The sequence below is a fragment of the Mustela erminea genome, chromosome 18 (assembly GCF_009829155.1).
Source record: "Mustela erminea isolate mMusErm1 chromosome 18, mMusErm1.Pri, whole genome shotgun sequence".
Lineage (NCBI taxonomy): Eukaryota > Metazoa > Chordata > Mammalia > Carnivora > Mustelidae > Mustela > Mustela erminea.
Genome location: NC_045631.1, coordinates 25,637,087 through 25,707,049, shown reverse-complemented (window position 1 = coordinate 25,707,049; position 69,963 = coordinate 25,637,087). Strand labels below are relative to the sequence as shown.

The 69,963-nt window shown below is 52.6% G+C and overlaps 1 protein-coding gene and 1 long non-coding RNA gene across 5 annotated transcripts; one reads left to right on the top strand and one right to left on the bottom strand.

Annotated features, from left to right (window-relative positions):
• Positions 1-35,298: 35,298 nt before the first annotated feature.
• Positions 35,299-61,711, bottom strand: LOC116577886. 3 transcript variants are annotated; one of them, XR_004280648.1, is made up of 4 exons: positions 52,590-61,711; positions 44,010-44,139; positions 43,314-43,477; positions 35,299-35,616 (listed from the first exon to the last, which is right to left on the bottom strand). It is a non-coding gene; the product is annotated as an uncharacterized LOC116577886 (long non-coding RNA). The 3 variants fall into 3 exon arrangements; XR_004280649.1 differs by lacking the exon at positions 44,010-44,139 and adding an exon at positions 36,285-36,402 and having other exon boundaries at positions 52,590-60,222; XR_004280647.1 differs by lacking the exon at positions 44,010-44,139 and having other exon boundaries at positions 52,590-60,222.
• A 24-nt stretch (positions 61,712-61,735) lies between these two features.
• Positions 61,736-69,630, top strand: LHX1 (LIM homeobox 1). 2 transcript variants are annotated; one of them, XM_032321672.1, is made up of 5 exons: positions 61,736-63,398; positions 65,205-65,431; positions 65,528-65,805; positions 67,235-67,400; positions 67,748-69,630. In XM_032321672.1, exons 1-5 carry the CDS (start codon positions 63,229-63,231, stop codon positions 68,125-68,127), a joined length of 1,221 nt encoding a protein of 406 aa, XP_032177563.1. In that variant the 5' UTR covers positions 61,736-63,228; the 3' UTR covers positions 68,128-69,630. The 2 variants fall into 2 exon arrangements, with proteins under 2 accessions (XP_032177563.1, XP_032177562.1); XM_032321671.1 differs by lacking the exon at positions 61,736-63,398 and having other exon boundaries at positions 64,804-65,431.
• Positions 69,631-69,963: the final 333 nt, after the last annotated feature.

Sequence of the window (69,963 nt, the reverse complement as noted above, 5' to 3'; positions counted from 1 at the left end):
CAGGAAGAGAGAGGATGTTGTCAAGCACAGGTTTCCTCACATTCACTGAGAACTAGCCTCAGAAAACCAGAACACAGGGGCACCTGGGGGCACCATCGGTTAGGCGTCCCAACACTTGGTTTCAGCTCAGGTCATGATCTCAGGTTCGTAAGACCGAGCCCCACTGAGCATTGAGCCTGTTTGAGATTCTCCCTTTCCCTTTGCTTCTCCCACTCCTGCACCAAGTAAATAAATGAATCTAAAAACAAAACAAAACAAAAAAACAAAAACAAAAAAATAAAAAAAACATGGGGTGCCTGGGTGGGTCAGTGGGTTAAAGCCTCTGCCTTCAGCTCAAGTCATGATCCCAGGGTCCTGGGATGGAGCCCTACATCTGGCTCTCTGCTCAGTGGGGAGCCTGCTTCCCCATCTCTCTCTCTGCCTGCCTCTCTGCCTACTTGTGATCCCTGTCTGTCAAGTAAATAAATAAAATCCTTAAAAAAAAAAAAAAAGTGGAACACAGGTCTTGCCTTCATGGAGCATACGTATAATGGAAGAGACAGACAGAGGCAAGTTTCCAGGCAGTTCCGAGCCCATGTGGTAAGGACTATGACAGTTGTGTGCAGAAGCTCGCACAGACAAGCGGGGCACCTAACTTGGTAGGGGTAGAGGTCAGGGGAGGCTCCCTGGAGAAAGCAGCACCAAACTGAGACCTGGAGGATGAGGAGGACCTGGCCACGAAAGGACCTAGGGCAAGGAGGAATGTTCCCGACAGAGGTCGGCACTGGCAAAGGCCCGGGGCACATCAAGGAGGGGCATCCCAAGGAGTCCAGAGTTCAGGGTGTCCAGGAGTGTCTAGAGATAAGGTTGGAGTGGTGGACGGAGCTAGGTCACTGGGGAATTAAGACATTGGAACTTCATTTTGAAGACCTTGGAGGGCCTGGAAGATTTAAGCAGAGGAGGGACAAGTTCAAGATCACTCTGATTGCAACGGGAGAGCTGGAGAGGTGGTCCCGTGGGTGACAATGGCAACAACACAAGGCGTCCCTGTTACAGGGACAACACAGTCTGTCCCTGTCAGAACTTGATTTTGACCAAGGCTGTTTTCAAGGGCAGTGAAGAGTTAAAGGCCACAGGGGCTGTGCCCATGCTAAACAGGTCAGAGGAGAGGGAGCACCCTCCTTCTTGGGGCCTTGAGAATGTTAGCCCTCAGAGCCAGGGCACTGGGTTTGAAGTCCAGCTGTGCCCTAACATGGGTGCTGTCACCCAAAGGTCTGTATCTCTGCACCTCTGTTTCCTTGTCCATAAAGTGGGAACAAGAATAAGGCTCCAGCTCTCCATCCCCCAGGCCAGGGTGGGATCAACGGATGGAATAGACCCAAACCATCGCTGAGAAGAAGTGTCATTCCTTTGCCAGGGGTTGAGGTCCACTGGGCCCTGGTCAGAGGATGTGTTCTAGGGGCTCGTGCTTTTGGGATCAGGCAGACCAGAGTTCAAGTTCTCATTCTGCCATTTCCTGGCCAGGCACCTTTAGGCGAGGGCATAACCCATCCAGGCCTCAGTGTCTGGTAAACAGGATGCATGCTCCTGCCCACAGGGTGAAGGAGATCACTGTCTGGGCCTGACAGGGACTCCGGCACTGACACCCGTGGCTGTGGGAGTGGCCCTGAATCATTTGGTCAAGTTCGTCCCTGCCCCAGATGCCCAAAGACCCTGGCCATTCTTAACGACCATCCACCTTCCCAGCCTCTCAAGAGATCTTCATTGCCCCCCCCACCCCCATCCCTTCCATCCTGCAGCTGCCCTGTAGGGGAGGGGGCCCCAAGTCCCCAGCCGCTCAGGCCCAGATAACACACACACACACACACACACACACACACACACACACACACACACACTGGTGGGGACACTGGCCCACGGAAGCTTCCCAGATAAACGCCGCCTGCCCCAGATAACCGAGGCCTATCAGCCTGTCATCTTGTTCTCTAAAAACACGTTGCTGGTGATAAAAGGATTGTGTGGGGCTGCATCTGCCCAGCCCAGGTGGGAGCTTCTCGCAAGTTTTTCTCCACCCCCCGCCGCCCCCCCCATTAACGACAAATGTTTGGCCCCTTCTGGGACAAATCAGTCCTCCAGTGGCCGGTCTCAGCCAGTCTCCCCACTCAGCTTCCCCGCCCTCTCGCTCTAGCATCCCTCTGCAAGAGGGCCATTTGTCCCCTTTGTTGGACTTCCACAGGAAGCGAGGAGGGGGGCTGACACGGGATGAGGCAGTGGCAGACAGAATGCTCACCAGGTACTAGTCTGGCTTACTGGACCCAAGGGGAAAGCCTATAGTCTTCTTTGTTTGCATTTCACAAGTAGGGTAACTGAGGCTCAGAAGGTCACAGACACAACCAGTACATAAAGCTGGAATCGAACACCAGGTCTGAAGGCTCCAAACCCTGTGCTCTTGCCCTCTCTAGATTCTTCCTGAAGTCCGTGCCTGCAGCTGGCCATTTCTGAAGCTGGGGGAGGAAGCAGGTGGCTGCTCTCCTAGGCACAAGCAGAAAAGTCTGAGCCATAACTGGAATCTGGCTTTGGGCCGAGGTTACCTGGGTGTGAAGGAGTCCTTCTGCCCCCACCCCCACAACCCTAGGGTCTTCCCGTCTTGGGGCTGAAACGACCCTGGAGGTCATCCAGTGCAAGGGTCTCAGAGAAGGGGTGGGAGACAGAAACAAAAGGGAGAGGTGGTACGTGCCCAGGATCGTCCAGCTCAGTCTGATGACTTTAGGGTCATGCAGTCCTAACTCATGGGAGGCCCAGAATTCTGCCCCAGAATGACTTAAAAAGGGCTACATAGGTCATTCAAGTAGAGTTGCAAATGGAATCGATCTATAGTGAGGGCCTTTCCATTCTCCCGTGTTAGACAGTCTCCGCCAAGTCCAGAAACTCATATACAACATAGCCACAGGCCCTCAGGAACCTGGAGACGCTGAAAGATAAGCCCAGGGCCGCCCCAATGGGCGCAGGATTTGCACACACTTCCTGGGACACATGCTCACACCGACACTCCCCGACACTCCGTGGGACCCACTGGCCACCTCCCCCACCCCAGACCCCATGGCTTCTCACTCTTTGCCTCCGATCCCTGCCCACACCCCACCTCCAGAATCACACCAAGCCAGGGAGCTCCACGCTGGGCTTCACAAGGCCCTGAATTTTTCATCCTTAAATGCTGGGATGCTCTTGTCTTCCCGCTTCGCCCAAACCCCTTGGTGGAGATGGATGGGGGCACGGAACACAGTTATCAGAAAGATTAAGCCAGGACTTGTCATTTTTTTATATCATGGAGCAGTCAGCCCTACGAGTGATGTCCTCCACTCCGCCAGGATGAGTCCAGAACCTTTAGTGCCAGTAGTAAAAAAGACTATAAAAAACACCATCGGAGAAAGGGTAATGATGAAATTTAACTGCTCCCGATCACACACCTGGGGTCTGCTCACCGCAGAACCGGGGGGTTCGGCCACATCATCCTTTACTGCTGTGTCCTTGTCTCGGAGTTTAAGGTCCTTGCGCTGAACCAGAACGTCGTGTCCACTGGCGAGACCCCGGGGCCCACCCGTCCCTCCCCGCCCTGCCTGGCCAGGAGCACAGAGAGAGGGAAGCCGTGGGGCACACCCCGTCCTGGGAGGCCCCAGGGTCTGTCGGCCTGGCCAGCGAGTCCCTCGGAGCTGGACCTGCGGGGCTCTGCGGGAGTGCTCCAGGAGGCTAGATGATGGCTGGCTCCGGTTTTCTTTCCTCCCTTTCTTCTTCCACCCCTCACCCCTCCTCCACATCACTTAGATGCGCCAGAACTGTGTCACATACAGAATGGCTCCCAGGTTCTCTCATCGCCCTTAGGACCTGGCACTCTGCTGAAGTCATTTCCAGCCATCCAGCCACCCCTCCATCTGCCCCCACAGTCCTGTAGCACACTGCCCTTTTATCACTCCTGGTACTCTCTTCTAGTACTGACTTCCTTCAAAATAAGTGGCTCTCTCCAGCCTCTGGGCTTTCACACATGCTGTTCCCTCTGCCTGGAACACCCCAGGCTAACTCCCACTCATCAGTGCTGCTTAGCTGTAACTTCCTCCAGGAAGCCCTCCCTGCCATTCTCCAGGTCTGCATTGAGCCTTCTTGCTAAGAACTCCCTTGACTCCCTGCATTTTCTCTTCAAAATATGTATCCTCATGGTGTATGGTCATTGTTTGTTTAATTGTAAGGTCTGTGAGGGCCCCTGTGGAGGACACTATTCTGGGTCTGGGGATTTAGTGGTGAACAAAGCAGACAAAACCCCTGGCCTTCTTGAAGGTCATGTTCCAGTCGAGGGAGTACAGCAGGACTGTCTATCACGTTCAACCTTCGTGGACATTCACTAAAGGCGGGGTTGAGTTTAAGCCTCCAAAGGTAAGTGGTGTTCTCCCAATTACAACCAAGAGCCCTCGGGTCCCCAGTGAGGGAACGCAGGACCACGGCTTAAACCCAGGTCTCATGGGCACCTGGGCTGTGGCATCTCCACTACTGCCTCCTCCTCGCTCACCTCGCTGAGGCCTCACCAGACTCCTGGCTCATTCTTAGCACGCCAGGCATGCCCTCACCTCTGAGCCTTTGTACATGCTGTTCCCTCTGCCTGGAATCCTCTTCCTGCTGATAGATAACCTTAGGCTCACACCCTCACCTCCTCCAAACCTCTGCTCAGATGTCATTTTCACATGAGATTCTTCCCTGATACAACTGCACACACACACACACACATACACACTCTCCTATGCTGCATACTCTGTATATCACTTCGGGGTCTATACTTCCTAGAGTGTTAGTTCCCCGAGGCCAGGGGTTTTGCCAGTTCTGTTCATCATCCCACCTAGTACCTCTCCTAGGTGCTCAGTAACTATCAGCTGGATGGATGGATGGATGGATGAACTGATGGGTACAAGACACATGGAGCTGAAATAAGGCTGAGTCTCTGCCCTGAAAAGCAGCAGAGTCCAGCCACAGGAGAGGGACTTCGTCATCTGAGTGGGGGGCACATTCTAACAGAGGTGTGTGCAGAGGAAGCGGCACCCCCAACACCCGTCCCCTCCTCACCTCAGGACACAGCCCTCTTGTGAAACTCACCCTTTCCCTGAACATCCTTGGCCGCCGGTCTGTGGGCAGGGGGTGTCAAAATCGGCCCGGGGGGGGGCAGGTTTGGAGGGGGCTGTGTGAGCTAGACTCTGGCATAGTCTCCCACCTGTTCTGGAGCATCTCTGGGGAATCGGGGGAGAGGCAGAGCAGTGAAAGCACAGGATAGGGCGCCATCCCTTCCCGGGACCACACCCCGCCCCCCGCCCCCACCCCCACCCCAGCTCTCTGGTGGCAGCAGCTCTTGCAAACAGAGCCTGCAGAGGGCCATTCCCCAGAAGCCAGAAGGCTCATGGCCAGCCCAAGACCTCACCCCTGACCCACCCCCCAAGGCCCCTTGAGCAAGTAGCCTTCCCTCTCTGAGCCCCAGTGCTTCCTGTCCTATAAAAGGAGACGATTTGAATACACAAATCACTCCAAGACTCTTCAAGTATGAGCATCCTCCCAAAATGTTTTTACTGAATCATGTACATACGAAAAAGGACACACATATTCAAGGGTTTTTCTCAAAGTAAACACATTCATATGACCAGCACCCCGATCAAGAAATAAAACATTAGGGGTGCCTGGGTAGCTCAGTCATTAAGCATCTGCCTTTGGCTCGGGTCATGATCCCAGGGTCCTGGGATCGAGCCCCACATCGGACTCCCTGCTCAGCAGGAAGTCTGCTTCTCCTTCTCCCACTCCCCTGCTTGTGTTCTCTCTCTTGCTGTGTCTCTCTCTGTCAAAAAAATTAATAAAATCTTAAAAAAAAAAAAAAAGAAAGAAAGAAAACATTATCAGCTCCCCAGATAGACCCCTGGGGCTCTTCTCAGTTCTTCTGTCCCGCAAAGGTTAAGATTCTTCTGATTTTTAACGCTATAGGTTAAGTTTTACCTGGTTTTTTGTTTTCTTTTTTTCTCTCTCTTTTTTTTTTTTGAACCACAAGGATCTCATTTCATCCTTTACAAAATGCGCTTTTGATTTCAAAAGTATCTGTGGTAGCTGGTCTCCAAGATTACCCCCAGTGGTGCTTGTTTGCTGGTATTCACACTCTTGTGTGGTCCCCTCCCACACTGAATCAGGGTGTTCTTTGTGACCAATATAGCAGAGGTGACAGTGTATGGCTTCTGAGGCTAGGTCATAAAGGGCGTTGTGGCTTTGGCCTTGCTCCGTCGGATCACTACTCAGAGGAAGCTAGTTGCCATGTTGTGAGCCATCTTGTGGAGAGCTCCACGTGAAAAGGGACTGAGGCCTCCCACCTACTGCCAGCACCAAGGCGCCAGCCATTGGAGTGCGCCATCTTGGAAACAGATCTTCCAACTCCAGTTAAGCCTTCAGATGGCTGCAGGCCAGGCTAACATATGATGGTAGCCTCAGGAGAGAACTAAGCCAGAATTGCTGGCCAAGCCACTCCTGAATTCCTGACCCATAGAAACTGTGAAAGATACTAAAGTTTGTTATTATTTTAAGCTACTCATGTGGTGGGGGGGGGGGTAATTGGTTCACAGCAATAGACAAGGAATGCAGTCTTTGTGAAGCAAATATCCAATGAACCAAACCTCCCAGGCTTTCAGTAACCCTTTACAGGAATCCTTTTAAAAATCATTTCAATGGCATCTATTCCCACTTGAGAAAAGGACCTTTGTTGCAGTACGTGACAAAGACTTGGTTTAGGCTAAGGACTGCCATGATTTCGAGATCCCTCTCTGGTCTGAGGACCATGGGACTGGGCCAGGTTTGGGTTTAGGAACCCATCTCTCAGGAACCCAAGCTTGGGGGTCAAGCAGGCCTGCTGTGCTCATTCGAATCCTGGCGGCCCTTCCAAAATCCTGTGTGACCTCACATGAGAAGCTGTACTTCTCTGAATCCCAGTGTCCCCATCAGAAAACTCAGAGATGAGGTGACTTGCTCGTAGGTTGTTGCAGAAGTGGAAATCAGGTGTGCCTTGTCACCGCCACACTGGACACACTCAAGAGGCACGGCCCATGGTCACACCACAGCCCGGCCAGCCCTCCTGGGGGTGTCGTGGACGGAGGAGGCTGAGGTTTGGCCCTGTGTGCTGCCACACACCCTCCTGACGCACCCGAGCCCTGACAGTGCCAGAAGGCCCAGGTGAGCCTAAGGCTCGTGACAGAACGTGGCGGGACACGGGGCTGCTTCCTCTCCCTCGTTAGTGTCGCCCAGGGGCCTGCACCCTCCTTAGCAGAGGCCTGGGTAACGAAGGCCACAGCCTATTAATTGCGGTGACAGTGATAAAGGAAGGAGAGAGGCCGCTATTTGTCTTGCCCGGAACCTCTCGCATCATTCCAAGATGAATGAAAACTCATTTTCTGCTTTGATTCGGTCTAATTTCTCCAGGCCCCCTGGGCCTCCTCGGGGAGGGGAAGGGACTCTCAGCCCCCGCTGAGAAGGATTTGAAGAGAGGAGGAGGAGGGGTCAGGGGTCACGAGGGAGGAGGACAGGCTTCGCTGAGGGAACCAAGAGCTTGTGGGGGCCAGTGGTTGGAGCATGGATTCATTAAGCTTGGGCTAGCTGATGGGATTCACAAACTAATCCTGTGGAGGAGGGAATCTGCTTTACCCATTGCACCAGTGAGGCAGGTGGTAGCGGAGAGAATGTGGCTTGCAGGAGGTCACACAGCTGGGAGGGCCACAGGGGGCTTCAGCGGGGAGGGTCCGTCCAGAACCGGCCAGCTTCGGTCACTCATCGCCTTGCCTCCCACCTGGATGAATGACATCATCAGCATGGAAGCCCTTTGGAGGGGAAAGGGGCCTCCAGGTGAGGGAACTTCCACCCCCACCCCGACTCATCCCCTGACCCCGCTCCCAGGACTCAAGGAGAGGAAAGAGAGGGAAAGGAAATGAGGGTAGACCTTTTTTTGCACCAAGGAACAAAGACCGACTAAGAGCCTTGTTAGAACAGCCATTTTCTCTTTTGGAAAATGGAGCAAACCAGTCTGCCTGCCAGGACTCCAGAAACTGGAACGGTTGCAATTGGGAGGGAGTTTTAGGCGGTGTGATACCTGAGTAAGAATGTGCGCTCTGTGTTCAAGAGGTTTGGTTAAGTCAGTCTGCTGCTGACTGCTGTGTGACCGTTGGTTAAGTTGCTTTGCCTCTCTGGGCTTCGTTTCCCTTATCTACAAAATGTAGTATCCATAATCTATAATAGTGGTGCACCCCTCCTATGATAATCAGCTTATGTAAAGTAGTGTGTTGATTGCCTCTTTCTGCGGACAGGAGTGTAGAGACTCAGAGAGGCTTGCAGCAGGTGGCAGAGCTGGGAGGCACAACCACGCCTTGCTCACGCCAGAGCCCAGCTCTTACCCTGCAAAATATATAGGAGAAATGAAGCCAGTGAGTCAGGAACTATAACGAAGGTATAAAAGGAGCATCTACAGAAGGCTGTTCATTCACTGATATTTACCAAGCACCTCCTAGGTGCTAGGCACTCAGAGATAAGAATGATGATGACAGTAACACAAGTGTTATAACAGCAACGTTAATGACAGTAATGATGTGAAAGTCATTGCTGACGTTTCCTGAGCTCCTACTATGTACTTGGCACGGAGCTGGGTATTTTGTATGCAGAACTCTAGTCCTTATAGTAGTAGAGATCACACTGATTTTATGCACCTGAGTGAGAATTTGAACCCTGGCCTGACTTGGAAAAAACCATAACAACAATGGTGATAGCTATCCTGGTGTGTGATGGGTGTTTTCTAGGTACGGAATGGTTTGCTAAGCACTCCAAATAACATCAGCTTGAGGAGAAGTGACAAGCTGTAGCCTCATTAAGATGATTCATTCACCTGCTTCCAAACTCACTGGGAGCAGAAGGCCTGGCTTTAAGCCTCTCCCTGGATCACCAGAGGCTGCCTGCAGCGTTAGGCGGGCCTGGGTTCAAATCCCGATCCCACCTCTACTGTGGGAGCCGGGCATGTTGCCATGTCCTTGTCTGCAGAAGGGGAAAATTCTACCCAAACCACAGGATTGTTTTGAACATCTGGAACATACCTTGTTGGGTGGGACTTTTTTTTTTCTCCCACCAAATTGTAGACAAGGACATAGCAGATGCACTTGGGGTTTCAGGTCAAGGGATTCTGAGACAGAGAAGCAGGAAAGGGGGAGTCGAGTGAAGAGAAGAGAAAGAAACCAGGAAGGATAGGAAAATGAGGTCAGATGGCGGGGGTGGGGGGGGGGACAACCAACAAACCAACCCAGAACCAAAAGATTGAGACACAACAGATACAAAAATGGAGACAAAACCCCGAAAGAATGAGAAAGAGGGAGATTTATCAGAAGCTGGAAAGATGCTGCCACAGAGAAAGTGAGTCGGAAGGAAAGGGTCCCTCAAGCCACCGGGCAAGGACAGAGACAAAGCTCAGCTCCCCAACCCTGGCCCCCAACTGAGCAAGGCTTTCAGCCCAGCTCTGCTGCTGAGAACGAAAAGCCTCTTCTCCCACATTCGAATGAATTTGATATTCAATCAATGAAGATTAACTTGCCCAAGGTAAGGGGGTTTTTACATCCGTAAGGAAGTCAAATACGATTATGCAGATGAGAAAATTATCCTGAGATGAAGAGCGGCTCATATATGGTAATTCTGTGCAAGGGAGACTCCCACGCTGATTAGCATATCTTCAGGACCAGAATGAGATGCAGGAGGCGAGGACCCAGCAACTGGCCCCTGGGGGTGGGCTGACCAGGAGTCCCACAGGGAGGAGTTGCACCAAGGTGTCTGCTCCCTGAAGACCTTTTCTAGAAATGAGATTTTTGGGGGCATCTGGGTGGCTCAGTGGGTTAAGCCTCTGCCTTCAGCTCAGGTCATGATCCCAGGTCCTGGGATTGGGCCCCGCATCCGGCTCTCTGCTCAGCGGGGAGCCTGCTTCCCCTTCTCTCTCTTCTTGCCACTCTGCCTACTTGTGATCTCTCTCTCTGTCAAATAAATAAATAAAACCTTAAAAAGAAAAGAGAGAGAGAGATTTTGGTCAGTGAAGCTTTGGTCAGTGAAGACCTTAATGAGAGCCTTGATCCTGCTGTGTCCCTTGCAACTTCCTAGACCTTGGCTGCCTCTTCTGTCACGCGACAGTGCCCCAGAGCAGGGCCTCTCAAACTTCGAGCTGAATACAGATGGCCCGGAGAGCCTCCTAAGATGCTGATTCTGATTCAGTGGGTCTGCCTTCCTGACAAGTTCCCAGGTGATGCTGATCATGCTGGTCCCCTGGCCACACTTTAGAGGGCCCAGGGCGGTGGTTCTAGCATTGATGTTAATGTGTAGACAGGGCTGAGAACCTCTTGGCCCAAATGATGCCTGAGGTCTTGAGAAGTCCATGGAGCTGGTCCAAGTCTCCAGTCACCCAGATGCCACAGACCTGGGTCAGGGGCCAGGATAGGGTCCGTGGAAGAGGGGCAGAGGAACAGAAGGTAGTGTGAGTATCCCAAAGTGAGAATGGGCCGACAACCCTGTTCTGGGGCTGCTGGGGGCCCTGGATGGCAACTGCTGAAAACAGCTCTTCCTACATCGAGGTGCTGTATATAGACTCTCCCCAGCCCTTAGGTGGAGAGATAGTATCATTTCCATCTGCCACACAGGAGATGAGGATCAGAGAGGCAAAGTGATTTTCCCAAATTTGAGTTCAGATTGAAACCCGGCTTGGGCTGAGCCCCTAGAGCCCAGGCTCTCCACCTAGCCCTTGCCCCCTAGCTCCTGAGTGAGCTCACCCAAGAAAATTAGTGGCTGGACCCTAGACCCTAATGCCTGATCAAGGCAGGGAGTCTCCCCTTGCCTGCTGCGCCTGAATAAGCCTGACCTCACATGGTAGACGGGAGTGTGTAAGGGCTTGGGAGCTTGGCCGCCCTGAGTTCAGATCCTACTTCATGAACTCTGTGACCTTGGGCACATCCTGTTCCTTCTCTGATTGTGAGAAAGACACCCCTCTGACCAAATAGGGAGGAGAAGACCGCTCCCAGGGTTGCCAAAAGAAGGAGGGGACGTCAGGTAGCACTCATCTGGCCTAGAGTTCAGACGGAGTCAGTTTTCCCCTTGCGAGGGGACAGAGGCAGGCTGAGCCAAGGCTCCAAGATTCTAGAACTTGTGACTCTTTACTTCCACCTTCAGGAGCCCAAAACCTTGGCCGAGGGACTACAGGCTCCTCCTCCACTTTGTAGGTGTGACCGACCCGGTGCTTCCCAAGTAATGCATCACGGCCTGACCCGGGCCTGTCTGGACTGAGTCCAGGCTTGTAACCACAGTGTAGACGGCAGGGACCTCTGCCCCAGGACTCCACTAGGGTGGATCTCCTCTTCCCTCCCCAAGGAGACTGGCAGGACTGGGACCCCTCCCATAGCACGTGTCCCATTGCCTGTTGGTGAGCACAGGTGAGGCCCTTGACTTTCCCTCTGGAAAGGGAGGCAGTGGGGCCTGAGCCATGTCCAGGGAAACTTCGAGCATCAGGCAACCTTCCTTTCTCCCCCAGAAATTTGCCTCAGATTTCACCCTACAGTGGGGGGGGGGTGCATTTCCAAGTGGGGCTGGATTTCTGATCTACTTACTAACCAGAAGTGGGGGGTGCCCCCATCCTTACCCTATGTTTCTTTTTTTTTTTTTAAGATTTTATTTATTTATTTGACAGAGAGAGATATCAAAAGTAGGTGGAGAGGCAGGCAGAGAGCTAGAGGAGGAAGCAGGCTCCTCACTGAGCAGAGAGCCCAATGTGGGACTCAATCCCAGGACCCCGGGATCCAAAATCATGACCTGAGCCGAAGGCAGAGGCTTTAACCCTCTGAGCCACTCAGGCGCCCCTACCCTATGTTTCTATCTCCATCTTGCTCCCCAGGATCTCCCGCGGCCAGCCAAGCTGAGCAAGGATGGGTGTGGAGAGAGGCAGAGAGACGGAAACGGAAGGGGTCTGCAGTAGTCAAAGCCAGAGCTGCTGGCCGCGTTCATGCTCACGTGTCTCTGTGAATGTGCTTCTCCACTGACGTGTCTGTCAGTCTGTATGGTCTTTCATTCTGTCTCTGGGCCACGCACGTCGGGTACTTGTCTGGGTCCCTGTGTGTGGGTGTCTGGGGGTCACCGTGACCTGTGTGTGTTGGAGACATCTGTGTGTCTCTCGCTCTGTGGGTGTCTACCTGTCTCTGATGCATGTCTGGGTGCGTGTGTGGGAGTCAGGGTGTGCCCTGTGTACACGTGTGTCTGAACAGGAGTACATGGTATATGGGGGTATGTGTGTGTGTTTGGGTGCGTTGTAGCAGTGTATATCCTGGCGAGACTGGGTACTTGTGCCTACGTGCACTTGTGTGTATGTGTGTGTGTGTGTGTGTGTGTGTGTGTGTGTGAATACATGTGGTGTGGAAGTATCTTTGTGTGTTTCAGCATGTGGGGAGTGTGTACATCTGTGTCTGAGTGTCTGCTTATCGGCATCTGGAATTCAGGGCCGTGTACTTCTGTGTTGGTGTGGGCTGTGTCCATGTGTGTGAGCACAAGTGTCCGTGCGTGTGTCTCTGAGCATCCGTGCACACGTCTGTCTGTCTGCGCATCTGTGCGGGTCTGCACTTCTCCAGCATGGCTGGGCCCAGGCCCTGTAAATCCATCAACTCCGCGTGATTTTGTCAATTCTGACAGCTAACTTCAACATGACGACAAATCTGGCCCCAGAGGATATTAAGCAAAGACACATGAGCCTATAATTTTCTGCTTCCACGTGTGAGATGCTATAATAATCAAAAGAAAATGAGTTTCTAACTACCCCCGTTCTTTGTGCTGTTGCCTTCACGCCGGCTGCGCTAATTGAATCACCCGGCACACTGTATCAATGGTAACTTGGGTATTGGGGGGTAATCAGGCGTGCGGGGGGGACCAGCTTGGAGAGGTGCGGGGCTTTTGTGAAGGTCCCATCTGCTTCATGCACCAAAGCCGCCGGCCGCCCGCCCGCATTTGGCTGGACAAGCGAGCAAGCAAGCGCAGGGCAGCCCCTCACACAGGGGAGGACCCGGGAGGGGGAGACCAAGGGGAGGGGACACCTGTGCCCAGATGCTGGGGCCCAGGCCCCTGGGTCCCAGGAGGAGAACTGTGCCAAAATAATAAAAGATCCAGACTCTAGAAGTGGGCCTACCTGGGTCCAATCCCGGCGGATGGCCCTTATGTCATTTGACCTCTAGGGCTTGGTTTCCTCCTGTGGCAAATGAGACAACCCCGTCTACCTCACAAGGGCATTCCAAGAAGTGCAAACACATGGATTAAGCGCTTGCGGTGGCCTCAGAGAGAGGAGGTCCTTGGAAGTTGCCGTTACCAAATGTTTACACGGCTTTCCTGTGCCCTGGCTGGCTGTCTCGTCACAGCGGGAGCTAGGGCTCCTTACCCATTCCGTACCTGAAGAAACAGGCTCAGGGGTGAAGCCACTTGGCCACCCGTGACACAGCTGTCTCTAAATACAGTTGTGTGGGGCACCTGAGTGGCTCAGTGGGTTAAAGCCTCTGCCTTCGGCTCAGGTCATGATCCCAGGGTCCTGGGATGGAGCCCCACATCGGGCTCTCTGTTCAGCAGGGAGCCTGCTTCCTCCTCTCTCTCTGCCAGCCTTTCTGCCTACTTGTGATCTCTGTCTGTCAAATAAATAAAATGTTTTTAAAAATAAATAAATAAATAAATAAATAAATAAATACAGTTGTGTGTGGTGATTTGAAGCAGGATGTGTGTGTGTGTTTCCAAAGAGGGAAGAGGAACAGTTTCTGGTAGCTTCTGGAGGTCCTCCCCACAACAGTCCTGTGACTCAATAAAAATAATAAGAGTTGCTCACCCTCGTGTAGCACTCACCAAGGGCATTTACGGTGTACGAACTCGTGTAACCCTCACACCGAGTTTATGAGGTACAAATGCAATTACCTGTTTCACAGATGCGACGACAGCACAGAGAGGCTGAGGGACTTACCCAAGGTCGTGGGGCTGGCAGGTGGTGAAAGTGGGCTTCAAGCCTAGGAAGTCTGTCTCCACAGTCTTCATTTTTTTGCCCACCACCAGTTCTTCAAAGAGCCAGCTATACCCCTGCACCCTCTTTTGCCCCTCAAAGTCTTCTATACTGAATCCCTCATTTGTCTCCAAGAAACATCTTCTCTGCCTGCCCAAGGGACCATTCATCTTGAAGTGAGTCTCTAGAGAGGAACGGAAATTCCCCCAACCCCGATGGCCCTGTGTCCCCCCGGTCAAGGTGGGAGATCACTCCATGTTGCTCTCTGTTTGCGCTTTGCTTCCAATTAGACAACAGATTTCCTCCAAGTAGCAGCCATGTTCACTGGGAAGGTAACTGGGGGCTACAAAGAGGAAATTATGATAACTCTGTATATGTGTACAGTACTTTACTAGTGTTTGCAAAGCTTAGAGCAGTAGAAAGAGCACAGGCTTTGGAGCCAGACCGGTCTGAGTCCTGATTTTGGCACTGTCACTGTCTAGTGAGGGGTCTTTGGACTTGTTTCTGAACACCTGTAACTCGATTTTTTCAACTAAAGAACTGAAGAAATTTCCCCCTAAGACTGGGAACGAAGCAAGGATTTCTGCTCTTACCACTTCTCTTCCACACTGTACTGGAGTTCCTGGCCAGTCCGAAGAAGAACAAATAAAAGACATATAGATTGGAAAGGAGAAAGACAAACCATCTTTATTCACAGACATGATCATCTTCACAGAACACCCAAAGAATCAATCCTCCCCCACAAAAAAGTCCTCCCCCACCTAGAACTAATAGGTTTAGTAAAGCTGATGGATACAAAAATAAATTGTATTTCTACATACAAACAATAAAAAATTGAAATTAAAATGGGGACGTCAGGGGTGCCTGGGTGGCTCAGTCAGTTACGCATCTGCCTTTGTCTCAGGTCATGACTCCAGAGTCCTGGGATCAAGCCCTGCTGCATCAGGCTCTCTGCTCAGCGGAGAGCCTGCTTCCCCTTCCCCATCTCCCCCCCATGATCTCTCTCTCTCTTTCTTGCTCATTCTCTCTTTCAAATAAATAAATAAAATCTTTTTAAAAAATGGGAACATCAATCCCACATCACAAGATCGCTGAAAGGAATAAAATGAGGCAATGGTTATCCAGGAGTATCTAGCTCACCTGTTTCCTCATCACTTTCTTGAGAGGGGGAAAAAGAAAGAGGCTGGTAGAGAATCACACCCAATACCCACATCCCCTCTTGTCTGTGCCACAACCACCGGGAGTATTTCGAAGATATCCTTAGTAGTTGTGCTGGTTACAAACCTGAGGGCTTTATTTATGTACAAATTTGGGGAGCTGGGGAGGTGGTTCGCCAGAATCTGGAGGCTCCCTAGGAGACATGTTGTCATGAACATGTGATCATTGTCCATCACATGGGCTGCCCAGAGAAAGGACTAAGAGCCACAGCCAGTGTGTTTCCTTCCCTCCCTCCTTCCCTCCACCTGTCCTTCTCAATTTTCTATCATTCCACACTTGTGCTAAGCCTGCCCCAGAATGTACAATGCAATCTAAATAAATCAGCCCAGGGGCGCGGGGAGGGCTCAGTGGTTAAGCGTCTGCCTTCGGCTCAGGTCATGATCCCCGTGTCCTGGGATTGAGCTCCTTGTTGGGTTCCCTGCTCAGTGGGGAGCCTGCTTCTCCCTCTCCCACTCCCCCTGCTTGTGTTCTCTCTCTCTTGCTCTCTTTCTCTCTGTCAAATAAATAAATAAAATCTTTCAATCAATCAGTCAGCCCAGGTCACATCCAAAAGGAATCCTAAAAGCTCCAGAAAGCACTGATTTGCAACAAAGCCTTTACTGAACTCTCTTGGACAAGCAGCAAAATGAGGAAGGAAATTACATGACTCAACAGACAGCACAACTCTCTCAAAATTAGGGCACCTGGCTGCCTCAGTCAGAAGACCATGCGGCTCTTGATCTTGGGGTTGTGAGTTCAAGCCCCACAATGGGTGTAGACATTACTTAAAAATCTTAAAAAAAACAAAAAACAAAAAACAAAAAAAAAGCAACTCTCTTAAAATCATCTTTAGTCCTATCTTTCCCCCAAAGTCTAATAGGTCACCATACACTCACACCCCTCTTCCCTTTCTCCTTTGTCTCTCCTGAAACTCTACCTCTACTTCCCCTTGCCACCTCCACTTGCCAACTGGATCAATTCTATCCTTTTTTTAAAAGATTTTATTTATTTATTGCAGAGAGAGAGAGAGTGAGTGAGGGAGCATGAGTCAGGGGAGGAGTAGAGAGGGAGGGAGAAGGAAACTCCCCCTGAGCAGGGAGCCTAATATGGGGCTCAATGTGGGGCTTGATGCAGGGCTTGATCCCTGGACCCCAGAATCACGACCTGAGCTAAAGACAAATGCTTAACCGATGGTCACTCAGGTGTCCCGGGATCAATTCTATTCTGATCCAGCTTTTGCCGCTGAAGACTTCCTGCTCTTTTTGGGTGGGAAGCTCATCCACCTCCGTATCAGCTCAGGGATGAGCGGGCATTCATTCGGTGGGAGGACGGAGAGAAAGGAGAAAGGAACAGGCAGTTACGCATCCTCTGACACTTTCTCACCCGCCCACCCCCGGCAGTCTTGTGAGGAGGGTGTACATGAATATTCCCACTTTACTGATTTGGAGATGGAGGTCTCACATGAAGAGATTGATCTTGTCAAGGTCACCCAGAGAGTAATCAGCAGAGGTAGGATTGGACTCTGGTCTGCATGGCTTCAAACGGCGAGCAGGTAAAGGGAGAGGAGAAGACGAAATATACCCTGTGTGGGGAGGGTGGGAAAGGAGGCTCCGGCCACTGAGGCGTGGTAAACCTGTGCGGATCTGCAGGTACCACTGATTGTGGACAAGGCAGGAAAGACTGTGTTTGCTGATTTCTGCACCACAGACACCCAAGAATACCCAAGCATCTGGGAGTGTTAATCACCCTTGGGATGGAAACTGGGGGCTGTAAGAGCCCCCGGGGGACAGGTGCAAGCGTGGGAGGGAACCACTTCCTCCCATGTCCTTTCTATGCTTTATGAAACTTGAATTGTGTGAATGTGTCAGTTACTCAAAACATAAATTGTTCTTAAAGGAGAATACACAAATAAGTAAGAGAATAAAGCATTATGCGGCGAGTTTCAAAAATGAAACCGTGCCCAGACATTGACCGTGTACCTCATGAGTCTGCAGTGGGTTGCCTCTGGCTTCGGCCCTGGTGGAGAAGGGATGCGTGCGGAGGGTCAGGGAAGAAAGCCCCCTGCGAGGTTGGGGCAGCAGTGAGGCCCTCTCAGCGCCTGATGAGTGAGGTCCTGGCAGAGGAGGGTGGGGGCGTGCAGAGAGACGTCGGAGATGGGACGGGACATTTGGGCAGTTGGGGCCGATTTGTCGCTCATTTTCACGGGCAGGCTTGGGAATTAAGTGGCATGAAATTGAGCACAGACCAGGGTCCCCCCAGAGACAGGGCAGCCCTCGCCCTGGAGGGGAGAATGCCGAGGGGGCGGGAGTGGGAGGGGTGGCCCATGCCACGCTCCGCTGCTTCTGGGTGCAGATGGAGAGAGAATGGAAGGGGGCTGAGCCAGCTCCTCCTCCCCAGCTCCTCCCTGCCCTCCTCTCTCCTCACACAAGCAGAGGGTCTGCCAGACCCCAGTGTCAGGCTGAAGCCTGGTCTGGCTCCCTTGTGCCCACGGACCCCAGAGAGTTGGGGATGGGGGTGGCAACCAGGCCAGAGCCCCGTTCAGGGGGCTTTTCGGACCGTTCTGCTTATCTCAGCGTCTCTGCTGCCATTTTTGCCCAGTGCCCGGAAATGGGGACTAAGAGGAGGCAGAGAATCTACCCTTGCTGCTTCTTGCCTTATTTCCATGTGGGACAAAGGCATCAGTCCAGGAGCTAACGAGGGCCAGGGGTCCAGCTGGAGTTCCAATAGTATGGTCTGGAGTGAGCCGCTTACTGTTTTCTGAGCTTCCATCTCCTTGTCTGTAAAATAATAATAACACCCAGCATATAGATGAGGCTGACCATGTGCTTGGCCATGTTCTAAGTGTCTTGTATACCGTGTGCCAGTTCGTTTGATCTCAGAAATACCCTTTCGGTGTACTGTGGTCAGTTACACTCTTGTACAGGTGAGAAAACAGATCCCCCGACCAGTGAGGGATGAATGCAAGATTTGCTGTTTACCCTGCCGCTCCCTCAAGGAGGCAAGGGGAAGATTAAATGAGATAGTGAACATTGACGGTGCAGCACCTGGTCCTCAGGTGACCCATGTTGGTCCCCGTCATCCCTGCTGCATTTGTCCTTTAGCGGGAAACAAGGGGCTCGGATGCAGACCGTCAGGGCTGGAAGGAATGGTTCAGATCACCTCATTCACACTCGCATGGGTTGGACATGTGGAACTTGGAGGTCCAGGGAAGGGAAGGGACTTGCACAAGGTCACATATCAAGAGGAGGTGGGGCTAAGATTGTCGGGGTGAGTGACCCAAACCCTCGATCTTCAGGGTCCTGAGGACAGTCCCTGGGGCTTTAGGGGCTGGGCAACTGACTTGCCTTTCCCATGAGGAGAGACATCAGCCTGGAAATCTCAATCCTCGTGGGCCCTGGGGGCTCCAAGTCCTCCCTCCTCAGGTGGAGTGAAACCAAGCCACAGCCCTGGTAGGAGTGAGGGGAGTAGACGGCCTCGGTCTGCCAACCTGGACACCTCCTCCTGGGCAGAGCTTTGCCCTACAATTAGGAAGGCTGTGTTTGCCTCCACGCCAGGCCCAAAAAGCCCATGAAAGCCATGAGGAGCCCTGCAGGTGGCCAGGGGGAGGACAGGCCCCATGGTGCTTAATAGGACCTAATCTCTGCCAGTGTTGTTGGAAATGAAAATGAAAAACAGCCGTGATTTTGTGGTTTAAAAATTAGCATGTGTGCCTACATCGTAAGCCCCTGGCTTGCATTACCATACAGATTTATCCCAGGCCCAGCACGCGGCCAAAATATGTAATTACACACAGGCTCGAGGTGGAAAAGTTGCTCTCCTCTTTGCTATCTGTAGAATATGGATTTTTTTTTTAAATGAGAGAGAGCTCTGGAATTTTGTGAGGGCCCTACTTCATGAGGGACGCTGCCTGTGGTGGATTTGGGGAAAGGGAGTGTCTCAGCCACATTTGCTGTGTGCGGGGGTGCTCATGGGTGTATGAACTTAAGAGCCATCTCCCTGGGCTGGGGTGGGGAGAGAGAGGGGAAGGAAAGACTTGCTATGAAGTACTGCGGGCTCTATGTGCCAGGTCGCATTGGCTGCTCCTGTCTATATTCTTGCCTTTAATCTGCACAGGAAACCAGAAAAGTAGGTGTTCTTACCCCCACTTGAAAGATGAGGAAACTGGGGCACCTGGGTGGCTCAGTGGGTTAAGCCTCTGCCTTCGGCTCAGGTCATGATCTCAGGGTCCTGGGATTGAGCCCCGCATCAGGTCTCTGCTCAGCAGGGAGCCTGCTTCCCCTGCCCCTGTCTACCTGCCTCTCTGCCTACTTGTGATCTCTCTTTCTCTGTGTCAAATAAATAAATAAATAAAATCTAAAAAAAAAAAGATGAGGAAACTGAGGTATTTGGTGAAGTCCTGGATTCCAACAAATGACTCCAGAGTCTCTCCTCTTTCCAGCATGCTCCCAACTTCATTAGGCTCTCTTCACCTGACTGATGGCCATAGAGCTAGACTTAAGTCATTGGGAGCAGAAGAGTGGGGTGAGAGATGCAGAAAGGTGGGTCAGTCTTTGACTATGAATCCCGAAGGGGAATTGGGGTCTTCACATGGAGGCTGATGGCAGGAAGAGAAAAAAAAAAAAAAAAAAAAAAACCAGAGACCCTAACCATTAGCACAAAAACCGACATACAGTAGATGTAGCAAATGAATGATTGATGGAATGAATGGACCAAAGCCCTAAAATAAAAATCAGTGTCTTTATTCAGGTTTGGGTCGTAGAAAATATCCAGATACTGAGAGTGGAGAATTAATCAATGTCCCAATGTGGGATCAATGCCTCAGTGCAGAGTTGGATGGGAAAGGAGTGCACATTCCAACGTAGGGATCAATACCCCAGGGAAGATTTGGTTGATCAGTGTAATCTGGTAATCAGGGTCCACTTCGGGAATCAGTGTCCCAATAGAGTTGGTTGAGAGGAATCAATGTTCAACCATAGGAATGGGTAAGGAAATCGACATCCCAGTGTCTAGATCAATGTCCCAATTCAGAGTTGGTTAAACGGAATCAATGTCCCAGTTTGAGGATCAATGGCAGGCAGTGATATACGACAATTGGTGTGACAGTCAATGTCCCAATTGAGATCAATGATAGCCCAAGTCCTACTGTAGGAATGGATGGGGGTTCGTGTCCCAGTGGGCACGCCAGCTTGCCAATATGGAAAACAGTACCTGTCCAAGCCCCCTACGCCTTTCTAGGCCGCTTTTCCTTCTCTTATTTGATTGGCACTTACAGTTCCCAGAACTCCCTGGCCCCTTCACCATCCTGTCTAAGTCCTCCACTGCAGAAAAATTGGGGTTGGGGTCAATGTTCTGTCTGCAACTTGGCCCAGTCTGGTTATCCACAGCAGTTCTCCTTGGAGGACTCCTGTTCCCCAACCTGTCTCCAGAGCCAGCTTGCAAGTACGTCCAGAGCTTTCCAGCCCAGAAGAGGATTATTTCCCGCAGGAAGACCAGGCCTTGGGCTCCCCAGGGCTGAGCCCAAACTCATAGCAGTGAGATGCAGTCACAACCAGTCAGTTCTGGCCTCATCGGTCGGACATGTGTGGAAAAACCTGTATCCATGTTATTTAACATTATATCTGTCATTTGAATGATTGCTTCCCCCATTTAACAGATGAGAAAAGTAAGGCCACAGAGAAGTGGCAGAGACAGAACTAGAAGCCTGATTTCCTGCCTGCCAGCCCAGCCCTTTTCCAGCTACATCCCCTGCCAATACCACCACCCCCTGCCATAGGTGGGCTCTGGGAGTTTATCACACAATTTGGGCAAAGGGTTTGAAAACATCCCCAGCCCAACCCTTCACTTTCCTACATCTTCCCCATTACCTTTCAATTCCCAAAAGCTGGCGGGGTGGGGGGGGGGGGCAGGATGAAGGCCCCTGTTGCTTTCCAGAGTTGGAGATGGAGCCAGAGGGTGAGATGGGTAAGCCCGCCAGCCTCAGCCGCCGCAGGGGCTTAAGGGGAGGGTGTGATTTTTCTCTCGCTCAGACAAAAGCCTGGCCGTGGCATCTGTCGGCTGACTCTTGTGTCTCGCAGCTGCTCAACAGTCAGACCCAAGGCAGGTGCCAGTTTCGGGAGGGAGGGGACACGGACACAGGCACTCACACCCCACTTCCTCCTCTCCCACACTCCCCTGCACGTGCAGTCCCTCCTGTTGCCCATCCCACCCTAGGAAACTCACCAGGCAACTCTAAGACCCAGGGCTTACCGGGTCTTAGAAAATCTCCCATCCTTCATGGCCCCACTGCCCTTCCCCCATGTATGTGTCCTGCCAAGCCTGCTGCCAGCGCCCTTGGGCGCCTTTGCCCAGCCAAGGAGGAGCTCAGAGGAGGGGGCGTCTGGCAGAAGACAGGACCCTTGTGCCTGGTGGGATGTCTCTCACTTAAGCTACTCTTCCTGGGGCCAGAGGGCTTCCCAGACACCTCCAAGGAGGCTGGAGGCTCCAGGTCTTCAGAGCGGGGAGGGTGGAGCCCTGATACAGGGGCTCACTGAGATGGGCAGACACTGATGGCAGCGGGGAGAAAGGGAGGGTGTGGTGTATTGACAGACAAAGCAAAAAGAGCAGGGAGTTGTGTGTATCTGAGTGTGCAGCAGTTACCCCTGTGAGAGCGCACCCAGACAAACATGTAGACGTGTTCAACACTTCTTTGAACCCATACATACGTGTGCACATGCATACACACACAGCCATGTGACAAGTTGGAAAGTGTTTCAAATGCCCGAACGCTCAGAACTCTGTGCTCTCCCTGTTTTCTAAAACATTTATTTATTTGTGTACTTATGTATGCAAATTGCGTTACCACCCACGCCCCCTCTGGAAAGAAAAAATGGGAAGGCAGCTGAGACCCCTCCATTGAGGCAGCTAATTGTAAAATCTATTTTATTGTCCACATATATATTTTTTTTAATTCTGCGGGCAGAGGAGAGTGTGGTAAGGGCAGTGGGGAATGGGGGTGGTGAGGGGTTGCCCTATTAAGAAGATGATACAGGAGGAGAAGAATATTTCTGTGAAAGCCACTCAGAGGGGGAAAAAATGTGTAAATTTTATATGGAGATGCTTCTGGACCCCTCCCTGGTGCAGTCCTCTTGACCTCTTCCTCCCCACTCCCAATCTCCCGGCCGCCTCCCTCTTCTCCTCCCTGCCTGCCCAGGCTTTGCCTTCCTCCCCCTCTCCCCCCTCCCCGCCATGCAGCCCCCACCCCTCCCCAGGGCCCCCTCCTCAGATGCAATCCCCCTGCTGTAATTTCTGGGGGAATTGCTTCATCTCGGGTGCAGATATATTTGTGTCAAGGTGCAGCTGCACAGATAGCCTTCCTCTATGCATAGTAAGAGGGTTTCAGAGAGAGAGGTTGTGCCCAGAGCAAGGCCTTATCAGAGCAAGCTGCCTGCCATTTATCTGATTCCCCATCAAATAGGAAAACGGGCCTCAGGCTGCTGCTTCCACTTTCCTTGGGAAAGCCATGGGGGGAATAATAATTTACTCCAATCTTTTTGTTTCCAGCACTCACCTTCAGCCTGACACAGCCCAGGGTCTCTCTAGCACCCCCTGCACCCAGCAAGGCTAGCCTGGGAGTCCGGGGTTGGGCCCTGGGCCCCAAGGGCCCACCTCGAGACGCCCCCCAGAAATGCCCTTGCTGGTTGAGTGGACCTTCATAATGGATTGGCACGAGCTGGAGAAGATAGCCTTTGGCATCAGGGAGTGTAGATGCAGGAGCAGAGAGGCGGGGACCCAGTGGGGAGTGGGGGAGGCTTGGCCTGGCTGCGGGGGGCCTGGCTCCCTTCCCAGCCCCCACACATATGCAGATCCCCCACGAACACTCCGTGTATGTGTGTGTGTGTGTGTGTGTACACGTGCATGTGTCAGACTTGACCCTCTGAGCGTCCCCGTAGGAGGACCTACCGATGCCTTCATCTGTGCGTGTCTGTCCATCTGGCTCTCTGTGTCTGGGGCAGAGAGGCCGGGAAGACCGCGGGCAGTTTCTGTTCTGTGTCACAGACTCTGACCTCCCACCTCAGTTCACAATTCCAATAGCCAAGAACAAGCCCAAGATAGGATGACGGGCGTTTGCCGGCAAGCGGGTGGGCAGTGGGCGAGGGACGGGTCCGAGTGGCGCCCGGCGGCAGGCCTCTTGCCTCTCCCTCCCTGGCAGAGCTTCTCCGGGGGCAGCAGGCCTCCCATCTGGTGCAGGAGCTGCGGAGAGGTGGGCGGTGGGGTGGGGGCCTCTCCCCACAGGCTGGCCATAAATCACAGTTATGTGGCCAGGGAGCAGGGGGTGGGCAGAGGCCAGGGGGCAGCCGCAGCAACACACACGGGACAGGGCAGAGAGGCCAGGGTCAGGTGCAGCTGTAAATTGTCACCTAAATGCTTGCAAGCAAAGGCTAATCAGGGCGTTGTGACGGAACGCACCTGGCCCTACCCAGCCCCGGTGGCCATCACGCTTCTGTCTGGGCAAGCACACACACATGCTCACAGATACAAAAACACACCTGGTCGTGTCCCGCATGCAGAGCTGGGTGCGCAAAGGGGTCACACCTATACCTGGAATCACAAACACGCATGCACACACCTAACTTACCGCTGCCGCATGCGAATACATAAGCGCGCGCGTGCACATGCACAGACAGCCAGGCAGCTCTGCGCCCACTCATACTCGTTCAGGACCAGGGATGCAAAGATCTAGCTAAGATGCCTCAGCGTATGCATACACACACACGACCGGGCATGCCCAGCGCTGGGCAGCCGACAGCACAGAGAGCGAGTACAGCTTGGAGGGCAAGCCCCCTGCAGGAAAGACACGTGAGAGGAGAGAGGGAGACCTGCCTAGTGGAGCCGTGCCACCCCCAGCCCTGCACCCCGTGCCTGGATTCACTCTCCTCCCAGTCTTCAGAAGTTCAGCCCTCATCTGTCAAGAGCGCACACCCTTGTTGGGGCTCTCCCTGCACCCATCCTTTACCAGGATTTTTAAGCACCAACTGTGTTCGGCAGAGCATACCATGCTAGGCTCTGGCAATAGGATCATCCCCACCGTCCCACCTAAAACCCAGCAGAGAAGTGAGGTAAATGGGCAGATGACGACAGTACTCAGGGTTCCTTGGCTACAAGAGAGGCTAGCCCTGGGCAGTGGGGGCGTGGAGTGGGGGCATCCAATCCAGTGCGCAGGGGGAGAAGGAAAGCTTTCTGGAGGAGTCCGCATCCCAGCTGAGGCCTGATGACAAGGAGGAGCTAGCCAGGTAGAGAAGCAGAGCGGAGGAAAGGATGTGCCCAACCCCCGCCAGAGAAGGGCAGTGGCAGTGCGTAAATGCTGGAGGGGACGGAATGGACCCTTGACCATGTGGTGGGCCACCCCGTAAGGCACTTTCTCCGGAGCCTTCCTGCCAGCAGTGAGACCTACTGCATTCTGTCACCTGAACCCAGGAGAGAACTAGAAGCCGGACCCAGCCTTCCCAGCAGGTGCCACAGTCAACGTGTATATGGGATGAGGGCACGGGGGCTCACAAGGAGGACTGAGATCGAGGACACTGAGCCCTCCCTCCCACTCTCCTTGCTCAGGCCTTCTGGTTCTACTCAGATTCATTCTCCACTGTGGAGGCTCAGAACTTCTCAGTGTTTCTCCGTGGGTTCCATGGAGCCTTTCCTAGGACCTGGGGGGTGATACAGACAGAGGGTGAAAAGCAGGACCCATTCTCAATCTAACCAATTATCTGCTTACCCTATTAGATAGACTTCCAGACAGGACCTCATTTGAACAAAGGACTCCAAGTGTGAAGACAGTTAATCCCTAAGACAAAGTCCAAAGTTAGCTTGGGATTCAGAACCCTCCTCAACCTCTCCCTGCCCAGCCCCACTCCCCAGATGCAGCCTCCTGCTCCCCCAGCCCACCAGCCCACCACACCACTCTACTCTTTCCTCAACTGACTCCTCCCTGAATACCAGCTCTGTTCTCTCTCCTGTCCAGCCACCCTGCAACTCGCCATTTTTATTTTCAAACCTTCCTTGAGTGCGGGCAACATAGCCATAGACACATGACCTCGTTTCATCTCCTTTATAAAATTCTGCAAGGTGGAGCCTCATTTTACAAGTAAGGAAACAGAGAGCTTCGGTGATCTGCTCAAGGTCATTGTCACCTTGAGAAAGACAAGGGAAAGGTCATTCTAGGTCCAACCTTAGCCTCCAGGCACAGGATCCCTGCCCCTCTCTTCCTTCCCACCCTACAATGACAACAGAACACGGGGCCTTCTGTCCTCAGTCTTACACCAAGACCACAGCAGAAAAAAAAAAAATGGCTTTCTGGGGGATAAAGTGGCCAGAAGGAGAGGAAGAGGAAGAAGAGAACCCAGGCATCCTTAGAAGCAGAGAGAAGGATAGGCAGTCCTGGCCGAGGACAATTGTGGGCAGAGGGTGCTTGAGGGTCCCACGCTTATAACTGGAGGCTATGCCTGGTTACATCTTCAGGTGTGTCTTGTCTCCTTTCTTGATGGGGTAGCCTCCTGAGGTCAGGCATCAGTGCTTTAGGGCCGCAGAATAGATGAGAAAAGAGCTGAATCTCTGGGCTTTGGCCATGCTTCTGAACTTCTTAGACCCTCAGTTTTCCCATCTCCTAAATGGGGATGATAGTGTCTGCCCAAGATTGTTGCAAGAATTAAATGTGACTCTGCCAGGAGCCTGCCCATGGTAGATCTTCCTCAAAGACCGACAGCTTCCTCCTACCCCCAAAATCACAGGGTGGGCTGCGTGCTGACTGACGGATGGACGTGGCTAGAGGGGGAGCACCACATCTCAGCGTTGCTGGGACTGTAAAGGGCCTCTGGTCTGGGCCTGGCTTGCAGGTGACATGGTGGAGTGAGGGGACAGTAGCTCATTTCCCCTCTTCCTTCCCCACTGGCCAGCCTCTCTTGCTCTAGGAAAGTACCAGGTCCCTTAGAGCTGAAGCAGATTAATAGATCAAGAACATTGGGGCAGACCTCTCCTGGAGGAGTTCATCTGGTCAAATGCCTATCTCCCCATGTCAGGCTGTTCCTCTGCCCATCCCATAGCTGTACAATGGCCTCTAGGGCCTGGGACTTGGGCCCCCCCACTCCTTATCAGCTTCTTTGCTAAAGAAGCCAGCTCAGCCAGCAGCCAGTAGGCACCCAGGTGGGGGCTGTAGCCTCAATCTTCCACCTTACCCTGCCTCAGAGCCCTGAAGAGTTGAGGGCACCGAGTGGGCACAGGTGTGTAGGGACGGCAAGGAGGGGTGGGGGAGTGGAGGGGTGAGCAGCTCAGCCTCAAGCCCAACTGGCTTCACCACCCCCCCTCCAGCCCAGCGAGTTTTCTTAGTGTTGAGAAAATGGTCAGCAGCTTGTCACAGTCCACTGGCTCCAAACAGCTCTCTGGAAACATTGTTGAATTTAAATCCAAACACACAGATAGCCACATACATGCCTGTCACTTCTCCTGCCCCTTCCTCAAACACAAACATAGTTATCTCATGGCTACACACACACACCGTGGGATTCAATTCCATCCAAAAGCATTTATTGAGTACCTGTATGTGCCAGGCACTGCAATGACAAACAGCTTCAAGCCCTAAAGGAACATTAAGAGGGGGGACAAATGTGGAAAAAGGTCACTCACTATAGGGCAAGGGAACAGGTGCACTTAAGGAGTACAAGCCAGGTACAGAGGAAACAGCAATTAACTCCAGGGTCAATGGAGGGCACTTTCTCAGCAGGGTTTTTAAGGATGAATAGGAGTTTGCCAAGTGGACAGAAGGGCAAAGAGATTGTCATGATTGCCTGCCTCCTGCCATCTCTGGCCACGCATTGCATTTCTCATCATTTTACGTACTTTCTGTTAGGAGTTTCTGTTACCCCAGCACTCTCTGTGCTGTTCCAATGGCCTGAAATGTTCTTCCCCTCTCCCCATGACTGTTCTTTATTCAACCCTTAAGACTTGCCTTAAAGAACTATCCCTTCCTCTGTGAGAGCTACAGCCCCCTTCTAGGGCTTTGGTTATGCTTCTGAACTTCTTAGACCCTCAGTTTTCCCATACTTCTTAGACCCTCAGTTTTCTCAGTTTGCCATACTGTCCTATATCTCCCCTTTCCTAGTTCTCAACACATGGTGTACACTTGTTCGCTTCATGAGGGCAAGGACTTGTGGTCCCTCTAGCATCAGAGACGGTGCCTGACATATTTCAGGAGCTCATGGGATGGGTGGGTGGATTGATAATATAGCTGGCTGGCTGGACGGATGGATAGATGGATGGATGGACGGATGGATGGATGGATGGATGGATGGATGGATGGATGGATGGATGGATGGACTGACAGAGAAATGAATGGATGGACAGATGGATGGATGGATAGGAAGATGGATGGATAGGTGGATGGATGGATGGATGGATGGATGGATGGATGGTTGGATGATTTGTTCCAGGAGCTAAAAGTAAATGAGAATGTAGGACTGCAGAGGTGTATGGAGTACAAGGGGTGAAGTGGGCGGGGGAGGAATCGTGGGAGATAGAAGGGGAGAGGCTGGCAGGAGTGCACACGTGGAAGACCTTGTGGCCCATGCCTAGTGCACATGAGCGTACAGAGTGAATTCTAGAGCATTTTCAGTACAAGACCCCTTTGAGATAATATAGTCCTAACCTTCGTTTGACAAATGAGGAAGCTGAGGTCCAGAGAAGTGGGGCTTGCTCCAAACCACCCAGAGGATAAAACTGTGGTTCGGCTGTGGTTACACACAATCCCTGGTCCAGGGTGCACTCAGTCTCCTATACCCCTGGAGGGGGTCAGGAGGTGATGAGACCACGTCACTGGGGCCACTGCTAAAGGACATGTACTGAGTGCATGCACACACAGCACCTGGGCCCATCCGAGCGAGTGACTGAAACCCACGTCCCTCTCACTCAATCCCAAAGGGCAGGTGAAAGTCTCACTGAGCCTTTACCCTCCACTTCTCTCTAGGTGCTGACCACATGCTCCCTCCTCCTGACAGGCTTCCTCCATGTTTTGGGGGACAGCGTGAAGTGTGGCCCCCTTGTCCAGCTGGTAAGAGAGGGAGGGGGGATCCTGGCCTGTCTGTGTATCTGGGTGGAAAACCCCAGCTCAGCATTGTGAAGGTCCGAACCCTGGGGTCAGGAGGTGGGCACAGTAGGGCTGAGTAAGTCTGGACCTCACATCCCTGCCGGGGAGCAGAAGAGGGCATAGCACAGGGACTGACAGCTCATCAGGTGACATGGAAAGGAGGGGGCCGTACTCCAAAGGCAAGGGGTGCTGTTACCAGCAAATAGGGAAGGGATGCTGAGCAGTCAAAAGTGACAGATGGCCACAGCAGTACTACCACAGGACTGGACAGCTGGGGCCTATTAGAAAGAGTACTTAGAAATAATAATAACAGTGACAAGAGTAATAATAGTTTCGAGTATGCCATGCAAGTACTCGGCATATATTGTCCCATTTACGCCCAGAATCAGAAGACTCGGGTTTGAGGCCCAACTTGGCGATTTACCAGCCCAGAGTAACCCTCTGAACCCTCTGACTCTGTTTCCCATCTCTAAATGGGGAAGAACATAGCCCCTCTTCCAGGAGCTGTTGGGGGCTTCTCTGTCAGCTCAGAAAGACAGAGAGGTAGAAGTTCTCGGTCCTGTTTACACACTGATTCCAAGTGGAGACAAGGAACAGGGAGATGCTTGGAGCGAACCAGAAGGTGTTCAAGGCCAAGGAAGCAGCAGGCTGGCTTCCAGTCTGACTTGGCAGCAGGAAAAGGCCCGCCTGGGGCACAGGAAGCCCTGTTCTGGGACCACCCCCCTCCCTGGCATGGCCACTCTCCCCGCCCCCTCTGGAAAAGAGGGTGAAAAGAGGAGTTAATGGATTACAGGGCCAGGCAGGAAGAAGAGAGGATTTTTCATCTTAAAATGTTCTGAAATAATTCATATTTGCTTTGCAGGACGGCGTTGTGTGCTTGTCAGCGCTGTAATAACTTCTGGGCCTTTATTTATTGTTTTGCCTTAATGATTTCGTGTTGCTCTGGTGTGGAGAATTTGCAGTGTCTTGTAACACATAATGGCAGAGAAGGCCTGGCCCGGGCAGGCCCTGGTGGGAGGGTGTCATCCCCTCCTGCTCAGCTCCTCCCTCTCCCCCTGGAGATGGCAGAGCCTCCTGCAGGAGACAGCCACGGTCAAGGTCTATGGAAGGTGCTTTGTCCTGGAGGGCCAATTCTCAAACCCCCTGTGGAGCTGATCCTGTAATCCCATTTTACAGAAGTGAAAACTGAGCTCTAGAGAGATTGCAAGGGTTGCCACCTGACTTTGTACAAGCAAGCTAGGATTTATACACGGGGTTGGGAGGCTTCTGGCGGGCTCAGTCCATGCAGCGGGCGACTCTTGATCTGGGCCTTGTCAGCTTGAGCCCCATGCTGAGTGCAGAGATTACTTAAAAATAAAATCCTTTTTTAAAAAAAAAAAATAATAATAAAACAGGGTCGCCTGGGTGGCTCAGTGGATTTAAAGCCTCTGCCTTTGGCTCGGGTCATGGTCCCAGGGTCCTGGGATCGAGCCCCGCATCGGGCTCTCTGCTCCGTGGAGAACCTGCTTCCTCCTCTCTGCCCACCTCTCTGCCTACTTGTGATCTCTGTCTGTCAAATAAATAAATAAAATCTTAAATAATAATAATAACAATAAAACACAGGTCTGTTGTTTTCCAGCCTTGTGGACAGATCCTGATGGGTCTTCAATGGTGGGATGTGTAGGAGTCACCTGGGGAGGATTTCTAAAATACAGGTTCCTAGGACCCAACTCTGGAGATTGGGCTTGAGTAGATCTCGCATGGTGCCAGAGGCTCTGGTGCCCAGCTGCCCAGATGAAGCCCAGACACGTTGGAGGACTCCACTGGTGGCTGAGGACACACTAGTCACACACTTGGACCCTTTTCCTCAGGAGTTGCAGTCCCACCCTCGTCCGGCTCTCTCACAAACATTCCCATCAGCCGCTCCCGTTTGCCTGTCATTCTCCATCCTGTATCACTGAGACCTCGGACTCCCCACCAGACCCCTAGCCCCTTCAGTGAAGCCAGGAAAGGAAGGGGAGGGGAGGAAGGGGAGGGAGGAGAGGCTTTCTTGGTTGCCATGGTGATTCTCCTCCTCCCAGTCTGTGGGGGGAGGCAGTTTCATTGTGAGCCTCCAGCCAAGGCCTGGAGGGAAGCAAGCTGTCCTGGGCAGGGAGGAGGCAGAGGGGTGGGAAGAAGGCTCCAGTTGCTGGGGAGAGGACAAGAGGGGAAGGAGGGGTAGGGAGCAGGGTTGGGGACCCTGGGCCCAGGGCAGCCAGAGCAGAGAGCCAGCCCCTCCAGATGCTGGGGTCTCCAGACTTCAGCTGGGGGGAGGGGGTGTGCAGGAGCCGAGGCTGACAGGGCCTGACGCTTCCTGAGCCCAGAGCTGGCAGGAGCTCCCAGGCAGGTGGTGACAGAGATGCAGGGATGGACGAGACAGCCAGAGGCTGGCACAGACCAGAGTCAGAGCCGCAGGGCTGGGGAAGACCGGGGCTCTGAAAGCAAAGAGGGGATACGGAAAAATCAAACGAAGTGACAGAGCCCTTTGCAGACCCCGGGCTGCAGCCCGCTCCTACCCCTAGGCGGGCCAGGGCTGGCACGGCCTGGGATCCCAGCCTGCTGGGCAGGGCTGGGCTGGGCTGGGCTGGCAAGCAGGATGGCACAGGCTGTGGCTGAGGCAGATGGAGCGAGGAGGGGGCCTGACCCCAAGCCCACCAGGGAATAGCTGGGATTGTCTGTTCTTTGGAGCCCTCCCTCTACCCCCCACCCCCAAACCTCCCAAGCCTCTGGGAGCGTGGCTAGGGAAACGGGAAAGAAAGAAGCCACATTTCAGAGCCAGCGTCTCTACCTCCTCCTGCTCCCTTTGGCTTTCTTTCCCTGCCCATGGCACGCACTGCCTGCTCCCAGCCTGGCTCTGGCAAAGACCAGGATGCTGTGGGGTGCAGAGGGAGCACAATGGGGCGGACAGGGAGGAGGAGGGACAGAAGCCTGGAGCCGAGGAAAGAGGCCCGGGGCTTGGTGGGGGAGGGGGGGCGCCAGGCCCTCACCACCACGTGGTCGTACCAGGCTCCATGGAGCACTTTACCTGTATTCACTTACTCAGTCCTCACCACGGTCCCAATGAGTGGTGCTGTTCTTCTCAGCCCCGTCTTACAGATGATCAACTGAGGCAGAGATAGGGGGAGTGACCACCCTGAGTTAGTGAGCTGGGAATTGGCAGCTGGAGGGTTCAACCCACGAGGGGTTCAAGTTCGTGCTTAGCCCCCTCACTCTGTCGCCTTTTACCCCTCCCTCACATTTTTAGTCTTTACATGTCTTTTTCCTTTTTGCCCTATCTTTTCTGGTCGTCTCTCCACCGAGTCATTCTTCCCTGTGACAGCACGTTCTTGTCAACCAAGGTCACCATGCCGATGCTACCATATGAATGGCCTTAGGCAGACACGTCCGTGTGTGAGTACATGGACAGTCACGGGGACGCTCACCTGTGTGACCACTGGGGAGTGTGCTGGCATGTGAGCGGATGTGCACGCCTCTCCACGGTAAGCAGACACCTCCATGGGTCTGTGTACACACTCACAGTCCTTTCACATGTGTTTCCATCGTATGCCCCACACCCTGGGTAGGTCTCGAGTGTTCTCACCAACAGAGCATTAAGTGTGGCAAAATAATCCCAAACAATAGTTGAGCCAGAAAAAATCTGTTTGGCTTTGCAGTAAAGAGCTGCTTGGCATATGGGGTTTTTGGCAATACATTTACCTTTCTAGGTTTAGCTCGGGCTGATGTGACTTCCCGAATGTCTGTGGCTTGGCAGGCCCGGGTTCTGGGTAATCAGCCCCGGAGAACTTGCCAGATGCCAGGTCCACAGCAAGGCACCTACCAGACCCTCTCGCCCATCCTCAGAGCAACATTCGAGGCAGGTCTGGCTGTTCCCCTGTCATAGGTGAGGGCCCGAGGCTCAGTGACTTGTCATTTGCGCGGTCACACAGCAAAAGGGGGGACTCGAACCCCAGGTCAGCCTAAGGGTCTGTAAAGCTTGAGCGCCTGCAGGTGGGTTGGTGAGCCAGACATGTGACTTCCCAGGCGTGCTTCATCCGTCTGGAATGCGGCTGCCTCACCGTCTGGTCACGTCTGGGCCCCTCTTCTGTGGCCAGGCTGGTGGGCGTGGATGGGCGGCTATGTGCTCGTGCTGAGCCGCTCTCCAGAAGGCCCCACACAGGCTGTGCGCAAGTAGAGCTGCGGAAGTCTTTCCCCACTGCTGACGATGAGGGTGACAATGATGGCGCAGATGATACAAACGCTGGACACACTTACCCACCACCTAGACTTAGGCCTATGCATTCCTTTAGCATTTCTTGAATACCTAGTATGTGTCTGACACTTCCCCAGGGCTCTGAGGACAATACAAACAGGAATCAAGCGTGAACCCTGTCTTCCTTCCAATAGCTTAGGAGAAGAGTTTTCAGGTATGGAAATGGCTTTACTATCAGGTTCAAAGAACCTATGCGCTGTAAGAGAACTGCAGATAAAAAGTGAGAGACCACTTCCAGCTTGAGGTATCAAGGACGCCCTCCTGGAGGAAGAGGTGTGTGATGAGGCTTAAAGAGTGCCGATGACTTGTGGCCGTGGAGGAGAGCGGTTCTTGATTTCCCAGGAAGCACAGTCCCGGGCACAGCGGGGACAGCAGCAGGTGGGAGAGCAAGTAGTTCCATTTGCAGGGAGGGGTGGGAGGTAGATCGGGGTCAGATAACAGGAGATCCTGAGACCAGAACAGGGAGTTTGGACTTTAGAGACAATAGGGAGCCATCGAAGATTATTGAGTGGGGGCGGGGGACGCGGGGGAAGGCCTCAGGAACTAGGTTCATCTGGGAAAACAAAACCACAATTGTGAGCAAAGTAAATCGGAATCGTGCATGTATGTCGGCATATGCATACGTGGGCATCCCAGGACATGTACTGATACGAGTGTACGCAAGTGGACAGACCCAAAAGATTTCTATTTTTTTTTTAAGATTTTATTTATTTGAGAGAGAGACAGAGATAACAACAGAGATAGCAAGAGAAGCAGGCTCCCCACTGAGCAGGGAGCCTTATGTGGGGCTCGATCCCAGGACCCTGGGATGGTGACCTGAGCTAAAGGCAGGCACTTAACCCACTGAGCCACCCAGGTGCCCCCCAGCTTCTTTTAAATTGTGAATTGTATTTGTTTATTTGAATAGGTAGTACTTTCGTCTGACCTACAATTAAAGGAATCTAAGAGAATACACCGAAAAGTAAAGCTACTCCTAACACCATCCTCCACGATCCCAGTTCCTCTACCGAGAAGCAAGCATGGTGGCTGCCTTGGGAGCTTCCTTCCAGAGATGTTCTTAGAGAGACAAGCAAATATCGACATGTGCTCTTATTATGCACATTTTTCTACACCCTGCTTTTCTCACTTAATAATAATAAGATTAATATCTTGGAGGTTCTTATGGATCGGTACATGGAGAGCTGCCCTGATCTTCTTAACACGGATATACTATTCCATGGTAGTTAGACATCTACATTATTTCTGGGTTTTGGCTCTTACCAAAAATTTTGCAACAAATAACTTTGAATATGTGTCCTTTTCCATATTCATTCATTCATTCATTCATTCATTCATTCAGTAGACATTTTTTGAGTATCTACTATGTCCTGGGCAGCAATCCAGGTGCCAGAGAGAGAGAAGTGACAAAATAGGAGAAAGTTTCCGCCCTTGTTGAGCACATCTTCTGACCTGCGTGCGTCAGTCAGTCTGCAGGATACATTCCTAGAGGTGGAATCCCAAATCAAAATGTTTCTGCATATTTAAATTTTAGCAGATAAAGCCACATTTCCCCCCAGAGAGATTTCTCCAGTTTGCCCCCACAATATAGGAGAGTGTCTGTTTCCTTTCCCTTGACTGACAGAACGTTATCACACTTTTTGATCTTTGCCAATGTAATGTGACAGGTGAAAAATTTTGCATTACTCTTATGATGAATGAAGTTAAACATCTTTTCATATCTTTAAGAACAATTTTCAGGTCCTTCTCTGTCAATTTCCTGCTATCCTTTGCTCCTATTTCTTTCAGGTTGTAGATCTTTCTCATATTGATTTGTGGATTCTCTTTATCTATTAAGGAAATTAGCCCACGATATGAGTTACAAATAATTTTTCCCCAGCTTATCATTTGTGTTTGGACTTTGTTTATGGTAGGGTTTTTTGAACAGACTTTTTTTTCCTTGTTTTAGAGGGAGAGTGCAAGCAGGGGGAGGGGCAGAAAGAAAAGGAAAGAGGGAATCCTAAGCAGGCCCCACGCTCAGCACAGACCCCAACTCAGGACTCAATCTCATGACCTCAAGATCATAAACTGAGCTGGAATCAAGAGTCGGATACACCCGACTGAGCTACCCAGGTGCCCCTTGGCAGACTTTATTTAAATGTAAAAGAGAATTTAAGAAGAATTTTGCCCATTACCAGCTTTGTCTCCCATGGTAAAATGTTTCCTAGGGTTGAGATATGGGCCCCAATAACGTGGTCTTGGATTCCAACCCAGATTCTAGGTTCTAGGCAAAGGAAGGTGAGAGTCTTATCCTGTTCCAATGCCGCATCTCAAGAGGTCTTTGGACAAAAGGGAACAAGCACAGGGAGGGCAAGAAAGAGGGTGAAGAGGGTTGAAATTAAGTCCCATGAGGGATGGTGACGGGACTGTGTCTTTGTGCCTGAAGCAGATTCTCTATGAATATTGTCTTGGGCAATGGGCCTGGCCACATGATACAGAACCTGGGTGGCTCAGTCAGTTAAGCATCCAACTCTTCATTTCAGCTCAGGTCATGATCTCAAGGTTGTGAGCTAGAGCCCCGCATCAGGCTTACTGGAGGCGGGTGAAGATTCTCTCTCTCTCTCTCTCTGCCCCTCCCCACAACTTGAGCATGTGCACATGCATGCTTGCCACTCTGCCTGTAAAAAAAGAAAGAAAGAAAGAAAATTTCCAGGCTGATGATAAGGCAGAGTTGGGAGAGAGAGAAAGGTGTTCCAAACAAAGGGAATAGTATGTATCAAGTTTTTGAGTCTTGAAAGACCTTCCTGTCTTCAGACGCCCAAAGCAGATGTAAAAGTCTTGAGTGTAAAATGCCAGGGTGGTGGGTAGCCAGGCAGGAGGTGAAACTGACAGCCAGACTTTTAGGCAGAACATACCAGGTTTCCAGATGAATGGGGTGTTGGTGTGCACTAGGATTTAGCAGGCTTAGCAACCTTCTTTCAAAGCCGCGCCCCAGATTGGGAGCTGGAAGAGAAAAGTGTGAGCTATAAATCCCCAGCTCCTCCTGCTGTGCCCAGTGCTGCAGAGCCGGGAGTCTCCACGGCTCTCCAGTCCCACTGCTGCGACCCCAGCTAATCCAGCCTCCTGGCCCATCTGACACACACTTCCACTTAACATTTTGTTAGCGACTCTATAAACGAGCTCTCCCTGACCTTCAATCCCTGGCTAATTGCTGGTTTCATGTACAAGACTAGCTTAATTTTACGTGATAATTACCTGAGAGTGGCAATACATATGGCATTGCATGTTGGAAATGTCAGGCCTGGGAAACTACCAAGTGGCCGTAGTCGGGGGCAAAAGGAGGAGGCAGCTGGGTGGCGGGGGCCTCGGAGAGGCCGCCAGGGAACAAGGCCACGAAGAGAGAGAGGGAAGATGCCGGGTGTAGTCTGAGCTCTGGAGAACCGGGACCCCAGCCTGCAGTAGGGCTCAGAACCCACTGCTGGCCCGGGACATCCAGGGGCACAGACCAAAGGAGCAACTTATGCAATGCTCAGTCACACACACACACACACACACACACACACACACACACACACACATGCACACACATCATGAACAAGCACCGACCAGATTGGAGGCACCGCCCATCCACGCTCAGTCACCCACTCAACAAAGGCTCACGGAAGACCTACCATGTGTCAGGCAGTGTGTGGACAGTTGGGCTGGTTTCAAATCCCCACTCCACTTGGAAGAAGTTGAAAACAGGAGAAGGGTGTGTTTGAGTTGTCACTGTTATTTGGAGATATGCTCCTGGTATTAAATAAGCAAGACAGGAATGCTAAAAAGACTTGCAGTTCCCGGTAGAGTCTCATCCGATAAAGAATTGGCCCACCCAAACCTAGGTAAGAAGCCCCACAGCTAAGCCGGGGCCACAGCCCTGAGGAAGCAGAGGGGACTCCGCCCTCTTGGGAGTTTACAATCTGGGGAGCACAACCTTGGCAAAGGGGTTGCTGTGCATAGGATAATAGGAGTCAGGAAAGATGACTCAGAGCATTTAGCAGGTGAACTCACAAAGTCCGGAGCTCAGAAAAGACCTCCTTCAAAAGGGGCCATGCATGCCCCCAGTGTCTCCAGCTCGTGCCTAGAGCAGTCCTTGGCATACCAGTGGTGTCTATACCACAGGCCCTATGCCTGGGTGCACACACGTTCTGCAGAGGGATGACCTGGGTTCCCTTTTTTCTCATCACCCCAGGGTATGGGGCAAGGCAGGTGGGCTCCAGGGCCCTGGGTTGGTGGGACAGGGGAGTGCAGGCCGAGAAGGAGAAAGGGAATCCCTGGCCAGCCGGAATGGCCCTTCCACAGGAGGAACACGTGCCCACCCACTCATGTGCACACCCACTCACACACACACACACAGGCCACAAGACAAAGCGAGAAGCACACTCTCCAGATTAAGGCAAGTTTTAAAAACCCCTTTTGCCTCCTCACCCATAGAATTGTGGACTCCTGAGCTGTGTTGGAGTAAATTACTTGCTTAATGAGATTTCAATTAACAAAAACAAATTAAAATCACTTTGGTAATTAAGCTGCTGTGAACCTTGCCAGCAGCTCTCCCTCAGACCTCAGCTTTCCATGGGGAGGGAGCTGGGAATGGGGGATCCACTCCACAATGCTGCTGAGACTGAAACAGGGCCAGGCGCTCCCTGCCTTGCGGACAACACCCCAGGAGCCACAGCTTCCTGGAGCCATTCTATGGGCACCAAAAATGTGGGTGGGAGACAGAGGCAGCACAGAGCAGCCAAACTTCAGTTCAAATTGTAGCCCAGCCACTTGGCTTTGTGAGCAGGGACATGTAATTGACCTCTCTGAGCCTCAGTTCCCTCATCTGTGAAATGGGTATAATGATGCCTGCATCATTAGGTTATAGGAGAATTTAGTGAATGAATGCATGTACCCCAGAGGCTTTTAATCCACTTTTTCCTTTGTGGGGGGAAAGCCTCTCACAGGGCAAACTTTCCAACCTTGCATTTGCATTGTCCTGAATCCCAAAACACTCCCTCCCCCTCCTCCTTGCCCTGTCCAGTCCTGTTTTTCTCTGTTTAGGTAAGGAAGGATCTACCACCAAGGTCCCCTGGGAGGTGAGGTGAGGATTCTGCCAGGTTCTGTCCCATTCAGGCCCTTATCTTTTTACATCAGAGACAATAGCTAGGATCTGGGAGTTAGAGAGTTAGGGAGACATTTCTTCTCAGGTGGCCTGGAGAATACTCCTTTCCTGGGGTTACCAAATCACCCACACTTCCTACATGAGCAGCCTAGAGAGTTAGTACAAGTACCCATAGCCACATGGCACAGACGAAAACTGGCTTCAGGATGTACCCAGTAACAGTTCTCAGTGCTGGCAGAAGTATACATATTTAGTCTCATGAATTTTTAACTTTTAGTTTTAATTTTTGAGTCACTGTTTGCTACCTCCATTCAGAAGAACTGAAACAGACATTTAAATTAAAATAGTATTATTCGGGACGCCTGGGTGGCTCAGTTGGTTAAGTGGCTGCCTTCGGCTTGGGTCATGATCTCAAGGTCCTGGTATCAAGTCCCACATCGGGTTCCTTGCTCGGCAGGGAGCCTGCTTCTCCCTCTGCCTCTGCCTGCCACTCTACCTGCCTATACTCATGCTCTCTCTCTCGCTCTCTCTCTCTCTCTAACAAATAAATAAATAAATAAATAAATAAACAATATCATTCAACGGGGCACCTCGGTGGCTCAGTGGGTTGAGCCTCTGCCTTCAGCTCTAGTCATGATCTCAGAGTCCTGAGATCAAGCCCCGCATCAGGCTCTCTACTCAGCAGGGAGCCTGCTTCCCCTCCGTCTCTCTGCTGCCTACTTTTGATTTCGCTCTCTGTCAAATAAAATCTTTAAAAAAAAAAGTATTATTCAAAATTCACAAAAATAAATCCACAATAATCCACAATAAATAATGAAAGTTTTAAGTGACTTCTTTGGTTTTTAAAGTTTGGAACACATACTTTTGAAGTTGTTAGAGCAAAAATAGCATTAAGATTTGGGGATAGATATTCGTGTTACATGAGTGCATTTGATATAAATAACATATTTTATTTATACACACACACACACACACACACACACACCACAAATGTTGTTTCCTCTGTGGTGGCTGAAATTAAAGATGGCCTTGTTGTATGTGTTCATTCATTTGTTCAACAATTTTTTTTCGTCCCATGTATTATTTAACTCAACAGCCGCTTGTTTAATGCCCGTGAAGTGCCACAATGAACAAGTCAGGCTTGAACCCTGGTTTCAGGGAACCTGTGTCCTGTTGATGAAGATGGACATGGGACACAATGCAGTAAGGTGAAGATTGCAGAAAAGGAAAGGTAGGGCCTTGGAAGCTTATTACAGAAAAGGCAATCTTGGATGGGGGGGCGAAGGGGGAAGTCTGCCGTAAACACTTAATTTTTTGTAACTGGACTAAAAAGAATTTATATGCATACTTTAATGAATCCAAGAGTCTCATAGCTAGTTAGTTAGTAATAGAACTAAAAGTAGACTGAAAAGCCTTATGGTTCCCAGGCAAATGATTTTTTTTTTTTAAATCTGACACCAATCCTCTGGATAATTTGAACAGCATCCCGGTCTTGAGTGAGAGACACCCTAACATGGGCAAAAGAAATCGGAAATCTCTGACTGAGATGGTCCCACCATCCATGCATCCGTCAGACCACGGAGGTATCCCCATTCATACATCAATGTCAGATAGAGGAGGTCAACCTTGACATAACTTTGTTAGATGGAGGAGATCAACACAAACATAACTTTGTCAGATGGAGGAGGAGAGTGTGTGTGTGTGTGTGTGTGTGTGTGTGTATGCGCACCAAACAGGACTCGGGCTGATGGGTGTCTTAGCCTCCAGTATCTTTGAAGGAGAGGCTTAACACTGCTTGGTCTCAGCAGCTGCACCCTCTCCGCTAAGTGGCTAGGCTGACCTCTAGGGTGCCGTTTCAACCCATGCTGGGAGCCAGGGCCAGGGGAGAACCTCCCAACAATCAGACTCTCTCACTAACCTCACAGCCCAGACCCCTGCATACCCCTCTGCCCCTGGGGACGGGAGAGGACAGGGTGCCATCCTTCAAACACCCAGCTTGGGTGCACCTGGAGATGTCTCCAGAAAGGGGAGTCCTCTCCCTGTCCAGACTTTACATGGTGTATTTTACGCTGACTTCAGGCAACCAAGGGAGGAGGACACAGAGTTGTACTTTCCAAGTAGCTGGAAACCCTTAATCAATGTTAATTGGTTCTAATTAGCATATGTTAATTAATGATATTTACTACAAATTAAAGGTATGAGTGTTCCCAGAGGGTTTCCTGTTCATCCAATTAGTGCCAATTAGTTGCAATTAACACGTGTAAATGAGATTCCATTGAACCCAAAATAAACAGCACAGAATCTCTCAGATTCCCTTTTGCACCTTTTCAGTCAGCCAAGGAGCTGGGGGTGGAGGGTGAGAAGTGAGGGTGGGAGTGGGCAGAGAGACCCTTGGGCTGACCTGGAGCGAGATAGTGACTCTGTCTGTGTACCAAGGAGGAGAGAAGGAAGAGCCAGGCAAGCTGCTGGACCAGCTTGGCTGCTGAGGCACTGACCATGCTCCCAAGTGCCAGGGGCCATGCCTTGGGCCTTCCTGCATCTTCCAGGACCTAACCCAGTGCATGGCCTGTAGTAGGTGCTCAGTAAAAATTGGCTGAGTAAAAGGTTGGTGCCCTTGCATCGAGGGCCGATCTCTGAAGTCATAAAACTAAAGGATGAATTGATTAGGAAAACGTGTGAAGTTCTCTTCTCCACAAGTTCTTCCCAGGGGCTCTCCCAAGGAGCAATATAGTATTTCCCTCTGTGACATCATCTGAATGTCTACAGAGATATGACTCTACCACCAGTGTTGCCATTTCTGCATTTTAGTTCCTTTTCCCTTAACCACTGAGGCCCCAACCTCTGGCATGATGGTAACTGGATAGAAAAACAGCCAGAAAAGGCTCCCCGGAACAAGGAAATGCTACTCCAAATTCTTCACTGCACAGAGCCTTCTGTGAAACTGTGATGTAAGATAAAGCCCCCAGTAAGTTTATTGCTAACTTGCTTTTGCTACACCAAACCTTCCCTCCAAGTTGACATTCATCATTTAATAATATTTATTCATCACTGTGTACTGGGCACTATTCCAGCAACTGAGGATAGGGCAGTGAACAAGTCATCCACAAATCCCTGCCCCTCAGGGAGCCCATAATCCGTGAATTATCACGGATCCAGGGCCAGACACACTTGGGTTCCTATCCTGGTTCTGCCTCTCAGCAGCTGGGGAGAGGGGAAGGCTGGGTAGAGAATCTATCTGTGCCTCAGTTTATTTCCCTGTAACATGGGTAGAAGAGACCTGTCAGCTATCTTGCAGTCATGTTGTTAGGAAATTAAGCTTCTTCCCTTGTCCCATCTTGGTAGGCGTGAGGCAGAATTTGGAGGTAAGCCACAAGGAAGATAGGAGAAAGGGAAGCAAAACTCCCTCAGAGCCTACAAAATCAGAGTTTGATTACATTATCTCTATATCTGGATCTCTACACCCAGGCTGGCCACAAAAGTCCCTCCAACCTGTATGTAGCACGCCATAGCTTGTGGCCAGCCCACTCATCACCCCGGGGCAGGGAAGCAACGGGTTCAGGGAAGGGAAGTGCTTCTAGGGTCATATACAGCTGCCTTGGCAGGAGCCCAAACCCTTGGCTCCTTTGGCACAATGTCCTTTATCCATGGCCTTTCTGAGCGATGAGAGACACAAATGGGGTCCAGAAAGGGTCACTCCAGCTGGCCAGGAGCAGGGACTGGTCCACCCCTGCCAGTACATGCCTGGCCCAAGGTCAACGTCTGCACATCCAGGCTCCCGCGTGCCAGCTCGGCCAATCCCCCGGCCAGAGACCACAGCACATATAGCTTGTGTCTCCTCCCTCACCATCTGGACTCTGCACCTCCATGGACTCTCAGGCAGGGTGTTTGATCATTTTACACTGCCTCAGGGTCCCCTTTATAAAGCCAGAGAGTCTGCCTAGATAGTTCCCAAAACCCTTTCAGAGCTGCAGTTCTAGGATTCTGGATATCCTCCAAAGAATACAGGTCCCACGGCTATAGTATATGCCCCGACATTCACAGCTGATGGGCAACAGAATCAAGCCATCATTTCCCTCTTCCTTTGGGGATCCCTCTCACCTGTAATGGCCTCATGGGTCCCCCCAACGCCACCTCCAGGCCTGTGCCATCACTCTCTGTCATCCTCCGCCTCCACCCCAACCTTCTCCTGCATAGTGATGAACCACCAGACATGGTCCCCAAGTCACCAGGCCTTGGAGAAAGTTCTCCTTCACTCTGATCAAATCTGAAGTCAGTGTGGAGGCCAGTGGGAGGAATGGAGCTGAATGAGTTTAATAAAAAGAGCTCAGCTGGGCGATCTTCCGGGAGGAGTGTGTGGAAGTGGAAATCTGCACTGGGGCTTCCTGGGGCTCTGTATGTCTTTCCTATCACTGTACCCCACCCTGGGGGCCAGCGGGATATATTGTGGGAGTGGGGGTGTGGGTTCTGGGAGCAAGTGGAAAAGACTTTCCTGACTGCCCTTCCTTCCTTCCTTTTATTTTTGGACAACACAGGACAAAAAAATAAAAAAGCCAAAAAATAAAAGCCCCACTCTTGTGTGCCCACCCTGCGCCAGGCACAGCGCTAGGCCATTTACTCGACTTATCTATCCTGAGAGAGGAGGGAATTTGCTGAGATCATCTCCAGGGGCCCTGGGCGTCTTGGGCAGGATCTGGCTAGTTTGGGGACCAATAATCAGACAAACTTGGCCACAACGAAAGGCAGAGCAGATAGGTTGGGGTGAAAAACAAGGAAAGTGCGGGGGGCTGCATCCCCCGGCGCGCACAGACCCCTCCTCTCTCTCCACCAGAGGGACACAGGCTTTGGGAACCCACAGGGGACATAGACCCCGGGGAGGAGGCTGACACTGGAAGTTTGACTGCAAGAAGCCAGAGGTACAGTGAGGTGAGGTGAATTCTCCGCTCTCAAGGACAAGGAGAGTTGCCTACAAACAGGAGTTGTGGGGGCCCCAGAAACTCTGGGATGAAGCAAAGGGACACCTGCCCAGTGTCTCCTCTTTATCCCACTAATACCTCTTGAGAAGTGATATCTCTCTAAAGCCAAAGTTTCTGCGATGAGGCTTAACATGGCCACTTTGGGTGGGGGTAAGGGGGGAGACCTCTGCTCCAGGAGTGTAACAACAGAAAATAATTAAGGTCTAATAAGGTCAGCGTTCCACCTTAACACCTTTTCAGTTCCAGTTAAAACCTCTACTAATTTGCCAAGAAAAGCCAGCCTCACTGGGGTCTTATTATTTGAATCACGTCCTGTCTCTTAATTTAAACGAGAGCCTCACATAAGGATTTTTTTTATTTTAAATTACAATGCCGACTTTCTTCCAGTTGATTACGGTATATGACTCTCTGTTGGAAGGCCATTATTTTTTGCTATGATTTACAAAGCATTTAAAGTGAAATCAATGTAATAAATATTGAAGTATTGTAATAGATAATTCCATATATTTAACTAGAGACACAGCACAGCCCTGGTCTGGGCAGCGGGGAGAGGAGCAGGGGAGAAAACGGGGTGGGAGAGTGACCTGGTATTAATGCGAAGGGTGACGTCTCCGCTTTTCTCCTGGATTCAGTTGGCAGGATTCACTGAGGGCTCCCTGAGGTCCTGTACACTGGATGAAGGGCTGTGGCGAGTTGTGGGGTGCCCCGGCCATGTCCTCCGGGCACCACAGACTCTGGAGAAATTCCCCTGCAATGGAGGGGACCAGAAGTGGAGAACATCAGAAACTGTGTGAGAAGCTTGGGGATGGGAAGGGGGTTCAACGGAGAGAAGAGGCCTCTGGGGAAGGGAGTGGTGAAAGAAGTCAGGAAAGGCTTCCCAGCTTCTCCCCTTCTTCCCATTCCCTACTCAGATTCTTCCCTGCGTCATCCTTCTTTGGGTGGAGCTCTCTCTAGACCTCTGACTGTAGCTCCGCTTTGAGGAAACAATGCAGCATTCACAGCCCTGAAAGCTCAGGATGGGGGTGGGGGGAGGAGTGAAAGGGGAGAGGGTGCACCAGTGTGACCTCGTGCTCACCTCCTGGGACAGACCCTCCAGCAAAGCGATGGCCACGTGCTGAGCGAATCAGCTTTGCAGCTGCTTGCTCCCTGTCCTCAGGGAGCTGGGTCGGAACATAGCACCCACAGTACAAGCCAAGGCAACTTCCCCAACTGGGGCCTACTTCACCCAGGGACAGGAGTTTTGGTGTCTCTTAAAGGCAGACATTAAGCTGTCCTCCTACCTGCGTCCCCAATTGCAAAAAGTACCCACAAGCAGGTTCCTTTCCAGCTGCCCCATGGGGAGCCCCTTGCTTCTTCCCATCTTTGGAGGGTCACACATCTGCTCCCAGGAAGGCTCTTGCCCCCAGGTTCCTGGATTGATTCAGAAATTCACACAGCACCGGTGAGGGAAGCACACAGGCGGCACCAGCGTGTGGGTTTGTCCCCATCACACACCTCAAGTGCAGGTAATACACTCTGTCCACAGAGCCAGTCAAGTGCCATGGAGGTCTTAATAAAGATTTTGCGGTCTATACGCTGCAGGCTTGCGATGGAGCGTGGCTAGTACGCACGCACGCACACACACACTTGCACGTGTAGCGGGTCTCAGAGGAGGAAGATGTATTGCCCCTTGCCTTCCCACCCCAAGCCTGAACCCAAGCCCCAAGTCCCTAGCTCTGAACATTTTCTACCATAAATCCCAGGAGGGGACATGCAAAGGGAAAGGGAGCAGAGAAAAGAGATTTACAGCAAACTTGCTTCCTGACACCTCTTTGGCCCATCCCATAAAATAACAATATCACCAGATAAATCACACAGAGTCTCAGGAGACCTTACCCTTGTCCTTGTGGGGTCTTTGGAGGGAGTCAGTGGGTCATGGTCAGAGGATCGTACCCAGCTGGGTTCTCCTTGGCAATATCAGCCCTGTACAGCATGGGGCAGGGGTGGGGGGGGGGGTGACTCAGGTCTAATCCCTAGAGCATTGAGGAGAGGGGCTAGAGAATAGGGTGAGGGTAGAGAGCATTGGCTGTCATCACCCAAGAGAGAATGTGGCATGAACAAATCCCATCTCAAAACCCTAGCTGTGTGACTTTGAGTTAATTACTTAACATCTCTGGGCCTTGATTTATGTCTCTGTAAATGCAGGCCATAGACTATCCCCGAGACAGGATATGTACGAGGAGTTATCAAGAATAATATACGTCAAAGTTGCTGGCATACACTCAGAATGTAGTTAACTATTGCAATCACAAGTGTTTTCCCTCCGCTAAGATGCAAAACGCCGTTGCGGTGTTCCCAGCAGAGGGGATCGAATGTTGGCCCTCTCCAGAGAGACACCAGACTGTCCCCAACCTTTGGCTGTTGTTTCCATGTTTGCCTGCGATATTGGAAAGGCAGGGCTCCCCGTTAACTCACAACGTGACTGTGAGCAAGTTTCTTCCCGTCTCTAGGCCTCAGTTCCCCACTTGTAAAGTGAAGGGGTAGAAAACACTTGGTCTTGGGGCACCTGGGTGGCTCGGTGGGTTAAGTCGCTGCCTTCGGCTCAGGTCATGATCTCAGGGTCCTGGGATCGAGTCCCGCATCGGGCTCTCCGCTCATCAGGGAACCTGCTTCTCCCTACTCTCTCTCTCAGCCTGCCTCTCTGCCTACTTGTGATCTCTCTCTCTCTCTGTCAAATAAATAAATAAAATCTTTAAAGAAAACACTTGGTCTTTAAGGCCCGGTCCAACATCACATCACCAGCCAACAATTAGGACCGATTCCCAGTGGGCACTGCAGCCAAAGAGGAGCAGGCAGGACGGAGGCTAGCCGTGAGGCCAGATGAGGTAGGCATGGGCATGTCGGCTGGGAAGAAACAGTCACCACTGTGTGGGAAGGAACTAAAGGATTTCAGCAGGCTGGTCATCGCAGCCCTGACCATCACCAGCAGGAGACCCCCTGATTACAGCCCAGAGCACCGGTCTGTGTCCATGGCCTCCTAGTGCTTACCCTTCAGCCTGAGGGAGGGCTGAGTTCCCAGAGGTAGACCTAAGTGGGCAGGAGGCCCCCTCCAGCTTCATCCCACGCACCTGGGGAGACCTGGGCTTTCCTGTATCAGGGTAGCCCCCCCTCCTCCAAACCCCAGCCCCCAGCCCTGTCTGGCTCCCCCAACCTCTTAAGCATCTCCCTAGGAGTTCTTCCCAATCCTCTGGCCCCAGCACTCCCTCCTCCTTTCCTTCCTCTCCCTTCTCCTATCCCAAGTCCCCTCTTCTCCTCTCCACTGCTGCTGCGTGGCTTTATTTTTCCTCCCTCTTCTTCCTGCCCCCCTCCTTTCTTCCGTTCTCATCCTCCTCCTGGTTCTCCTACCTGCTCCTTCCTTCCTTCATTTTCTTCCCTCTGACTCTCGTTCCTGGAACCAAAGGTGCCACTATCCTGAGGGAGTGACTCCCTGGGGGGCTGGGGAGCTGGAACAGGGCGTGCTCTGGCCTGACCGACCCCCCACCACCACCCAGGGTCTCTCCAGCGGCAGGAGGATCTGGAGTTCACCCGCAGGGCAGCTGTCAGCGGCTCCAGAGACGGATGAGTGAACGTGTAGGGGGTGGGGAGGCAAAGGTGCTCGGGAGGGAGCCATCTTCAAATAAAAATGTGAAAGGAACATGCGGGATGAAATGATGGGCTGTTTTATAGTAAGCCCTGCCCAAGGCACCTCTGCCCTAAGACCCAACCGTCCTGCCCCTGGCCCTGGCCCTGGAGTTTCCCTCAGCACACAGGCCCATCAGTGTCCCCAGTCCTTTGGGTAGGCCAGAGAGCTGGAGACACCCTCCCCACGCACACACACATGCACACAAGTCCCCAGAACCCTGCCCCTCTCCCAGCTTCCCCATCTTCCACTGAGGGACGGGGATGATAGGGACCCCTGGCAGCCTGTTCTCAGAGTGATGTCTGGACTGATGAGCGCCCCAAGGCTGGCAGGCCTGTTAGGAGGCCTTTGTGGGGGAGGGGGGAGGAGAAGGGATTTTCCTTTCTCCAAGCAACTGGATTACACAGTCAGATCAGGGAATAACTTGCTGCTTAAGCTGCCTCTTCACAGCCCAGCCTCTGCCCTGGCTCTCACCCTCCCATTCTCAGCAGGGATCTTAACCAGCCTAGCCCTGTCTGCTTTTGAGTTGTCTTTTTCATGGTCTGAGTCAGCCTTGAGGGCAAAACCAAGTCTCATCTCCTCCTACCCCTCAGAGCTATGACAGCACAGAGGAGCTCAAAAGGGACCAGCTTGCCACTACCTTCACCACCAACCCTCACCTCCCATGAAGATCTCAGGTCTAAAGATGGATCCGGAGAGTGTGGCTCAGAGAGGTAAAGTGACTTGCTCTGAGTCACACAGCAAACAAAGGGCAAGGTTTCCAGACTATGGCAGGATTTATGGGAGCATGTTCTCTGCAAAGTGAGACAGGTCTATGCCAGGGACTGGAAGGAGCCCTGGACTCTGATGTTCTTACTAGAAGGAGGTTTACTCCTGAGCTTTCCTGAGCCCCTACCATGAGCTTTAGAGGGATGGGAGCCCAGCTCCCATTTGGTTACTTTAGGACCAGACCAAAGCAGGTGGTGGAGGGGAGAGGAGGTGGGAAGGAGATTAGGTTTAAAGAACGCAAAGCATTAAGATTTGGCTCTAGCCTTACCACTAACTTGCTGTGTGGCCTTGGGCAAACCACCTCCCCTCTCTGAGCTTCAGTTTATCTTCTCTGCAAAATGGCAGTAACTTCTCTTTCAAAATTGTTTTGCAGGTACTGGAAGAGATCAGGCTTAGCACCTGGTATCTACTAGCTGCTCCAAGTAATGATAGGAGCAAGACTGTATTTCCTTTATCCTGAGCTGTGCCCACTCCCCAGAACAAGGAGCTCCACTGCACATTCGAGCAACTGGTTCTTCCCACTGGGAGGGCAAATCCATCATGTTCAGCAAACTAGTGCCCCACCCCGTGTAAGGTTATTGGGGGGTCATGCCCCCACACCCTGTGTCCACTTTCTAGAAAGAGGCCCAAAGATCCCCACCCTAGCTCCATGTGGCACCTTAGACGCCTCTTGCTGACAAGAGGGTCATCTCTGACCTTCCTAATGGCCGATGTTCCTGCCAGCCAGAAAATTCTATGATCCTTTGACCTCTAAAAGCCCTGTCCTGCTAATGGTTTTATGATCTTCCCTAGGCATCCTCTCTGTGCCCTCCCTAACCCCCAATCCCCTTTCAGTAGGTCCTAGTCAAAATAAACAACATTTATGACCAGAGCAGGATTCAAGGTCTGCATTGCAAACAAATGCGGAGCCCTTTGAAGGTGCCTGGGGAATCCATCACATCCTGGGGTGTGATGCTCCCCAGGCCCAAGGGGAGGTAGGCCCTGGGATGGGGCGCAAGCGTGGGAAGCTGGGCTCTGGCTCTGCATAGACAATCTGAAGATCCTGTGCGGTGAGTGGGGCTCCCTCCCTAGCAACAGGCCTGCTGTCAGTGCAGGGGAGGTGAGGGGGAAGGAGGAAGGGTAGCTGCTGGGATCAACCACCTTTAGCACCGTATGTGCAGGCCTCTCTGGGGGCCAAGACCTGACTTGGCATGTCAACAGGGGGGAAGGGGACAAAACAAAAGAAGGGGGGGGAGTCAAGAGGCAAATGGAGAAATAGCACACGTGGACAGGAGACGTTAAGCTGAAACCACAGGGGTCTCAGGCCCCATCGCAGTGCCCACCTGGCACACTGGAGCAATTTCCCTAAAGAAGACTAGTCGGGGGCACCTGAGGGCCTGTCAGTTAAGCATCTGCCTCCGGCTCAGGTCATGATCCCAGGGTCCCGGAATGGAGCCCCATGCAGGCTCCTTGTTTGGGGAGTCTGCTTCTCCCTCTCCCTTTCTCCTGCTCTCTCTCTCTCTCTCTCTCTCAAATAAATAAAAGCTTTAAACAAACAAATAAATAAATAAAACTCGTCCAAACACCTTCAGGAGAAAATCAACCCAGCCGAGCCTGTCTTGTCAGCCAGCTGGTGGAGCTGAAGAGAGAGAAAGAGTGGGAAAGCGAACCAGCCACGGCTGATTTTCTCTGGGGGCAGGCACCCCAAACATCAACTCTGGGGAGTGATAGCATGGAGGCAGAAATGGAGGCTCTCTGTCTAGAATGAACCCTCCTGCTCCACCCCCACCCCAGGTGGAAGGCTGAACCCCTGCCCCTACTCTCGTCATCACCCCCCAACCAGAAAAAGGGCCCCCCAGGCTGGCAGCCCATTCTGCCCAGCTCTGCCTTCCACCTGCCACGTGGATAAGGCACCCCAGCTGGGCTCAGCCTCCTTCGGCAGGTGTGGGGCTGCAAGCCGATGTGTTTTCAAGGGGGGCTGGCTCTGTCTGGTGAACGGCTGTTGGAGAATATTAAGGTAGGATTCCCAAAGGCCCAAGTCTGACAGCAGCTTTCTAGGACACGAAGCTCAAGGCTTTCTTCAGCCACCTCGCCAGCCTCTAGAACTGGGGCATGGGCCAAGGGGCGGCTGTTCCCAGACTCAGAGCTGGGGGAGGGAGAAAACATTCCCCCACCCCAACCCTCTGGGGGCCTGTGCCTTAACATCTACCCTACTAAAAATACTCTGCCACCCGCCAAGTTGGGTGGGAAACTAGACATAAAATATGGGCAGGTAGCAAGGTTTCTATCACAGTGATCAGGCGCCTGCTTATAGTATTTGCATATATGGCATATAATTAATGTTTGATGAGTGAGGGTGTGAGAGATGGGGCATCAGAACAAAGATAGAAGGAAACAAAGAGAAAACTGGAAAGGCGGACGTGAGTTTTTCCAGGATAGGTAGTTTGCTCAAAAATTTTCCTTCTTGGGGCGCCTGGGTGGCTCAGTGGGTTAAATCTATGCCTTTGGCTCAGGTCATGATCCCAGGGTCCTGGGATAAAGCCCCACATCAGGCTCTCTGCTCAGTGGGGAGCCTGCTTCCTCCTCTCCCTCTCTCTGCCTGCCTCTGCCTCCTTGTGATCTCTGTCAAATAAAAAAATAAAATAAAATAAAATCTAAAAAAAAAAAAAAAATTTCCTTCTTGGGGTACCTGGGTGGCTCAGTGGGTTAAAGTCTATCTGTGGCTCAGGTCATGATCTCAGGGTCCTGGGATCGAGTCCCGCATCGCATCAGGCTCTCTGCTCAACGGGGAGCACGCTTCCTCCTCTCTCTCTGCCTGCCTCTCTGCCTACTTGTGATCTCTGTCTGTCAAATAAATAAATTTTTTTTTTAATTTCCTTCTTCCTAAATGGAAAGAAGAGTGATTTTAATGGCTTTGTAGGATCTTAAGCCAGTGAATCAGAACTTTCAGCAGAGTGCCCTGGTGCCCTGCATGGTGCTTTATATATTAAAAGGTCCTCCAGAGCACAGAGTTTTAGGGCTAGAAGGGCCTTGGAGAGTATCTAGGCCAGTGGGTCTCAGCATTGGTTGAATATAGAATCACCAGGGGTGCTTTAAAAAAAAAAAAATAAGATGCTGGGCACCGCCCTCCCCCCAAGAGAGTCTGATCTAATTGGTCTGGGATGGATCCCAGGTGTCTGTATTTTTTAAAAAGCTCCCCAGATGAATCTACTGTGTACCCACCATGGCTGAGAACCACAGGTCAGGGCCAATACTTCACTTTACAGAGGCAGAAAGTAAAGCCCAGAGAGCAGGTTACCTAAGCTCACAGACAAGTGGCAACAGAAACAGGACCACAGAAGCCACTCAGGTATCCTGACATTTAAATGAGCAAATATAAGATTGATCTTCTTCTGGAGGCATCCCTAGCTGCAGAGACCAGCTACGCAACCCCTTGTCCCATCCCCTGGGGTTTCATGTTATTTTCATCAGAGGCCAGGCAGGCTGGTAATGTTGACCCTGTTCCTTCTGGCCTTCCATTCTGGAGGCCTCAGGGCTCATACAGGGCAAACACCCAATTCAAATACTGTCCCCCAGGTCTGGAGCCTCTGAGAATAACAAGGCAGCTGGGACACTGTGGCCATATGGAGCTTGTCGATGGACACCGCAGGTGTAGGAGGACGTGTGTACAAAGGTGCTCACGTACACAGATGCACACTCAGGTAGGAGCCTCCGTACAGAGGTGCTCGCGTGTGAGAACACTTGTATCTGTGCATGTAAATATCATATCTGTGTAATGTAAATATCCACCCATGGGATGGTCTGCATGTTCACAGCAGCATCCATTTACAAAAGGGTGGGAGACCCAATGTGTCACTCTAATATGCGGGTGTGTGTGTGTGTGTTGTCGTGTACATGTGCATAAACCTGGACCTACACTTATAGCGTCAATGTTTACACCTACCAGTGGAGGCCCACCTGTGACAGTGTGTATGTGGCCGGCCAGCCCTGGAAATATGTAGGACTGGCAGCCTGTGGGTGTAGGGGGCAGGTTTACATGGCGAGAGAAGAGGTGTTTCTACTGCTTCCATCACATTCCTTCAAGTAATCGCTGAGAAATACATGCGTCCAAAAACTCTATCTTTCATGCTTAAATATATCTCGGTGTATATAAATGAAACATGATATTGTGCCAGCTGAAATGCTACCCATTAATATTGTTTATCATTGATAGGATTAAATAACCCATGCAAGGCCCAGTAGCATTTCTTACAATTTTATTTAACACTGTTTCCGCCAAGTGGCATTTGGCAAATTCCGACCTATACACTCCAGATGACTGCAACCAGTGCATAATTTGCAGACCTTCATAGACAACACATAAGAAGTATAAGAGAGGAGGGTCCCCCAACATTCTGACCATCCCCATCTTTCTTTGAGCTCGACTTATTCCCTCTGCTTCCCCAAACCTGATTAAGACCCCGCCCTTCGCACTTCCCTAGGAGGTCCCTGCCTGTGACTTAAAGACAGATAACGTGGAGGGTGAGGATTTGGGGTAGGGGAAGAGATAACACTCTAAGCCCAGGTCTCTGGAATGTCTCTGCCCCTCCCCGGTCTGGGTCTGTCAGAGGCAGCCCCAGCCCCAGAATGTGTTAAAATCGGGAGACCAAAGGAAGCATTTTTATAGGTTCTGCAGACCCTCGGGGTTGACTGACAAAGTTATTCATTCAGAATGAGGGAGAAAAGGGGCACTGAACTTATCAAATTAGTAGTAAACCCTTCATTAAAAGAGTCACAGAAATGCTTCTTTTTTAAGGGGAAGCCGTTATCATCCCTTGAGCCCAAATGAGAACCAACTCCAATGTAGTTAGGGGCCTGCCAAGCTCTCCTTTCAAAATGTGTGCCGCCCCCTGGCCTAGGCTGTTGGCTAAATTATGAATGGCCTGAGGGAAAAGAAAACTCAAGACCTGGGAAGTCCAAACTTGGAACATGAGCAAGAAAATGGCAGAACCCCAAATGAAGCTCACGGAGGCCGAAAATGCGCCTTCCCAACCATTAGGCAGTGAAAAGAGGTTGCATTTACTTCCCAAAGCTGATGAATAAATGGAATTTGTAGGTGTCCCCACAGCTTGCTAAAGTCTTCTCAATCTCCCAGGAACCAGGGCCAAGATCCCACGTGGAACATCCAAAATGGCTCTGTAGGATCTCTGTTTACCATCCCCAGGCTTCATTTTGGCGTGGCACCAGGACTGAGCCAAGGAACTTCCTACAGCTGCTTCCTGTGTTCTAAGTTTCTCCCATTTCTCCCCTACTGAGATCCCCAAGGCCTGTAAGGTAAAGACAGCCCAAAGGAGTTGAAACAGCAATTCACCCAGCCCTGTTCCCCAAATCCTCTGCCACTCACAATGAAGCAACCATCAGAGCTGTGTTTCCATAAGCCCCCAGCCCCTTTCCACCAGCAGGGATATCAGCCAACCTGCTTGGGGGACAGCTGCTTGCCGGCACCAAAAACGTATTAGACCATCTTCATTCACATCACTGAAGTCAGGAAGTTGGCTCTCCAGAGCCTGATGTCGTGGGCTGCTTCCTGAGTTAAATACAGAAAAAGAAGTTTCCTAATGTTTGGATTTAGAAGTAGGAATGGTGAAAAGCACCCATCAATGTTTGTGCCTCTCCCCAACAAAGACACACACACACACACACACACACACACACACACACCCTGTCCATGCAGACAAATCATAAATCATCTCCGTGGCTGAACATTTTAGCGTTCAACAATATTCTCGGAGGCCCGAGGTTTTCGGGCAAATCCCAGGTCTGTGCACAAGGACACTGCATAAATCCCTCCCCTTATGAAAGGCCAGTCTGAGCAGATGGGACCAGTCTTAAGTAAACGGCAGAGCCCTCCCTCCGTCCACCTCAGGAGGAGCGGCAGGGGGCTGGCCCTTCCAGCCCTGGAGAGCAGAGAGTGGCCGAAGCTGCTGGTTCTGGGGCTCATGCTCATATCCCCAACTTATCTCTCAGAGGGAATCGTCCATTTGACCACACAATCCTCTCCCGCAAGGGGAAATCAGATCTTGAAGTCAGACTAGAGGAGGCCTTCGCAAACCAAGTGGTGGGCAGAGTTAAGAAAGCAAACCTGACTGCTGGAGAGATTGGCAAGGGCTCGGAGGAGGGAGAGGCAAAAGGGCCCCCCTTGTGCCTGGTGGCTCTGCGCGCTGAGTGTGGAGAAAATAACCTCATAGCTCCTCCACTTTCTGATAATCTGCTTCATTAATATTTATTAAACAAAAGATTTAAAAAAAAAAAAAAAAAAAGGAAAGGCCAGATAATTAAACACCCAGTGGCGGTAGAGGATTCCTCCGCTGTGTTCTCTTGCTGGCCCCCCACGTGCGGCCCAGGCCAAACGTGTGCACTGTACCATCTTCCTCTTCAGCCCTGCCCATCTCCCCAGGTGTGTCAAGAAGACAGGAGGCTGGTGGTTGGAGAGAGAGACAGACCCGGGCGCCCCAGGTGCTCACTAGGAAATGCACGGACTGTGAAATTACACCAGGGCTGGGCAACTTACCACCACACCGGAACCCTTGGGATACTGAAATAATTAACTTGCTAATCAGCTACACCTTGCTCTTTCCTTTCTTGCTGGAAAAAAAAAAAAAAAAAACAATCGCAGATCGCCTTCACATCAGGTTCTTGTGTCAGTCACTTGGAGACAAATGATGCCTGAGAAAAAAATACACTCTCAGCCTCCACGTAGACTGCTGTGGGTCATACTGAGTCAGGCCTCCTCTTCTTCCCCACCCCTCCCACCAGGCACCCCGGGAGACACAGACACAGAATGTTTCTGGAGATGCAGGTTTTTTTTTTTTTTTTTTTTTTTTTTTTTCTGTCCACACCACAGAGCTTTTCCATCTCCGCTAAGCTCTCTCGCTTTCAGCCCTCTTTAGCCTGCTTGCTGGTGCTAAACAGCCAAGATCCATGTGGAGAAAGGAGGATTGATTAGAATCGTAATAATAATCCCTGGCATTCGTCTGGCTTTAGCGTTTACAAAATGTTTTCACACATTATCTCATTCGGTTGGAGCTGGAAGGGACCTTAACAATCGCTTAGCCCAAGGCGGATGAGGAAACTGAGGCCCTGGAAGGTTAAATGACTTCCCCAGAGGCCCCAGCTATGGACAATGTGTGGTCGGTACCCCCCCCCCCCCCACACCGTGTTCATTGTCTAGAGGTCCAGTGCTGCCTCTCCTCCCCTGAAAAGAGGAAAAGAGCATAATCACCTCTTTGGTCCACAGTGGTTACAGACCAAGAAATCACAACCTTAGAAGAGGAGGACCTGAGAATGAATAGAGCTCTTGGAACTCTTGGAAGAAAGGGTTTGGGGGGCTGGGAGTAGGGAGACTAGTCCAAGTCCTGAATGGCACACATCCATTAACACACTTCCCTTTCTCTCTTTGTCCCCTCATCTCCCCCTTCTCTCTGGGTTCAAAAATATGAACACTGTGCAGTTTGGGATCTAAGGCTTAATTCAGCCATAGGTCCCAGGGGGAAGCGGGGAGTGGGGCATGTTTCTCGGACTCCAATCTGGCACCTCCACTCCCAGGATTCTCAGCATGACGGGCTCGCGTGTGCATATGTGTGTCCACCCAAGACATTGGATTTAGCAGTGAAAAACAGGCATCTTGATCCTTTCACAGATCAGATGATTTGCAAATTAATAGCTCTTTCCCCCCAAGGCTCTAAGGAGATGGGGAAAAAAAAAAAGATTTCTGGTGAAGAGAGGGAAGAAAAGGGTAGAAAAATATAAAACGGGGAAAGGAAGCACAATGACAGTGGGTTCTGTAGGAAAACACTTCCTCGCCAAGGTGCACGTGTGTTTGGATGTGGGTCTCTGCTTTTCCACCAGGCCACCTTGCCCCCCGGTGCCCCAGCCTGTCGGAAGGGAAGCGGCTCCTTTGTGTGTTCATTTATTTCTAAGCCCAACTCTTTTCCCTCTAAAACTCCTTCTTCTCCCTGTTGAGCTGACCATGCTTCTGGATTTATGAAGAGAGATGTTTTAGCAGAAATCCCCCAGAGTGTCCCATCAGCCCTAAATCCCAGGCCCGCTCACCCCCCCAAGACCCCATGACACACAGCATGCCAACACGGCCTCCTCTTGCCTATGCATTAGCCATCCATTGTGGTAACCTGACATCTCTCACACATAAAACCGTAAGAGAGAAATAAAATATCTGTCTCTTGGCGAAAATAAAGCTTTGCCTCCCTCCTGATGTATAGGATATAAAATAAAGCCGCGGCTTCAATAGTGGCTTTTCCTTATGCCGGAGTTGCCTTTGCACACACGGAGACAATGAAGACCGATGGTTTGGGACGAGGCCCAGCCTCCTGGGGCCGCCTTCACCCTTTTTTATTAGCACGTCTCCCGCGGCCCCATCTCTCCCCACCTTTTTCTTTCTTCTTCACTTTCTTTCCTTTCTAGTTTGGATTTGCCTTTTATGTGTCCTTCTCTTTCTTTACTCTGGAACTTTATTCCTCTTGTTCACTTTCTCTCTACGGCCTGACAGAGACAGGGAGAGAAGAGCCAAGTTTCTCACCTTCTCAGACATGCCCGCCATGTCTCCCCGCCTTCCCCCTTCCCAGACCCCTAGCTCTCTCAGGACTGCCAGCCCCTATGACGAATTTTGCTGTTACTGCTTGGGGATTTGCTTTGGTCAAATGTACAAATGTTCCCAAGGGACAATTAAGAATGTGTTTAGTGGGGGAGGGAAGTGGATTTTCTTTTTTTTTTTTTCCTGGGGAGCTTCCTTTCCCTTCTCCTTCTTCTCCCTAGGCTAAGTGGTTTATGGATCTCAGCAATTATTTATTTAGCCTCGGTGGAGGGCAACAGAGCAGAGCTGCCACCTCAAAGGGGTGACAGTTGACATTCACCTCCCAAACCCAAGCCTCGAAGCTGCATCAGCAAACCAACTGTGGGCCTTGGGCCCTTTCTGGCCAGCTCAGCTACCAGGGAGTTGATCCAAGACCAACGCCCTCTTCCCTGCCTCTTTCTCCAGTGCTGAGAACTGAGGGTGCTGTGGGAGAAAGTAGGAGGGTTCCATCCCCATGACAACACACAGAACTGTCCCCCTCAAGGTCACTGAGACGGGTCATCTGTCTGCCCTCTCACACACTTGACATTGCATGCTCTCTACTTTTTTTTTTTTCCCTCCTCTGTCCCCGGAGGCCTCACTCTTGCCAGGTGCACTGCTCTTTTCTGTGCTTCTGTATCTCTCCACCTGTGCATGAGTGGGTTTGTTTCTAGAAGCTTCTTCCCATCCTTGCCGTGGCCTCATCCCTTCTGAAGCTTTCCCTCCTACCTACCCAAGGCAGCTTCCCAGCCCATTTGAAACTTCACCTGCTCTATTAGGGGCTGCAGAACACATCCCGGCCCCGGGAAGACTAAGTCATGACTGAGAGGAAGGGGTGCAGGGGCTGGGCTCCTGGGGAAACAGCGGGGAAGGGGGAACTTTGCTGTTGTCCGAAGGTGGGACACATCCAACAGAGGGGCAGTGGGTGGCTTCTAGTCTCTGAGATTGATGAAAGACTTCCGTGTGTACGTGGACAGTTCCTGGTCATCTGCAAGATCAGGAGATCTTAATGAATACAAACATGGAGAGGCTGGTGAGGCAGCAATATCTATTGAATCCTGCCCCCCTCAAAAGGGGAGGGGGGCTTAGAACTGCCAAGTCCACAAAAAATTCAAATCTCAGTCCCAAACATGGTTAGTTTTGGGGGTCTTTCCCCCACATCTTTGCTATCTCTCCAGATATCTGCAGTGACCACTACCATTAGGTAAGGGGAGAGAGTCAATTAGTGAGTGGATTAATTACTCTGAGGCATGAGCCCCGTTTGTCTTCCTTACCGGGTGTGAGTTTGTGTTCAGACGGAGGAACACGGGCACGCACCCAAATACACATTGTTGTCACGCCGTCTTAGACGTTTTATTTATTTGTTGGATTCCTGCCCAGAGCCGCTCACACGCTTTTCCACGGGCGCTGAGTCGCCCACCAAACACGCCGTCTCCTTTTCTCCCGCCTACAAATGCAACTGTCACACACGCGCGCGCACCTTCCAGTCCCGCCAGATGTCCCCCCAGCGCCCGCAGGGTGCCCGGTTGTGCGTGTCTCCCCGCCGGCTCTTACATTGCTGGGTGTCTTTCTGGGGCTCTTCTGTTTCTCCTCCTCTACTCCTCCACGCATTTTCCCCAATGCGTCTTCCCTCCTTTCAGCCCTGCTTACTTTTCGGCATTCCTTTTTTCCCCACTGTTTTTCTATCCTTATTCCCTTTCCCTGTCCCTCTCCCCTTACTTCCCTCTCTCTCTGTCTCTCCTGCCTCTTCCATTCACCCTCTCCTTTCTGCGTCTACCCACACCGTTCCCTGCTCTGCGGGGCTGCGGCACTGCCTTTCATCTGAGACCGCCACGCTTGACCTTCCTCCCTTTCCAAGCTCAGGGTCCACCCCCGCCCCCAGTCCCCGTGGGAAGCCAGCCTTGTTTACCCAGACGCTGTGCACACCGTGAAGCCCCAGCCGGATGCTGCCCTTTCGCGGCCCCGAAGTCTCCCACCCCCTCCCATCCCCAACTTGGAAACTACTGCTGGGGCAAAGTACACAGCGGTGCAAGGTGACAAGCCCCCACCCCAAATTTCTCACTTTCCACATTGCACTGGCCCAGGGATCTCAGGTCAACCCCCCTAACTTGGGTTTCTTTCCCAGGGGGAAAAAGGGGGTAAGACCGACCCCCACCCCCGCAGTGTGATTCCGGGGAGACAGTGATATTAGCTGTAAAGTGGTGCACACAAGTAGGTCATTTCCAGGAGTGAGTGATGGAGTGAGAATATGGCAACCTGAATCAGGAGCAAAAGCAAGAGGGAAAGGAGAGAGAAAGATGCAGGATCAGATCCAAGGGCCCAGGACCAAAGTTTACTGTGTCGCATCTGCTGCATCAGTCTACGGAGTCTGTGGGGAGTTTGTGTGGCCTATCGGACCCCTCGAGAAGACCTGCTCGCTCCCTCCTCCCTCTCCCTGCACCCACGAGGCTGGCAGCCCCCGCTGCCTGAAGCCCCGCGTTGTTAACCGCCTAGAGTCTGCTCTGTCGCAAGCGACTTCTTCCACGGCCTCACCGTGCTTTTCTCGGGGTGGCGGGCTGCATAGGAACCCACTGGGCAAGCAGAGGAGCCGCCACTGGCGGTTGCCGCTCTCGCATCTACAGCAGCTGAAGGTGCCAGGCCAGCTCTGGTCCTTGGGCCACGAGAGCCACTGGGCAACATGAGGGAGCAAGGCGATCTGGGGCCGGGAACTACGGAGGTCTCGGGAGGAAATCGGATGCAGGAGAGGGCGCCATCAATCCCCTCCCCCCAACAGCAGGGCATCTGGGGAGGGCTAGCAGAACCCTTCTGCCCCCAGTTCACCAGCAGGGTGCTGCCTCTCAGGACCCTTAGGGCGATTCTTAGAAAGGAAATTTCCTATTGTGAAAGACATTTCCTGGCCCCTCTGGGGCCTTTTCCAAGAGAGCCTGGGCGTGAGGCGGAGAGGATTCCGTGGCCACAGAGTGCAGACTCTGCTGGGAAATTGATCTTCACAACATCCCGCCTAGAGCTTACTCGCCCTAGGGGAAGTGTGTGTGGTTGTGGGTCTGTGCTGCTTGGAGGTCCTTCCATAGGAAAGCTCGGTGTACTTCTGGCAGTTAAGTGTGGCACTGAGGATGAGAAGGGAAGGTTGGAGCTCTTTGCCCAGAAGCCATTGGTTTAAAGGCAGAGCTGAGAGCTGAAGGAGCTGAAGAGGTGGCTAATTTGGAAAGCGGCGTCAGTTTTCTCTCCACGACTGTGCAACCAAATACATTTTAAAATAAAAACTCAATGGAAACGGGGGAAAAAAAAACATTAATAGAGTGTGCTGTCGCAGTGGAGGCGTTAAATCTGGACTTGAAACCTATAATCGAGCCAAGAGGCGTGCCTAGAGCTGCGCTCCAGGACTCCCTGGTAGACGCTGGGGTTGGTCCCCGCAGACGGGTTTACTGAACCATCAGGACACAGGGCAAGCAGAGCCTGATGCCCCAGAGCCGGCGTCCCGTTCTCGTCCTCAATTCCCCTACCGCGTGGGTCTGCCCGCAGGGAGGGGTCCTCTTTCCACCATGTCGAGGTCCCAAGATCACAGCACCCCCAAACGGGTGAAGTAGCCCCCTCCTGTCCACCGGAAAGAAGGCAGCGGGCCTTGGGTTCAGGAAGGGCCGGCAGCCGGGTCCAGCTGTCGCCCGGTAGGTCCCCGACAACTGCCCTCCACCCCCGCGGCCCCTCTGCTTTGCATGAGAAGGAGCCCAGCTGGGACGGGGGCGGGGGTTGAGCCACTCGGGACTCCGACGGCTTTAGATTCCAGAAAGGGGCGGTTGGGTCGAGGGCGCTAGCGGCGAGAACCAGGACAGCTGGGGGCGGGGGGGGGGGGAGCATGGGGACCACTTGACTGGACCAGCCCCTCCGCGCGGGTCTCACCCAGCGCAGGGGGCTCGGGAAGCACCTCGGGCTCCGGGAGGAGGGGAGGGGGTCCCCGAGCCAAGCAGCTCCTAGCGCCTCCGCGGGAGCTGGAGTACTGGCTAGGGATCGGCTCGCTCCTCAGAGCTTCCGGTCAGCAGGAGGAGCACAAAAACCTAGTCGGATCTCGCGAAGTCGGCTGCTGGGTTGGAGAACCATCCTCCCCATCTTACTCCTGACCTGAGCGGAGCCCTCAGAGAGGCCCATGGAGGGGGCTGATGAGAGAGAGAGAGAGAGAGATAACTAGTCTCAACACTCCGCCCGCCCCGCAGCGGGGACCCTCAGCCCAGGTGTTTTTGGAGAGGGTGCAGAGAAGATGTTAGAGGCCCCGCACCCAGAGGTCAGGATGGGCGGAGCACCAAAGAAGCGCACGCGGGACCTCGGCTTTGGCTTCCAATGAAAAGGTGATGTGGGAGGCAAGGTGGAAGATGCTGGCGAACTCGGGGTTGCAGGGTGGTTCGGGCAGAAGCTTGAAGGCAGTAAAGGGGCGTTGGCAGAGCCCTAAAACTCCACTTCCGTTGAGCGTAAACCAAATTTTCTGTATCGGCTTCCCGGTTCGTCCGAAGAGGGTATTCCGTTTGCCGAGAGCTGGATCCCCCGCCGGCTCAAGTTCATCGCAATTACGTTTCAGCGCGCGTTTTCCCCAATTTAGTCGCGGGCTCTTGTGTGGGATGTCTGAGTGTCGCACCATGAGTGGGATCGGAAGGCCAATTCCAAAATACCAGCTAGACCTGGCTAGCCACCCAACCTTATTTTCTTCCACACTAAGGTTGAATTCGCCTTCTTAGCACACACTCCCCGCCCCCAACCAAAGAAAAAAAAAGAATAAGAACAAAACAAGACTGCCCGCCTTGCCACCTTCAGACCTCAAGAGAAATCCCGGTTTAGCACAGAAATGGTGCTATCAAAACGGAATTCGGTATTTGACTGGCTTTAATCCAGGAAACCAGAGTAACTCTTGGAGACGAGGTTCTCAGGACCCGGACCTGAACGCCGCCTTTGGAATAATCTGCCTCCAGGCAGTGGTCCCGACGTTGTATTTGGGATTAGGGAGGTAAGAGCTCCCTGAGGAGAGAACTACAAGGGGGTATGGTCTGCGGTTTGTGTCCGGATGGTGTTGATAGCCCGGAACCTGGAACAGGGGAGGAGGAGAAGCCGAGCCCACTCAGCCCGTACGCTGCACACCCGAATCCACTGCAGCCTTTCTGTGGGGCCCCAGACGTCCCTGCTCCCAACGGCCACTACCACCACCCGCCAGCCGCCACTGATGCCCTGCGGTTTCCCGCCTAGTCGTTTGTTTTTGTATGTAAAAGGTGTCTCCGGATCACAGTTTTCTCACAACTTCTCGCCGGGGTTGCAACTCCTCACCCGTGGCGCTTCCCCACCCCCTCCTTTCCCCCTCCCCGGTGCCGCGCCTCCGGTCTCCCCCGCCCCCATCAGGAAAGCGCCGGAATCAACTTTCCAAGACCGCGCTGCGGGAACAGACACCCAGGTCTCTGGGAGACTGATACCCTGTGGACTTTGGATGGACTGGGGGAGGAGGAACTGAGGAACCAGAGGAGGAAGATCCTGTGGCTCTCCCTCCCCCACTCCCGCTAAAATGCGCGCTGTGCTCGGGACAAACTTCTAGGCCAAGAAAGCACGAAGAAGGGAAAACAAAAACAAAAACAAAAACCAACACCCGCTGAATTGCAAAGTCAAACAGTTCGCAAGGGCTCCCGGACCCAGCTGCACCCGAACCTTCAACAAGGCTCCACCTTGGATTAATCCCACCTTCCAACAGTACTCTTCCCTCCGCCTGCGCCTTACTGCCGCGCGCTCTCAGTCCTTCCCATCGAAACCGAGGCCTTACCGGAGCAGGAGGGGCTCGGGCACCTCGCTGCCCGCCGCCCGCACCGCGCCGGGCGGCGGATGCGGCCGCCACTGATCCTCTAAACGCGGTCTCCCGGCACTCTCCCCGGCCGGGGGATGCAGAATGGTTTACAGAGGGACCGCGAGCCGCTGATTGGTCGCAGGCTGCGGTGACGTCGGCGGGCGCTGCATTAAGGCGAGGGGGCTTCCAGAGCTCAGCCAACAGCCAGGAGCAGTGACCGAGCCGCTGGAGCTGGGGAGAGACGCGCCAGGGCGGCGGACTGGGCCAGGAGACCAGGGACAGAGGGACGCTTGTCCGGGGACAGCCAGCAACGAACTGCGGCCTGGGCGGCGACAGCAGCGGCCCTTGCTGAGCTGTTCCAGCCACACAGAACTGTAGCTGCTGCACCAGGACGTTTTTTCCAAGCTCTCCAAGCTACTCCCCCTCCCCCCCGACTCCTCCCGCTGCAAAAGAAAAAAAAAAAAAAAAGAAAAAAAAAAAAGGAAGGAAGGAAGGAAAGAGGCTAGAAAGGAAACCCAGATTTGCCACCACAGCGACAAAAGGGGGAAAAGGAAAAGAAAGTCCAGCGACTGTGGGGTTGGACGCAGGCCCCCGGAGCGCGGGCCGAGCGATGCGGGGCTGCGCGCCCAGGCGGCCGAGAGTTGTGACTGGAGCCACGATGCACGGCCAGGCGCGGTGAGGAGCCAGACCGTTTCACCTCCCTGAAGGAGTCCGGGAACAGGGAGGGCCGTCCTGAAAACACGGAGGCCGCCAGGCAGGCCACGGGCCGAGGTGACGGGGCTGGGGAGGTGGGGAGCAAGCAAGCGCACCTGGCTGCGTCCGCCTGGAGTTGTCCCTCTGCGTTCACGATTGACACAAACACTTCTCCAAACGGGGGAAATTTAAGCAGCAACAACAATCAACAACGAGATCTTCCTCCTGCCTTCCCCTCCCTCCCTCCCTCCCTCCTCCCTTGGCCTACCCCCTCCCCCTTCCCCAGGCCAGCGGCGGGCGCCCTGCGCGTCCGGACCCGCTGCGCGATGCCGGCAGTGTAGGATCCAGAGCTTCTCCACTGGTTTTGTTCTTTTCTTTAAAAAAAAAAAAAAGAAAGAAAGAAAGAAAGAAAAGAAAGGAAGGAAGGAAGGAAGAAAAGAAAAAAGAGGAGGGGAAATCCCGGTCGGTGGTAGGCAGCCTGGCACACACACACCCGCCCTCACACCCCGACAAAAGCAGATGCACTTTGACTTCTGACAGCTCTACCTCAAGCCCAAGAGAACTCCACGGCGCTTTCCCTGCAACCCAAGCTCGCTGCGTCCTCCTCTTCTTTCTCCGACTCCGTTTTATTTATTTCGGTTCCCGTCGCCGATCTCGGTGACCTTCACTCCTCCGTGGGCTCTGGGCAGAAGAGTTGCGTTCTCGCCTGCCGAGACTCTTCTTCGCCCCAGGAGCTGCGGCGGCACTGCTGTGTCCCGGGGCCCTGGGACTCCCAGGCTGCACAGTCCACCGAGGTGCCCTCTGCTCCCCATCAGCCTCATTTTCACCCCCTTTTGATTTCCTGGTGCGGGTTTTGGCTTGCACCCCCAGTGTGTCTCCTCTTTTTGGAGGGGCTGGGGAGCTCTTGCTGAGGTCTTCGGGAGTCATCCCCTGGGCTCTACCTGCTCTTCTCTCTCCCGGCCTCACCCGACCAAACCAAAGACCATGGTGCACTGTGCCGGCTGCAAAAGGCCCATCCTGGACCGTTTCCTCTTGAACGTGCTGGACAGGGCCTGGCACGTCAAGTGCGTCCAGTGCTGTGAATGTAAATGCAACCTGACCGAGAAGTGCTTCTCCCGGGAAGGCAAGCTCTACTGCAAGAACGACTTTTTCCGGTGAGTACTTCCCTGGCGCGCCTCTGCTGCTCCCTCCCCGTGGGCTCTCCAGCTTGGGATCAGAGGTCAGCGTGGCCGAAGCAACCGTGGTAGGAGCAGCCTTGGAGAGGGCAGCCAAGTCCCATGGGCACCCGCCTGTTCGCCAGCTGGCGCGCAGTGCGCAGGGGACGCGGCCCAGCTTGCGTCTTGGAAATTGTGGGTCCCGGCTTAGCTGCACGTGCCTGGGGAGAAAGGGTGTGAGTCCGCTTGATCCCAGAAGCCCAGAAGCCCCTTCAAGCTTAGAAGGAAGCAGCATAGCCCCAGGACGGTGTAACCCCAGCTCTGTCTTTACCGGGCTAGATCCATGCCACTGCCTTTTCCTCTCCAAAAGGTCTTGGCGGGAACCGCGGAGGCTTTTGCGTTGGAGTGTTTTGAGTCCCTCGCTTTGGCGGCGAAAGGGAAAAACTCTGCCCTAACGCCTATGGTGCACATTCCAGGGTGTTCTTGAAACCCCGACTGGCCTCCAAGCGCCGGCCTGGGCACAGTGAACCACGCCTGTGAAATGCCCCAGGACTCCAGCCTCCGGGAAGACCTTTTCCCTCCGCTTCCCGGCTGCTGGGTTGGCGGGAGTATCTGCCTCCGCCCAACGCGAACCTCGGCTTTGTGGCGCAGGCTCCGCTAGGAGCTCTCCCAGGCACTGCCCGCCATCCCCTTGCCCCACCTCCCTGCCGAAAACCGGGAAAACCCAGGCCCGGCTCCTGTGAGCCGGCAGACTTCTCCAGACGCCCTTCCTTCGTTTTAGCATTTTAATGTATTCTCTCGAACGCACTGTCTTGCCACGAAATCCACACAAACACGAAAGTCAACCGAGAAGAAATAGGAGCAAATGCGAATTTTAATTCCTCTGTACTGGTTTGAAACCTCCCAGTTTACTCGGTTGACTTGCTCTCTGCTCTCCTCTGAGTTTTTGGTGACCGATCAAACTGGGAGTGGGAGTGAGGGTGCGAAACCATCCGGGTCGCTTTGCTCAGTGGCCTAGAACGCGCTGCCCCAGGAAGCGTGTCTCTGATTGCGGGGAACCATGGAGAAAAGCGCTGTGAGGCTGATATCGCCGGGAGGAAGCGCGGGCTGAGCCTCTGAACCTCGGCCGGCCGCGCCTGTTGTCCCCAATACTGGCTGGAGCCGAACCCGAGAACAGCGAACGGTGCCAGCTGCCAGCGGGCCCCAGAGGCCTGGCTCCCGTAAAGCGCAGCCCGGCATCTAGAGCCCCGCGGTGGCCAACCTGCCCGGCTTTCGGCTTGAACGTGGTGGCGGCCCAGCGGCAGCCGGAGGCGCGCTCCGCGGCTGTTTCTCTACCCGCGGCGGGACTGGACCTTGCCAACCCTCAGCCTATACGCGCGGGTCCTTTAGCGGTGAAAGGTGACGCTAGGAGAGAAAAGCGGCGCTCGGGACGCGTTTACATGGAGCTCTGATTAGATTTTGAATGTTCTCCGAATCTAACAGGAAAATAAGTGCCTCCCTTCCCCTTCCAATCGCCGCCTTACCGTCTTCCCAAGGCGCTCTTTTCCTCTGGGACAACCCTGGGCATGAGGCGGGGGTGGGGGCAGCTCAGGCCCTTCGCTCTCTCATTCTAACCATGTGTCTGACTTTTCACTGGTGCCCCGCGCCCTCTCCTGCCTTCTTGACGGTTCCATCCGCTGTCTCTCCTCATTTTTCCCCTTCCACCTCTTCTTCCTCCACTTTCTTTTTCTCTCCTAATCTGTCGTCTTTTTCCTGGCCTCCGTTCTCCCCTTGCCCCTCACCAATTGGTCCTCTCCCATCCCGCAGATGTTTCGGTACCAAATGCGCTGGCTGCGCGCAGGGCATCTCCCCTAGCGACCTGGTGCGGAGAGCACGGAGCAAAGTGTTTCACCTAAACTGCTTCACCTGCATGATGTGTAACAAGCAACTCTCCACTGGCGAGGAGCTCTACATCATCGACGAGAACAAATTTGTCTGCAAAGAGGATTACCTAAGCAACAGCAGTGTCGCCAAAGAGAACAGCCTCCACTCGGGTGAGGCCCCAATTCCCAGCTCGTTAGGGGCGGGCGGGTCCTGGGGGAAGAAGGCCCTGTGAAGCCGCTGCTCACCTGTCCCTTCCCTCTCCTCAGCCACCACGGGCAGTGACCCCAGTTTGTCTCCAGACTCCCAAGACCCATCACAGGATGACGCCAAGGACTCGGAGAGTGCCAACGTATCGGACAAGGAAGGGGGCAGCAATGAGAATGACGACCAGAACCTGGGCGCCAAACGACGGGGGCCGCGCACAACCATCAAGGCAAAGCAACTGGAAACTCTGAAGGCGGCCTTTGCTGCTACTCCCAAGCCCACGCGCCACATCCGGGAGCAGCTCGCTCAGGAGACTGGCCTCAATATGCGTGTCATCCAGGTCAGGGCGTGGGCATCCCACTCAGTCCCACCCAGCATCCAGACCGACATGGCTCCTCTAGGCCAGCACCCAGGCCAAGCTGGGGAAACCCAGCCTCAAGGAGGGGAGTGAGTCCTGGGAGGCTGGAGCGGGGAGGACTGGAGAGGCCCAGACACATCCCTACCCTGGTGTCCTGTGCTGTGCTGTGCTGTGCTGCCCCGTTGCGGAGGGCATCTGGAAATCCCTAGGCTCCCTCCATTTCCCAGTTTGTAGCTGGTGATGGTCTTGGCAGAGGGGGAGGGATGGGGAGCTCAGCCTGAAGCCGGAGGAGGGGACATCGTTGGATGCCACTAGGGAGTTGGGACCCTTTCTTCTGCAACACTCACCTTTGGAAGGAGCCCAGAGGTCTCTGAGCATGCCAGAATTAATCAGTTCCACTGACTTCTCCACAACATAGATCTCCCTCTGTGTCCCCCACCTACTTTGTGGGTCTCTTACTTAAGTTAGAAAAGCCCCAGAGCAGAGAGATGGACATCTTCTCCAGAGAGAGATGGGGCATCCTGGTTTGAAAGGGGAGAGGCCCCGGGCTGGAGTCAGCTCAGGCTCTGGCAGTCTAGAGTGGAATACGGAGGCGAGGCGAGGTAGATATCTGGGCATCTGTGCCACTGTGTTGTGAGGACTTGGGGCTGCATGTGATTTGGGCCCCAGTATCCGGCCCACAGTGAGGTGAGTGGTTCACTTGTGGAGGCTCTGCAAGGATGTGCTGGGTGTGCCTGGAGGCTGTGTGCCAGGGAACACATATGCAGGCTGCCTTCCAGGAGAGGCCTTGTAGCCCCTGGGAGGCTGTGCCAACCTGCAGTGAATGGAGGGTTGCATGTCTGTGTCCTTGTCAGTGAGAGGCTGTGGACAAGTATATTTTGCACTGGGAGATTTGCATGGCTGTGAAAAGGAGATTGTGGGTTTTGGTGTCACTGTCATTGGTAGACCGAGTGTCAACAGGAGACTGTTTAGTTCTCTGTCACGATCATGCGGGGGAGGGAGCTGCTAGGGACCGTGAATGGGAAGCTGTGTGTGTCCAACACTATTTGGGGAGGTTGTCTATGTGTGTAGAGCCCCCAGGAGCTGAAACTGTGACAGTGTGACTGTTGGAAACAACTCCAACTGCTTCACGTCGGGCAGGGAGGCTTGCCCAGGTCCCCAGTCGGGAATCCCGTATATCATTGGCTCTGGGGCCGTCTTGCGCGGCCCACTCAGAGACATAACCCCCCACCCCCACCCCACCCCCGCCACACACAACACAACACAACACAACACACAACACGCACACACTTGGGAGACATGAGTCTTGCTAGCGGTTGGAGGGGTTCGGGACGATCAGCCGCGCACCCGAAGTTGGGGGGAGGGGAGGGTCTCCGGGGGCCTCACCTCGCCGGCCTCGTGTGTACTTCAGGTGTGGTTCCAGAACAGACGTTCCAAGGAACGGAGGATGAAGCAGCTGAGCGCGCTGGGCGCCCGGCGCCACGCCTTCTTCCGCAGCCCGCGCCGGATGCGGCCGCTGGTGGACCGCCTGGAGCCAGGCGAGCTCATCCCCAACGGGCCCTTCTCCTTCTACGGAGGTGAGTGTGCTGCCGAGTGGCAGGGCGCGGCCAGCCGGGGTTGGCTTCGTTGGAAGCGGGTGGCAGCGCGGGAGGCGCTCCCGGTTTTCTGTAGAGAAGTGCCGAGCGGGAGAGAGGTGGAGAAGGCTGGGGAGTAAATCAAGGGTCGATAGTCGGCACCTAGTGCTGAATTCCTGACCGTGAAGGAGGCGGGTGGGCTGGTAGGGAGCAGCTCCAAAGTTTGCACCAGGCAGCCTCCCTCCTGCCAGGGGAGCCCCGCAGGGGAGCCCCCCAACAGCGAGTTCCCTCTATTGCCTTTCTCCTCGTTCCTCCTCCGCCCTGACATCCTCTTCCCTGCCGCTCCGCAGATTACCAGAGCGAGTACTATGGGCCCGGGGGCAACTACGACTTCTTCCCGCAAGGCCCCCCGTCCTCGCAGGCTCAGACGCCAGTGGACCTGCCCTTCGTGCCGTCGTCCGGGCCCTCCGGGACACCCCTGGGCGGCCTGGAGCACCCGCTGCCCGGACACCACCCGTCGAGCGAAGCGCAACGGTTCACTGACATCCTGGCGCATCCCCCAGGGGACTCGCCCAGCCCAGAGCCCAGCCTGCCCGGGCCTCTACACTCAATGTCGGCTGAGGTCTTCGGGCCCAGCCCGCCCTTCTCATCGCTGTCGGTCAACGGCGGGGCGAGCTATGGGAACCACCTGTCTCACCCCCCCGAAATGAACGAGGCGGCCGTGTGGTAGCGGGATCTCGCACAGTCCGCGGAGTTCGTGGTTGTACAGAAATGAACCTTTATTTAAGAAAAATAGAAAAAAAGAAGAAAAAAAAACCATAAAAAGCAAGTCACCCCCCCCACACACACACACACACTTCCCTCAGCCTCGGGGACCATTTTCCGTCTGGGGAGTCCGGATGGGAAAGGGGGACAAGAAACAGGATCCAAAACCGCCTGGAGGCAGAACTGAGATCCATGCGCTGGATGGCGAGGTACAGATTTGGGGCTCCCGAAGGGAAATGCAGACCTCTCCCCATCTTCCACCTGGACCCGGATGTGGGGACAGACGCCCCAAGTGTGCACGCCCGGCTGGAGGACGGCACAGGAAACCCAAGGCGGCCGCGGGGACGCTCAGCCAGTGGTGACGCCGGGAGCCGCAGGGAGGGAGGCGGAGAGGCACAGCCGGTTGAGGGAGGTGGAGCAGCCCGGGGCACTCCCGGGCTAGCCCGGAGGGTTTTGGCTCCGGGAAATGTCTCACTAGTGTTGTCTCAGTGTTCAGGAGCAGCGACAACAAACTCTTATAGCTGCAGAAACGCCGACCTGCTGTGCATCAGGTGGGACTATATATATATATTTTTTGTCTATCTGGGTTTTTGGTTTTTTGTTTTTGCCAAAATAGCAAAATTCTAAATGTAAAGCCCTCAGTATCAACTCTTCTACCTTCACAAAGCTCTACACACACACAGATACACACAAACACCCTGGATAGGATGGTCTCCAGCCAGACCTCTCAGTAAAATGACTTGAACATCAACTGTACAAGAAAGTATTCTACCTTCACACATACAAAAAAAAAAAAAAAAGTTAAAAAAAAAAGACTATTGAACTAAAAACAGTCAACTGTTTACGTATAATGTTAAATTCAGGAGTTCAGTGTTTTATTAATATATCCTGTTTTGAAACCTCTTGTTCAAAAACAAAATGTTTTGAGCAATCAACCAAAATTGTTCATTTTCTTTTCCTGTAGATGTTCTGACAGATTTGCAGGGCTCGCAGCTCACTGTGCTAGTATGTAAAAAGGTGTTGTTTACACAAGGCAAAGAGAAAACATGATATTCAGACACTTGCCAAATAGAATAATTATAGCACAAATACTGTAAAGGTGCCTAGCACCACAACCTGAGAAAGTGTTAAAAAAAAAAAAAAAGTGTTACAAGGTTTAAAAAAACATCTTTGCTAATTTTTAGTCCTGTTGAACATTCATGGAATTGTTAATATGACTTATATAGACCCACACAGGTTTTATTTTTGTGTCTTTAAAATAAAAGTCCAAAATATTTAAATTTTATGGTCAAATATGCAGTCAACAGCTGCTACTTTTTTCTTTATATATTAAATTTCTCATATGTCTTTTATTGTTCTGATAAACCTAAGCTTGTGTGACCTCCAGTGCATATTAGACCATTCACTGTATGAAAGAAAACATGTTGAATAAATTTGTGAGTTTTTAATAAAAATAGAAAATCTGATGTTTAGATAATTGGTGTGTTATTTGATGTTTTAACAAGTAGAGGGGAGAATGGTGGGGAGCTGAATGGCCCCTCAGAAGCCAGGAGGAAGAGAGGCAGGCCTGGGATATCTTTTTACCTTGGCTGTGGCTGAATCCCCTTGCTAATGCCAGCCTTGCTTTTCTCCGTGGCTTCCTGCTGTTATTAACTACGAATTTGCATTCTGTGGCTTTAACTGATATCGTTGAAGAGATATTTGCTGATAAGTTAATATAGAATTTGAAATAGAAATCAAATCCAGGGCTAAAAATGAGTGTTCCCAGTAGGATTAGGCATGAGATCTCATGCACTCTCTC

Coding starts and splice junctions, on each gene's coding strand:
- LHX1 (XM_032321671.1), top strand. CDS start 64,861: ATGTTCTCCGAATCTAACAGGAAAATAAGTGCCTCCCTTCCCCTTCCA. Junction 65,432..65,527: donor AGAGAACAGCCTCCACTCGG/GTGAGGCCCCAA, acceptor CCCTCTCCTCAG/CCACCACGGGCAGTGACCCC. Junction 67,401..67,747: donor GCCCTTCTCCTTCTACGGAG/GTGAGTGTGCTG, acceptor GCCGCTCCGCAG/ATTACCAGAGCGAGTACTAT.